This window comes from Rhyacophila brunnea, unplaced genomic scaffold (genome assembly GCF_057557595.1).
Source record: "Rhyacophila brunnea isolate RB1 unplaced genomic scaffold, BYU_Rbru_1.0 scaffold_2, whole genome shotgun sequence".
In the NCBI taxonomy this organism is placed as follows: Eukaryota; Metazoa; Arthropoda; class Insecta; order Trichoptera; family Rhyacophilidae; genus Rhyacophila; species Rhyacophila brunnea.
The window spans coordinates 19,829,478-19,901,566 of NW_028232859.1; the positions used below are offsets into that span (position 1 = coordinate 19,829,478).

The following is a 72,089-nucleotide window of genomic DNA, read 5'->3' on the forward strand; positions in this document are numbered from 1 at the left end:
TGCAGAAACATTTTCCTTAGTTAAGATCATTTCTATTGAAAATAATACCATATTTAAAAATTCTCTTTCCTATAGTTTAGGTAAATTATTTTATAATTGTTAAACGATGACAAAAATATGACAACTGCATTTTATAAATGCAATAATCATAAATAATATATTAATATTTAATTATAATACTCTTATGTTTCCGTTATAAGTCATTATACGTGATTCCACAGGCACCGCAAGATATTTTTTTTAACATGGTAACACTAGCGTCAAGTGTCATTCTATCATACTGGCGTATAAAAGTAAAATAATATTCTGCAAGTACATGCTAAACGAATTAACACTATCAATATCCACATTGAGATACATTGTTAAATGAATTTGAGTGTATGGACTGTTTTATAGACATGCGAATTTATTTTGTCAGCAGCTGTCAGTGGTAAATGGTAGTACAGAAGGGGGCGTGTTCATAACGAAAGTAGTCTATGGTTAAGGATTCCTTAACTCTATACTCAGGATTGTCTATAGTTAAGTCATGCTTTTCGGCGAATTATCCTTAGGATCGAAATTTTAGATTGTGCATGCCGCTCTTACAGTAGTTTTATTCGTAATCCTACGGTTTTTTTGCTGTAGAAAATTACGAATGAATGGAAAAAAAACTTTCTCGCATGAAATAAATCGTCAACCCGTTGCTAACTTTGTAAAAGAAAAATAAATTTTCAATTCAGTTAGTACCAATCTACGTGTAGTTTCATCTCTACAGCTCTACTGTGGAATGATGTCTGATTCTTGTGGCAGTCTAGGCGACTCATTTAAGTGTTGGTTTCTTTACTTTCAAATGACACTAACACCGTTACAAATTGATTCAGTCATAGTCGCAATGTAACAAGTATCAGCTCTTCCTCTACTTATAAGTATAGTATTACCAACAACGTTATACTTATACTTATAATATATTGTTCAATCTCCAAACTCAATCCAGTAAAAAATAATACTTCAAACATATAGCAAGTTAGAACTAGCATGACGAAATACTTCTTAAATAGTTTTATGTTTTATCAATTTTAAAGATGGCATGCATTCATATCATTTATACATAACTAAAATTCTAACTGACATTAAGTATGGAATTCATTTAAAAATTTATTGTGTCTATATACTAAAAATACCATAAAAAATCCACGATTATAGTCATAAGAAAACAGACAAATCGTCACTATTAATATTATAAAATGAAATATAAAAAAGATTATTTAGCTCGTCTTGGGTGAGTGAAAAGCAGCAAGCAATGTGCAGTAGCAATCACATGGTCATTAAACTAATGCTATTTTTTGTGCTCTCGACAAACATTTCCAGTTTTTTGTTGTTGTACGATTTCATACATTATAATAGAATGTTTATTTCACGTTTTATTCATGTCATGCCATTAGTGCAATAATTTTGTATGGATACGTGAATTAATTATGGCATTTTTTATATTGTGCATGCATTAACTATTCATTGTTGCCAACAATGTAAAACACAAAGATAATATTATTATTGTAAGAGTGCACTAAAAAAATAATGATGCTACACTTATCATTCATAGATAATATTATTACAAGGTCCAAGTTGCTAGTTTTAATACTACCATTGGGCATTGACTACCTTAATATGGTGGCGTCTTCCGAAAACAAGGTAGGACTGGCATTAATTTGGTGAATACGTGGAGTCAGCTGCAAATATTAGATATTAAGGGGAGAGACATGTCAGCAGAGGCACCTAGCGAAAAAAATACGAAACTTGCAATTTGAGACATTTGTTTGATAATTTACAATTTCAACCGTATTAATTAATAACTATGTAGGTATCTGAAAACATCAAAAAGATTATTTTTTTAAAGTCAAAAATTGTAAAAAAATGTTATGAAATGTGAATTTGTCACACGATCACATCTTATTATTACATTATATTTTTTCTCGTGTAGATTTTTGACTAATTCATCGTTGTAATATTTTTTATATTTATTTTAAAAAAACATCGATTTTTATAAAAATATAAAATCCATGCATTTAATATTAAAATGGTTTATAATATTATTTGTCAAACAGAGACGTACCTACGTATTTGTAACCACATAAAAAATAAGCCACTAACATTAAGTATTACCTATTATTGTTACATGATGTGATTCTAGGAAATAGATATAACTACCTATTGATATTTTGACGTTAGTAATTGGAACTTATAGTTTTTATTTTCATTGTCAATACAGTCAATGACTCGGGCCTCATAGTCTCTAAATCTGCAAGTGAATTCAAAATGATAGGACAAACAGCCATTTAGGATCTTCCATTATATTGATGTATTTTTCATTGTCAGCAAGGAACATTATGATAACCTGTGAAAATAACACACATATTGTCAAAAACTTGCCTCTGAGTAAATTTTCGCACACCTACTTCATATTTTAATAATTCGTAATAAATGACAGACCATGAGCTGTGTACAACTCTTTTCAATAAATGCTAATTCTACTCCAATTACCTTTGTAAAAATATAAGTAACTAGCTATAATATCTTAAGAGTTGATTGCGTGATTTATAGAATCTTCTGATTGATAATTGAAGCAGTAAGTGTATGGTATAACATCGGCGTTTCAGTTTTGCGATGAAAAAGACACGATGACACCGCCGAGCTTTCAAGATGGCTGCCTTGTTTGGCAGACATCTTGATTGTATATTTATCGCGTGGAAGTTGCGCGTGCATCGCGAATTTTATTTATGACCGCGCCAAAATACTGACCCAATATTATTAATAATAATTTACCACGATTTTGTTAACCGGCACAGAAGATGTATATCATTTTATTCCGTAGTAATCTTAAGCGATAGTTATAATATTATGTTTAATATCAATAACGTTACTTATGCCCGTTAAACGATCTAATTTATGTAATAAAATTAATTTTAGGTAGCTATAGGTATATTTGAATCCAAGGCGATCGATGTTAGAATATTGATTCTTATATTCCCACTTTACAATAACTCATAGTAAAAATCTGTTAAGTCAATTTATGGAATCTGTAACTAAATCCTTAAAAAACACGAGTTGTTTTTTTAATCACATACATATAAATCATTATTAACTAATTGGTGAATTTTTAAAACCAAGTTTTACCTATTTATAAGTATTTATCAAATGGAATCAATCCACTTCAAGATGATGGTCTCCTATGCGTATCTCCATTATTTTTTGTTTCCTGGATTAGAAAAAATTCATTCACAGGACAAAATATTTAGATTAATTTATAGGAATGTAAATAACCTCATCTTTGTGAGAAGAAAATTTGTAATACTTACATTTATTTTGACAATACAAAAAAATATATATCTAAAATCTGAGAGTAGGTAATATTTAATATTACAATTGCAAAAATCTAAAACAATGCAGAAGTTTTAGCAGAAGATATTTTTTAAAGATAATAAATAAAACTCTTCGTTGAATCTCGAGTACCTACCTAATTGTAATTGTAATATTGAGAAACCATTTTTTTATTATTATTAAGGGATGAGTGATTATTGTTGTTATTGCTGATACAAAATAAAAGGAATATTGGAACACAGCCCATGATGACGTAAAATGAAACATTGCAATAATTGTAATAGGTACGATATAAAGATACATGTATGCTTTGATACGTTGATTTAACAATCATGCAATGCTTACCTGGTATGATTGACGTTCTGTTAATAAATAATTAGTAGGCATGCCTTCAATATTTAATGATTTTCAATTAAGAGTGAGTACTCACTGCCTTGCTTGTATACAATTTTAATTTTCCTAGGCTATTGTGGTTAAGTACTAAGTACTTACTTACCATATTATTATTAACTGAAAAACAGACAGGGGCGTTTTCACATATTATTTTTAATGACAATAAATGTATAAAATATAATTTGGAAGTAGGTGGGTAAGTATCTACATCATGGCCCCCACAAGAGGGGGCTGACAGGGCTCTAGCCTGGGGGCCCGGGCTCAGGAGGGGCCCAGCGAGGCCAGTCGACCAAATAAGTGAGATAAACACACAAAACAAATTTGCTTTAATAGTAAAAAAAAGTCGCCAGCGGCGCTATTTTTCTTCAATAATGTTATTACTAAAAGTTATACTGGTTGTAAGATATTTTTTTAAATTGTGTATCGACACCCGACAACTTCTTTATTCAAATGGATGTATTAAAATATACAACAAAAAACACTAAATATACACATTAATTTTACCGCGTACACCATTTGGAAAATGCTGCTGTAGAGCATCACACTGCCTTTATCCTTAGAGATAGGTAGGGGGGGCCGCCAAAGATCCCAGCATGGGGGCCCGGTTCAGGATGTGGGGGCCATGATCTACATATATTAATCGTAGAATCCACAAATTTCTATTTTCGTTTCTTCGCAGTACATATGGGGGTACACAGAGTGGATTTTGTATTAACCGTATTTTAATAAGGAATGATTGTCAGCCATTCGGTAAAGTCTTTATTCTGGATCAATTATACACCGAATTAGCACGACGTGAATCTTGCCAGACGCCAGATATAAACCCGCGATCCACGCTTTAGTAGCGGTTACTGTGTAGTATAATAAAATAACTGGAAAAGTTTTGAAAAGATTTTCAGTAGGTTCCTACATATTATAGTAACATTTATCGGCAGAAAATAAAACTAACCATCGATAATAAAAACACACGTTGTCAAAAAGTCAGTACAAGTAGATCTTGTCCATCTGCAAATGACGTAAAACTAATTAACTTTGTCTCAATAGGTATATTAAAAAATTGGAATTTGAAATATATACGCCGTAATGTAGTTTGCAACAACAGATCACAGATGGAACAATAAAGTCAACATTAAAAGAGTCCCGAGTTTTAATATAATAATGTGTGCCTATCCAAAGTCAAAACTAGTAGTCACGCGTAATTATTTAAAAATATATTTCATTATAAACAACTGCATACGTTTCCTACTATATGAATGAGCTAAATACATTTAAACGTTAAAAGTATAAAATGCATCTGTCGTTTGGCGTTTGGTGTTTATGTGGTAGGATTCGATTATAATGGTTTTGAAACAAAGTTATTTTTGCTAATTCTAGTTTATTGAGTTTGTTTCATTAACAGCTGTTTCAAACTATAAACCCATCTTCATTGACGATCAAATCATCTGTAGAGATGATTGCTAGTTTACTTTATAGAAACTAGTAAAGAAAAAATGTAAAAATTGTAGAAGCGTTTGCTCATCCCTGCTGTATTCCCAACTATGCCTATACTTACACCATCTTTTGCGCCATTTATTCCACCTGCTTCTCTATTTATTCCCCTATCGTTGGCCAACCAATGAATAAGTTATTAATAATTAAACTCTGCGTTACGCATCGTGTCTTCTAGCTCATCGATCCCCAATCATAGATAAAACAGTAGATGCACCCTCCGCCAGTAGCAAGCCGTACTTCTCTGGAATCTATTACATGTATATATTATAAACGTATACACTATAAATACAAATATAATATGTATTCTTAAATATACCTACCTACATACTTACTTCATGACGATGTTTTGTATTTTTTACGAGTTATACCTACTAAAATTATTTTTAATTTCAAATATGGAAAACTCAAAGTTCGTTTAATAATAAATAATAAAATAACGTTGTAAACATATAAAAAGTAGTAGGTAGGTTCTACGTATAATATACAATTGGAGGCTCTGTCACTATACATTTATGTGATTTTCTCAAAACCTGGGTGTTTGATTGTTTCCTTTCAACTACCTACTGTATTACTGTTTCACTAAACTACTGTTATTGGGACACATGGTCTCTATTAGTAAGAAATAGAATAAATATATATATCATTGAGGGTGACGACATAACAATTAATAAATAAAATAACCGATAAATCATGCAAAACCTTTTCTCTTCACGTTTTGGGGTAATGTTTCATTTTTTGATGATTAAAATAGGGTTTTTTTGTAATTTAGATGCTGTCTGTTTATTCCACTTGGAGTAGTTTACTCCGATTTGCCAACACATGTGCTAATGCCATCACTGATCATCACCAGCGGCCAAATAATATGGAGTCTGAAAGAGACAGCCGTCTTCGGAGCAGAAGTGGAAATTCGTTGAATAACTAGCCGATAAACAAAATTGACAATTTATTGATTTATTTTGTAAGAAACGGTCTCAGTAGCTCTGCCTGAATTAAATAACATTAATTATAAATCGTCTCGTAACTACCGCGTAAGGCGCTGGTCTTTCATCCGGGGCTCTGGGTTTGATCCTATAAACAGCGGTCAAGGGTTAAAGTTGTTACAACTTAAAATATTTTTATGACTGATTATTCATTAAAATAAATAATGAAATATTAACAACTTTCCATTTCTTTAAGCATTTATTTACCAAATCTAGTAAGTAGACACGACAACAATTTAATTGACATGTCCCTATGGTATAGGTATAATTTATTTACTTTTCCATGCAAGCATCTGAGTAAACTAAACATTTTAAACAATGATCGAAGATGCATAATATCCTCTACAAATTACATGTTTTCCAATGCCAAGTAAATTCAAATTATTTTTAATGAACAGGTGTTTGTATCTATAAGTCTTAGTAATTATTTATAATTGAATGTTTGCGTCAATAGCACACGCACATTATGAGGAGACATTTACATTTTAACTTGTTTAAACAAAACAGTTATAAATATTTATTTACGTATTTGTTTTTTGTATATTAATAGTTTATTAAGTCACTGCTTCATTAACGTCATGGTGTGATTCAACCTATAAGATTAATTCACTAAAATCAATTAACACAGCAGCTGTATAGCACGCGCTATATGACATTTATAGATACTAGAATGATATAAAATAAATGTTGTAAATAATAATAAAACATGACAATGTCACGCTATTTATATTTTTTTTAATTTTTAAAATCGTAAATAAACATAATTGAGATTTTTATATCCGTAAACATATCATAACTCCGTGAAGTAAATAATTAGGTTTGAATTGATCTAATTTGAATATGAATCCAAATAGTTTTATCTATGTGATGTCGGTATAATACAACTATATTTTACAGTATAATTCTGGGTAGCAAATACTTAAGTCATTTGATAAAACATGGCCATGGCCCCCACATCCTGAAGCGGGCCCCCAGGCTAGGATCTTTGACGGCCCCCCTACATATCGCTAAAGATAAAGGCAGTGTGACGCTCTACAGTAAAGTTTTCCAAAAAATGGTGTATGCAGTAAAATTAATGTGTTTTAGTTTAGTTAGTGGTTTTTTGTATATTTGAATTCATCTACCTATTTGAATTATGGGGTTGTCGAGTATCGATACACAATTAAAAATTGTATCGTATAACCACATAATTTTCAATAATAATAATATTGGAGATAAATGCCCCACAGGCGACTTTTTTTACTCTTTGAGAAAATTTGTGATGTGTGTTTAAATCACTTATCTGGTCGATTCGCCACGCCGGGCCCTTCCTAAGCCCGGGCCTCCAGGCTAGAGCCCTGTCAGCCCCCATTTGTGGGGGCCATGAACATGGCGTAGGTACCTACTATAGAAACACCAAGATAATAAAGTATATCTGGAAGGCAGGTGAAATGTTGAGTTGGAAGAACGAACAGTTAATAAAAGTCTGACGAGTGAATAACAGACTTATACAGTAACGTCCCGTGGGGAAGGCAGGTCATGTGTTGTGTACGGGTGTCAAATGGAAGAACGAATAAAAATATTACAACTTTTTAGAGCAGTCACGGTTTTCTATAAAGCAGACGATACGGTCGCTCCATTGGAAAGTATCGACATCTTAGTTTAAAAAGGCATATAACATCCTGATAATATAATTATGGCTATAGGTACATAGTATTGTAATGGCGGTTTATTGTAAAAAAAAAATACAAAGGTACCTCCAAATCTGTCACCACTACAGACCTTCACGCACCAAAAACCACCACTGTTCTAATTCTCAGTATATTATAGTGTGGATGTAAATTTAATCCTTTCAGCACTGACGGCACAGCGTTTATGTCCTCATTAGTTGGCCATTAGATATAATTAGCATGTGGTTTTAAAATGATTTTTTTGGCTTTTGTCTGTTTAAGATGGTCGAAATTAAATAATAAAAAGGGAACGGTATTCTAAGTTTGCTTAAGAGTGCCACTTTGCCTAGGGGGGTCACTTGACTTATGAAATTAATGACTCCCAAAGAACAGACTCGATGGTGAAGATCTCACTGACCCAAGTCTTCCGCAAATACATATAATGTACAAGAAGAGATTAAATTCTTCTTTCGTGTGCGATTGCGAAGAAATTTAAACCATGGAGCATTATAAACAAACGTAAAAGGAGGCCATCATTTTATGTTACCTCTAGCTAATGCACAGTTAACGTTTACACATTAGTTGCCTAATAAAAGAAGTACATATTGATTTCTCTATTTATAGTAAAAACTATTTGGTATAGAGTGTAAACTGTAAACCATCCTTAAGGTAGAGGTAATGGAATCACTTACACACAAGCAAGTTTAAGCCTTCCTCCTCCCCCATCATATTCACCCCCCGCCTTACCCCTAGCGAGCTTCGCGGCGGTCGTAAATTACGAGCAATTATCCACGCAAAATTATCAATTTGGATCCGGTATCTTGTTGCAGTGTCTCGATATTATTTTCATGCATGTTGTTGCGGCGGTGAAGGATTTTACGCACGTCGTAAAGTACAGCGCGCATGCGCGGAAAATGACCTATTATAATAAATAACCGGGGATTATGTTCATTACTGACAGGACTGGACTAGTGCATAGGGCTGATATGAGCACGCCAACTGCTGGAACGGAATAAATTAAATTAATATTTTTGTACCTATTGATTATTTAAATGAATATCGTTTAAAGTACCCACTGCCCTCATAAAATTAATAGCATCAACCCACAATTAAAATAATGGATGCATTGTACCTACGGATGTTATACACAATACTGTGTCAGAATCTTCAGCTGCTCCAGAAGTTGGAAGAAGAAATCCCGTTTTTCTCAGCTAATAGGATCTCGTTGAAGTTACATTTCAGTGAAAATACCTTGCATAAGAACATGTATTCAATGCTTTGCAGCTTACCGCATATGGATGCTAGATCATCAGAGATCCGTCTTGAGTGCAGTGACGTCCTTGGACAAAATGCCGCCCCTAGGCAGCGCCAAAATACCGCCCCATTTTTATACGGTATTTTTTATCATCCTTTCATGACTCCAATATCTAATAAATGTATTGTATGGATACATTACTGACAAAATATATATCACTAAAACATACAAAATTAAATTTAGATATAAAAAGTGAATAAATATAATTATAGGTACTAATTATTTTAGACACTTACCCAAATCGTCAGAGTCTGAGGTTCTATTTGGTGGATATTTCTGACACATTTAATTTGTACCATTTTGCAATTTCCAGATTTATTATTTTCACCCCATTTTACTTTGCTATTATTGTACAACGTCTAAACAAAATAATTTAAGAATGATTCTCCTCGATTTGCCGCCCTTCGAGTAACTGCCGCCCCCAAGCGACGCTCAATCTGCCTACCCCCACGGAACGTCACTGGTTAAGTTCGCCTTACTTTAGTTTAGTTCGAAGCCTATTGCCTGGCTTTCCATGTTCGGTACTCGATACTGGCACCGGGGGATAAATTCTCTGCGGGCATTATCCATTCTTTGAGGCCCTCCAAGCCTCCTGGAAATGGTGTGTCATAAGCGACCACAATGGTCAATCTTTACACTACGGAATCTCAAAACTGCCAAAAAAAAATACTGCATATCAAAATATAATAGCAAGATATTTATTATTACATCGGTCTAGTTCGTATAACAGTCGTTTTTTATAAAGCTAGTAGGTCTCAGATTCAAACACGTGAATGGTCAAAAAATGCTTGTACATTTTTCAATGTGTATAATATAATTCATTTCAAGAACCCAATGAGCTGAGCAAATGGCTAATAACTATTCTTCGTTTAAAGTTTGTTAATATTATCTCCATTTTGTGGAGGCATATATACTCCATTTAGGAGTAAACATGGCAATTCCCTTTTTAAACTTTTATTACTTATACTTATGCAAAAAAAAATAATTTAAATTATAATGTCCTGAATAACGAAATAGGTAATTACAAACAATAAATTTCGTACAAAACTATCATCAGTTACCTTCAAATGTGTAATCCTGAATATTGTTATCAGGACTTAGTACCTACATATTTCCTAAATACATATTGTAATTTATTATCTATTTACTAATATCAATGATTGATTTTGAATGTAGGCGGATACTTATGATAGAAAAAATAAATCAGATATACACACACTATCAATTTTAATCATTTATAATTTATATATAATCAATCAGTAGGCGTGTTGATGTGTTGTTTTCAATTTAAGATATCAATTCTAAATTTGGAGATGACGTAGGCATATATTATTATTTTCCTTCATATTTTCTTAGATATGTCTAAACAAAACAATTGCCACGTCAAATTTCATAATACTCCTGTCATCAAATTACAGAATCAGTTATTCAATGATTAAATTGTATACATGAATACATTATCTGAATAGATTACGTGAGAAACTGTCTCAGGATTATATACCTACAAATCAATACTAAATTTCCCACTTTATAAAGAAACAATAATAAACGCTTTATAGATTAGGCTCATTACTATCTAGATTTGGCTCTGGATAGAGCGTAGATGAGTGGTGGGGGGAAACTATCCGAACGTAAGAAAAGTGTTTTAATAGCCACGGGAGCTTTGATCGTTGTATCAACTGTTTAGTATAAAACACTTTGATAGATTCCCATCTAAATTATTTATTACTCGCTTTAACCCTTAAGCTACAGCGAGCTTCAAATAAATGTCTATTTTGAATTATTGCTAAGCATAACGAGATAAAAAATATTCATACTAAATGAGTTTCGTAAGCATGTAGCAGGCAAGGCATGTTAATATACATAAAATTATTTTGCTCAATTGGTATCGTGTTGATGTATTACGATTTTATAACGAGTCCAATAACGTTCAATTCTCTATTTAATGTGAAATTAATATACCCACGCTATTCTGAATAAGGATCGATTTCATGCGTTTGGATGGAAATCGTCAATTGGTACTAAAACACATTATCAAACCTATTTATACATTAGTTTTATAATGGTATTGATAAAATAAAACGTTGATAAAATATACCAATTAAAACCAACTCAACCTTCATTGTCTTCTTTCTTCTTCTTTTGCCATATCCGCCCCTTAACTGAAGCATATGGACACCACGCGGCGCCTCCAAGAATCCCTGTCGCTCGCCAGTCTTCTTGCTTCGTTCCAGGTCAAACCAGCATCCCGTAGCTCCGCCGTATACACTCTGTAGATTGTATTTAGCGGCTTTCCAGGACGCCGGAATCCGGTCGGCTTGAAGAACAGGCAAGCCAGGTTGAAGTTTTTTCTGGCATCCGCAGCACGTGGCCGTGCCAGGTCCAACGTCGCCTCTTCACTTTCAGCGTGATGAGAGGCTGCTTGGTGCGTTCTCTTATCTCCTCGTTGCTCCTAAAGTCATACCACCGCACACCCAGTATTCGTCGCAAACATCTGTTTTCGAAGCTCAGTATACGGTTGCTCTGAGCCTTCGTAAGGTGCCATGATTCGTTACCGTAAAGCAGCACCGTCAGAATGCAAGCGTCGAATAGGCGGCATTTGGTTTTGACCGAGTACAATCGTGAGTCCCAGACATTCCGCATCGAGTTTAATGTTGCTCTAGCCATTCCCATTCGGATAGCGAGCTCTTTCTGCAAAATGCCATCTCCCGTGATGTGTACCCCCAGGTACTTGAAGCTGTTGACGCTCTCGATGTTTTGTCCGTCGCTAATCACAGGGAAATCTGGATCAGGACAGGTGCTATTACACAAGACGTTGGTTTTCTTCGCGTTGATTTTCAAACCAACACGAGAGGACAACCTTCATTGTAAGTAGCCTTCATTGTATCCTGACTATGATTAGATGATATGAATTATATAGAACATGCATAATTTAAAAACCTATCCACTTAAAAATGAGCTCTATCGGCATTACAATACGGACTATTTGTACAGAAGTTCGTAAAATGACTAACGTTTTCCGGTCAACGTGTAGTGCTGAGATATTTTATACGATGATCATCCTAGCATATCAGTGGATATAAATCGTTAAATTAGGTTTATACCTAAATACTTTAATTATTACTACACAATCTAAAGGAAACACTAGTATTATAGTATCTGTGATCAATACACAATTTATTATTGTTTTTTTAATGACATCGTGATTAAAAATTTTCTTCACTATTATAGTTTTTTTTTTTTAATAAAGTTGTGAATCTCTCTTCGCTTTAAGCTATACGTCTACTGCCAGCGTGCGAATTTATCAATATAATTTTATAGTTTACAGTGGGTCATTTTTCCAATTTACATGACAGCAACATATTATTTTCTACAAATGCATAAACCATTCAATGACCAAAATATCATGGTAATTGAAAATTGAAATTGAAATTGAATATTGCAGTTGGCACGTTGTATAAGAGATGGCAGCGGGGGTCGTAAAAGTTTATGTATGTAAAACAGTGGAATATTTTTTTATTTCGAAAATAGCCGCTAACACTGCATATAAATATTTATTATCTACGCAATAGTACTTTGTCAAGACATTTGAAACAATGAGTATTGTGATAGGTCAGTTAGGGACTATTTGACCAAAACAGTTCCAGTTTACCGTGATTCATTTTTTCGTATTTCCACGTGGTTTTGGGACAATCTAGATGGGAATGAAAATCTACAATCACCTTCCCAAATGCAAACGGTCATCCTGCCCAACAACCAGAACCATTTTTCTCGGTAGTAAATCTGACGTCATAACCACGTCAGTTTTGTTGTTGACCTTTTTACCACCAATTAATTTTATTTTAAAGCAAAAATCTTCGTAATTAAAAATAAACACGTTCAGCTAGATCTAGACAGTATATGAATTCATCTTCATTTACCCTTGAAATGAAAGCACAGTTCATAGCTCTCTGTCATTCATTGGAAGGAAGTCCGGACTCGAAAGGTTACAACCTCAGTCACAATACCTTACTCACTTTTTCCATAAAAAAAACTTTATATTATGTAGATATTATTGTTTATAAGTATGACTCGTTGAGACATGTGCTACCGGTTTTCTTACAATCGTCTAGTTAAACGATGAAAAGAAATGAGTTGAGTTGATTACAGTTTAATATTTATTAGCTTTTAGATTATTCTCTTTACCGCAAGAGTATTTTCTTATACGTATCTCCACTGTTTAGTTGAATGTGGTCGAGCGGTTAGCGTAATAGTTTTTATGCTAAACAATACGCAACTCAGAAGCTAAATACAAAGTGCTTTGTAACAATATTTATTGAACAATGCACATAAAGTTTACTTTTTATAGCTTTTCTAAACAGATTCAAAAGTGCCAATCTAATTTATAAATATACTTCGGTACAGTAAGATTCTAGTCTTACAATAAAACATTAAGTAGAAAAAATATTGTGGTGTTGCTTATAGAGTATAGAATAACGGAAAGATGAAATGGTTACGTGTGTATTATATTTATTTAAATATAAAATCTGTGAGACAAGCATTAGTATCGCTATGATTAACATATTTGTAATTGCAGCATTTGAAAAATAAAAGCGCCCTCGTAAGCAAACCTTGGTCTCCTGATTAATAGATGAATGTAATGGAAAAATAAAATATATTATAATATAATTAGGGTGCATATCAAAAATATTTAAGAAAATATTCTTCTGCCAGATGGAACCATTTGTGGTTTCCCTATTAAAATCGCTGAAACATGTTCCATTTTGAAACCTTCCAAAGTTATCAAACTCTTAACTCACCTTCCGGGGACAAGTGGTCTTTTCGCTTCCATAATATGTTTTGACGCCACTACTACTATCTCTAATAGGTACAACAATGTTTTTGTCAACATTTTTGGTACTTACATAAATTAGTCATTGCAAATTCACAATTATGTTTGCATAATATATACACTTTAATATAATATATTATATAGATTTTTTATTTATGTGATGGCACTTAATTCGACCGTTGTTATACAAATTAATACTAATAATTAAAATATAAAACATATTTAATAAATCAATTGAAATAGTTGATAATATTAAATAATTGAAACGAATAAAGTTAATTGTATAAGGTAGAATAAGTATCTATAACCAGCGCTCGAAATGGACTGGAAAGCACCGGAGCGCAGCTTTATATTCTTAAAATCCCCGCGACTATAGATCAGTCTCGCGGAAAAAATAAATATTGCATTCCTGTTCGTGAATTATGAAAAAGTAATAAAATTAATTTATGTTAGATATAGGTGCTTATTTTTTTTTATTTTATATGAAACTTGTCGGAAAGTAAAGTGAACCTCGATATTTGTCTGCGGCAACTACAATATTATACCATGTGCCACAAGTTTAAAGACAGTTACTCAACGTGACCGTCTGAGTTTAGCGGGTACCTATTTTTATATATAATACACACACTTATTAGGTAAATATATAGGTAAATATTTTCGGAAAATTATCGAGTACTCCGGTTCGTAAAATCTTCCATTTTGAACGCTGCTAAAACATTAATTTGTGTTTTACCTTAATTATTACAATGTCTTTCCTCTAAGAATTAATAGTATTATGGTTACATGTCAAGCATTTGAGTAAATAGTTTATAAGAAGGTGCATCGTACGTTTCGTGTACTTATGTATGATATTAATATAATATCTTAAGACAAGTAAATACTCCTTATCTACTATTGAATAGTTTCAGAAATACGCCTAAGAATAATTGCCATTCTATAATTTTGTTATTCTGTGTATGCTATATTCTAAATACTTACTGCATACTAATGATGAAGTTAATATTACTTATGTTATGTATTTAAGATTTTTATTTTTTTTTAGAAATAAAACAACACAATGAAACAATATGAGCATTCTTGGTATGAGCATTCATAGTGATACTGGTATCAAATATTATAATTTAATGTGTGCTTAGACATGTTACATTGGCTTGACAATTACCGGGAATTCCACTCTATGGTATTACCTAATTATTAATTATCGTCGGTTGTTAGATTAATTCATTATTTTTTGTCAGTTTTGAAATGAGTTTCTGGGAAAATATGGTATGATTTTTTCGATAGATAAAAAAGATTTATATTGAAATTTTATTTTCACAAAATCTATGGTTTTTTCCTGCCGAATAGCTTATTTTCGTACCCCGTCTAGCATATTTCTGTCAACGACAGTTAGCAACACTGATATGGGTAATATGTGTTTTTATAGTACCTACCTACTAGTCAATGTACTTACAGTAAATTAATTTCAATAAGCCTGGTTGGGATTTCTTTACTCTATTGTTTTATTTATATTAATTTATAATACCTATTGTAAAGATATGAAAATAAAATATTTCGTAGATATAATATCCTTTCATATTATTATATAACTGAGTAAGTGTGACAAAAGATTTCTAAATACTTATACGTGAAAGAGATAGCAAACACCTAATGAGGGTTGAGCAGCACCGATCAGATATTATGATTTATCAGATTTTATAAACAGAAACAGAAATCGCCCGAATCGAGAACTATAAAATATCGAGACTGATGATAAAATTGCTATAATATTATTTATTTTTCAAGTTGAAGCATTGTAAAATTACCTTTATGAATATACATAGGTATTTATATGCTTCGAAGAATAATTCTATGTAAATCCTACCCACTTTATAATTATATTAAATTTCGACATGTCAATAATTCGCGTTAAAACCAATGGCAGTTTAGGTACTCCCGAGGCGCTGACAGGTTTGAAGACCCCTTTTCTAAAACCGTATTTGTACGATAAATCATCATTGAGTGTCAAAAATGTACCAACATTATTAGGATTTTATACACTCATTGTTAAAAATACGCATTTTTTCTTATATTTTATGATGATGAGACCATCTTTCCTGGTTCATAGAAAACTTAGAACTATGGTTTATTTTTAAGAAAGTTTTATATACCTATACTTATATTTATCAATTGTATTTTCGTAATGAAAAAAATATGGTAATAAGTATAAATAAAGTACCTATCCAGTTTTTAATTAATTAAAAAATACTAAGTACCTATGGATATCGCCATTTATGTTGTAAAACTTTGACTTTTATATTTAAAATATAACAACACAACTCAATTGTTCTAATAAATAAAATGTATTCACTTTATGTTAAACTAAATATACATTATCAGTTAATTATTGAAGAATGTAGAATGTAGTTTACGATCTCTCACACAATTATTATTGAACCTTGTATCTTCGGAATCACGGGATTGGTAATATTAATATTTCTAACATTACTATAAGTATACATTTTTAGTGTGAATTCATATTATTAATTTAGTGTAAATACTAGCGATCATCAGCAACATTGAAATTGATAATTAAACACGTATTCGTTTCACGGAAGAAGAAAAAACACATTGAAAAATCGGTCATTATACTTTTTCACCAGCTTCTTTGTATTAAAGTGTACAGTGTATAATATAATTGTAAAGTAAAGTAAAGTTTTGAAAGTATGGGTGTATTAAAATAATGTTTTGCAAAGTAGTAGGCATGCATGTCGTATCGATTTCACATGTGTTAGTGCCGCAATAAATCTCGTTGTAAGAAGTTATGATTGGTTAGCGTAATTAGTGGTGATTGGTAATCTTTGAGAGCTAAGCGAGCCATAAACAAGAATCAGTAATATCAAATTCACATCGATATTTTCAAGAGAACAATTTATGTGATACATATTGAATTATCACGTTTAAACATTACTACACATACATAGATATAACTGAGTATAGTTGAATGACTCCTAGTCAATGAAAAGGAAAAATACATTCAAGGAAAAAACGCAATTGCTAACAAATTTATTTCTTAAATAATTTAGTAGATGGGTATTACGGTGGTATATTATTCACTCTGGATATATTATATTTAAAATTACATAGAATGATGTCAGATTCTTGTGACAGTGCAGGCGACTCATTTAGATGTTAGTATCATTATTTTCAAATGACACTTACATTGCTAGAAGAATCTATCCTTAGTTATCTAGTCATTTTTATTGAATTAAATAATGCATTACACATAATTTTCTCTTTCAAAAGTATGCAGCTTGATACCTAGGTATATAATATATACAAAGATTTCTGAAAAAAAAAATACTTAGTAACTTGAGTTTTTACAAAAATATTATATTAATTGTATTCGATTACGGATTTTCTTGAATAAATTTGAGATCGCAGAGAAATTTTGTGAAAATGAATCACACACCCGTGTGTGGTTAATTTTCTATAACATTTCAATTATTAACATTGCCAACAATGCAATTTTTTGTATTTTTACTTTAGTGATGTATTCAAGAAACGTTCTCCACAATTTACTTACAATGTATTACAAAATCAATCATCCATACTACGTAATATGGCTTCCAAGATATTTAAATTGTTATGGTTTTTTTGTCTATGGTTCTTTTATAGGTACATTAGTAAGTTTTTCTTCAATAACAGAATTCAATAAAAGTAGCATTATAATTATAAATACCCTAATTTGTAATATGCTTATATTTGAACCATATAAAATGAATATAAGAAAGTAATATTATATTATAAAATCAGTTAACCAGAGAATATACTTAGGATATCATGGAACTATGAATAGGTAGATAGTATTTCAAATAATGGGCTTAAAATTTCCATTAATTTTATTAATTGTGAGGTGACGATAACTAGATTTGTTTGGTCACATCATGCGAAACTACAAATGATTGCGCATTGTTTCAGTTAATTAATAAGTGACAAAAAAGCAAAGAACGAAAACGCATCTCTTAGCTGCATAATCTGTATCAGTAATTGAGTTACGTTACCTACAACACAAAGCTGAGAACAATGATAGCCAACCTATATAAGTATTTGTCATTTATGTACGTATACATATTATACAGTGACACCATAAGCGATTTGCAGGTAGGTATATTGAAATTGTGTGCATCAATGCCTGTTTCAATACTAGCAAACAATACGACTACAACTGCTAGTCGGTTTTTCAATACCCATATTCACCATGGTGTCACTGTAGAATGATTTACCTATACCTTTGTTCTGTAAGAAATGAAAATATAAGTATAGCTTTCAATAGTTTGGAGACCAACCTTTTAGTTGGGAGAAAAATATAAGTAAATGAATGCACTTAAATAGGTGGTTTAGGTACTTGTAAATTGTATGTGTTATGTATTTTCTATTTAAATGTAAGGCTTCTGTCTGGAACAATGGGCCAAGTTGTATCCTTCTGGTTTCCCTGCAAACCACAATCATCGGGTTAAAGTCCTGACGATACGTTATTTACGACCGATGCGTTTATCGAAATTATTGCCGCAGCCGACCGGCGTGGAAAATTAAATGACCTCCCACGGGGGGAAATTACCAGCTCGGGCCCTGATTGTGTGTTTTCTGCTGCACAATCAGGCCTCGAGCACGGCAAATTATAATCTCGTGTAGGTAGGTAGGTTGGTATATTGTACATAAAATAATATTTCGAATAATGCTATACGTTGTTATATAGGTAGGTAATCAATTTTGAGAAATTTGTTTGACCAGTTTGTCACTCCATTTCTGACATTCCGTAAGGAATAAAATACTTTTTTTAGAATCAAATTAGTTATTACAAATGTGTGTATTATATTGTTCTCTGTTCACGGGGTTTAGAATAACTTCGCGTCGCCATTAATTTGTCATTTGAAAACCACAGTATACATTAGGACATGAAACAGCGAGTAGTTGACATAATTCTGGTAGGTATATACCACCGATGGCGAACCTTTTTATTTTTTATTTAAAATACCATGCTGGTGAGAAAACTGATAACAAGCGATTTACAGTAGACACTTTGTACAACTTAAAAACGCTCCAATGAACATCTATTTAAATGCGACTGCCATGCATTTACAATAAATTAGAACCCATTTAAACCAAAATATTATACTTGTTCATATTATTACAATGACGATTTTCCGGCCGACTCAAGCGCAATATTGAATATTGCTGATGAAGAATAGCCAATATTTTCTTAAAAATACAAATGTTATTAAATTATTTAATATCATTTAATAGTTTCGTATAACATTTAAACTACCCCCTATCAAAAATATTGAATGTCAGATACGAGGTGTCAATGACCATCGATAATATATTATTTAAAATTTGAAAAATTCGAAATTTTATTTTACTGTATAAAAATTAAGTATGTTTTATTTTTATTTTTTCTTATTCTCTCTTGTAATGGTAATACTTGTTATAATGTAAATCTCTTGTTGTGAACGTCTTGAATTTTGATTTGTTATGTTCACAATATTTTGTTTTCTTCAATAAATAAATAAATAAATACTAAATATGACTCATTCATTCATTTGCGTTATATTCGTAGCTCTAACACACAATTTAAATTATTATCGTTCTACGCCATGATTTCCTGTTGATACAGATTTTTTTTACATCACAAAACAATGACTTTTGCGGAAAAATAAATATTTTATTAATATTCGATAAATAATTCATTTTGTGATTGACAATAAATTTCTTTTTTTCTTGTATAATATTTCTGGATATCGAGAAAATAGTCATAAATCACGAGACCGTGTGGTTGAATATTTTCCATTATCATAATATGACAAAACAATAATATATAATATAAATAAAAGTATTCTTTTTAAATATTACGTAGCTATTAAATTAATCATAAATAGATAATGAGGAAAATGAATTATTAAAACGAGTTTGTACAAGTTTATTCAAATATGTTCCTCGTCTTTAAGCGGACTGTGAATGCTTTCTCTTGTATTTTTAGTTCAAAATTAATACATATGTCATTATTTATCTTAAACAGACAAATAAACCAAAAATATTAAATGACATACACATTGGAGCATTTCCACAAAATTTACCCTCATATAGTGGCAACTTTAGATATACGCAGGTCTGTGGCGTTGACAGGTTTGTAGGTACACATATGAAAATTCTGTCTGTGCAATAAACCGATATAATAACATGTATCACAATGGATTTGATGTCAGGATTTTTTATGTTTCGACTATTTTAAAACTAAGATACTTTCTAATGAAGCGACCGCATTGTCTGCTTTATGGAAAACCACCTCTGCTCTCCAACGTTGTAGGTTATAAATTTATATTCGTTCCTTCATTCGCCGCCCGTTATAGTGTGCTGTCCCTATGCAATACGTGACCTGTCTACTCGCACGGGACGTCAGTGAGCTTATTTTCAAGAACATGGCAAAGGCACGACAAGAATTTCAGAAAATTCAATACTAACAATAACTTAATAATTCATAAAAGCAATCAAAACAAAGTTGTTTTAACAATAAGCTGTTAGCATAACTAAATCTCAAATCATTTTTCCTTTTCCTCTTTTTGTGCCGTCTTCTATAAAAATTTGGAGAGCAAATTGCAATAAGTGATTTCATGAATAAACAGAACATGATAAAACAGAAAAGCGATAAATATAACTATAACCGTTCAGGAAAAATATAACATCTAATATTGAAATTTTCGTATCCGTAAAAAAATAAATTTTATAATTTCTGCATTGCTAATCGCTGGAAAGCCTCACTTAAACGGGACTCAACTCGGTGTTGCCGGCAAGCTAGGTATATTTCGTCTTAAGCAATATAATAATATGACATGTTCAAAATGCTTGGGTGACTAGGTTCAAAGAAATAATGAGTTTAACCATTCTCTAGAGATATAAAAGGAAGATCAGAATATCTCTTTCCAATTAGGTCCAACATGGAATCATTTTGAGGCTGCTACTGAATGGTGTCCTAACTAAGACTACAAATTGTTATGAAGGTTTTCACAACGCCTTAAACGTATTGTTTCATTGTAGTCATCCAAGTTTTTTGAATGAATTTTTAAAGGGACTGCCACGCAGGAAATTTTAAAAAGTTTGAGAACCGCTGTAAGAATTAGATGGATTATGGCGAGGTATAGCTTGCCAGCGATCATTATTCCCCAATGCTCATACACGTGACCTTGAAATTAAAAAAAGGTAGTATGAGACCCTCAGTAATCGAGTGGCAATAGTAGTTGTGCATGATTATCAAAATCAAGCTGATAAGTTGAGGTTTTTACGCCGAATGGCCAAGATGCAGTGATTATATATATCGTTCATAAACTATCTAAATATCTATATAAGTATTTAATTATTACATATTTAGATACTGCAAAAATGAATGTTTTATTTTCCCCCTGGCTGTTCTGTTTTGCCACGGTTCTGTTTCTTTACGTTCAGTGTTGTCCGGTTACCCAATAAATATATCTTCATACCATTGGCCCTAAAATCACAAAAATTGAAACCAAAACGAAAAATTCTATTCTGAGGAATACGTCAAAAATGGTATTGTCTTTGTTCAGTTTTGGAGCGATTCCCTGTAACCATTGAAGACCCGACATAAGAAAAAAAAACGTAAAGTTTATATAGGATACATAGTTTGTCCAAAATAAATTATTGGCGTAAAATTAGAATCCTCTGATTATTTAAATATAGTTCCATTGTTTTTTTAATTTGATTAGTAACTTAACTCAAGACATATTTTTTTATAAAGTGAAGTGTGTTAAAAATACTCATTATTTTATTAGAAAATTTAATAATAATGTAGGTACTTATGTAAATAATAGCGATCATAATTATAAATATTTTATGAAATTTTGGTGTTGCAATATGAACAATATTATGAAATTTCTACAATTTCAATACCGAGTAACAATTAATTTTGAACTTTGTCGTCATATTATCATAATTAAACATAACACTGATAGCAAAAGCAAGTGGTTTGCAACCGTTTATTTTTGGCCAATTAAAGTAACTGAACATTTATTATAATATGTGTTGGAAAACATTAAAAATACAATGAGTGCTTATAATTAAGTACTATTTTTTTAAATGCAGTAAATTGGAAGCATACTTTGGTATATACCAGGGGTCGGCAAACCGTAGCTCGCGAGCCACATGCGGCTCTCTGGGTATTAGCGTGCGGCTCTTTGCCAAGTTTCCAATTCATATTTTTTACAAAAAAGGTATGATTTTTGTCATTTTAAGTCCGCCCATTGTAAAAAGTCGACAAATTAAATTTTTCTCCATTTCATATTGACACAAGCACTTTTGAAATAGATTTTTTTTTTGGTGGATTTAACAAGCAAAGAGTTATGTAGCTCCAAGTTTGTAGGTAGGTCTTGCCACCAAAATTGAGGATTTGGAGAGAGAAAAATGCAATTAAATTTCACAACACAGCGGAGCGCTCTAAAAGATCTACATATAAGGTACCTAGATACTACGATTTTTAATATATGGTATAGCTTTCCGAACTCATATTCGAGTCTGGTCTATATGAGACCACTGGTATATATCATCATCGACTGTATGCTGCTGAATCCAATACTGGATGGTTAACGGCATCTTCATACCTCTTTCCATTTCTCTTGGTTTTTAACGTTTTGCTGCAAGTATTTCCGCCGAACTTCGTCTTGAGTTTTAGTTTTAGGCGAACCATAATAATATATTCTTTCATTGTACTTTGGTTACAACAGTTAGTTAAAAATAAATATCTAAAAAGAATAATTATGTTTATCATCTTTCTATAAAACCACAAATTTACTTATCTGTAAGTTACTTTAATGTCTATTGAACCTGGTTTGACACAAATTTAAACTTTTTTACGGCGAAGTGATGTTTTAAAAAAACGTTTTCAAAGTGGGATATTAAAAACATTAGATATAGTTTGATGTGTACATTAAGTAGTACACGTACACCTATTGTGTTTTCACTATATATGTATACCTATATTCTAAAATTGTTATTTAGGAGATTTGATTTAAATACTTCATGACAACAAATTAATCATTCTCTCAAACCCTTTTGTATGTAAATTTCCTGAAATTACAGTCCGACTTTTATATCAAGTTATATCACAGGTCTGCATGCGCTGACATTGTTACGTCACGAGTTCTTTGCGTGTTAACTTGTCATAGTGGATACATATTATATCTCTGACACTATTCAAAGAATCAAAAGCTTTCTTTTTTGTTAAGCTTTCTTACATTACCCCTATATTCGAAATAATGCACTCAACTGCTTTTGCAAACATTTTGGAATTTTAATGATATTAAAACTCTACGCGATATCGAACACACACTAAATTCTGGTCGCGGGAAATGTAAATGCCAGAGTTCGAGAAATAACCGCAATGACGTAGAAGACTAAATATAGAAGTCGAACAATTTATTGTAATAATTAATATATACATATTTAGAAAGAGATGGCCAATTTTACAAATAAAAAATATTAAATAATATTTATTACTTTATCAGTAAACAACAGTTCATTACCAATGAAAAACATTACTTTATAAGACCAGATATTCGACAATCGTAATGACCATAATGTCATAATATTGCTCAGTGGCATACCTTCTACCCAACAGTAAACAATAAATTTGTGTCTAGTTTACTTCTACTATACTTAATGTAATTACTTATTGCTGTTTGATAGTGTTCAATAATTAATTTCTTCTGACAATTGTGATCAGTATTATTGTTCTACGTATGTAGAACTACGTTATGACATGAATTTTATACGTGAGTATTCATTATTATCTCAATTCCGTCTCATTTATTATTAAAAGTGGCATATTCTGACCTTATGTTAGTTAGATGATAATAAATTCTTGTATTTAAAAAAAAATATTTATGGTATGTATGTAAGTGTAAATATGTTTTTGAGTGATTATGAATTTAATTAATTATCTAAGATTTCTCAGTAACTTCACAAATAAAAACAGACTTTATTAGTTACTATTTTTAAAGACTGAAAATTTCACAAACCAGTATTCTGTAATTGAACTTTTTAAAACAGTACTGGTAAAGAATAATATTTCTCAAGAATTTTTCATAGTTCGTTCTACACCCCTTTTGAAAGGTTTTGTTCTGCTCCAAACACATGTTTAACGGAATGCAAATGTCAAAAAATAATATTACTTCATAATTAAATGGCATCATTTTCTGGAAATACCTATATGTTCGTCTGCAACATTAAAAACAAATACAATTCGGCACCTACCTATTACTTTTGGTGTAAGTACGTGTATAGCTACATTGTTATCACATAGTTTTAAAATACTTATTATTATTTTATTCAATGTTGATTACCTATACCTACCCACATAAGATTAAAGAATTTTAGATTCGTTTCGGTGGAATTTGAAACATTTCAGATAATGTAGTTATTAGCAATAGTTCGCAGGAATCATAGACGGATCGATAATTAAAACTAAATGATAAGATTTGACCCTCTTATGCCACAATATATAATATATATATATATGATTTTCCCAAAGCCTGGGTATTTGTTTGTTATTAGGCCTTATGGCCGGTTGTAGTGGTGTATATTCATATATATATTATATTAAATATCAATAAACCGAAAAGTGAAACTATATGTAAGTTCGAGACCCACTAAGTACAATAAAATACGCATATATAATAGACACATATTTTGAAGATTTTGGTTCTTTCTGATGAAGTGATAGTCACGTCTGCTTTTTGGATATCACCACTGCGTGATTCCTAGATGATACATTCAATATTTTAAATCAAATACAATTTGTAGTATTTTCTTTTATTAATCTAACGTTGGTACTTATCTATTTGGTAATAAATAAAGCTTGGATGATGTATTTCTTTTATTACTTCAATATTTACGATGCTGTGAAGATATGCCACTGTAAAAAATTCGTTTTAATTAACCTCTTTGACCCAAATCTGCCTAATTCACACACTACACTTTTTATTTTCTCGTTAGTAGAGTACAAGTGGATATTATATTATATTCACGGCCAATATCAATTCTCTTTCTTTATTATATTATAATGTGAACAAAAAATTGAATCTTTAACATTTTTTCCACATCACAAACTCATCAGTCATCGTTGCCGGCTAAATGCGTTTCCTTATAGAAATAATTGAAAATAATGTTTGATATGTGGTGTCTTGTTTATTTTCAAAACAATCTATCTGTGCTATCAAATAATTTTATTTAAAAATAAATTTGTGTTTTATATTGATAGTATGGAGACTTTTTTTTTCAATTAACTCATAGGACGCTAAAGACTCGCCTGGCACGTATCGATTAGGTGGCCATGTAATTAGCATGCTATTTAAATGTGGTAATTAATTAGTTATTTTCTAGTCAGCAGACAATGTATTAATGACTAATAAATAATAATGGTAGGTATATTTAAAAGTAGATTTCTACTGCTTTCTATTACGTACTGATAATTTTATTTATTCCGGTCTATTAACACACACACAAAATTGATTTCGACGTGATATATTTTTTTGGATTTCTTAGAATTATATTATGATGTTGAAATATCGCCACACTGTGAGGCTTCATTTATTATAAATTACAGAACTGAACTCAAATATATTGAACCGAAAGACTACCGATTAAGTTGGCTAAAACGAATTTCATTAAAAATACCCAATATAATAACTATTGTGTATTAAGCGTAAAATAAGTTGTTTATCCAAAGAGCCGGCATTATTCAAAATATTTAGACGAACAATTACAAATAATAATACGTACATTATAGCAGTGGCGACCGGTGAGTTATTTTACTGGGAGTTCACTTTTTTCACCTTTTGACTGCCGTAAAAAGGCATTTGCCTTCATCAAAACTTCACCAAAAAATCAAAAAAAAAACTATTGGTTTTTTTAATTTAGTACATTTAAAAGAAATAATAAATAACTCACTATTTATTATTTGTTGTACCTCTAAAAACAGTTTTTCTTCAAAAAAAATGGATTTTAAACTTTAACACAAACTATTTTGTTTTGACCGAATTATTAGTAGTACCGAAATATCTCGTATCTGGCAGTGACCGTGATTTATTGTTCATTTGTATGAGAAATCCATTCTTCTGTTTTTCATCGACACAAATTTTTCAATTACGCGTTTGTTGAAGTCAGGAATCTCTTGTATCATTCTTTTTTCGATACTGAGCATACATAATGCGTTCAATCTTGATTGCGCGATGGTGTTTCTACTAAAACACTTGATCCGTTTGAGTGTGAAAAAACATCTTTCGCTTTCCACTGATGTCATCGGAATAGTAAAAATTAAATTTAATAGTAAAACCGTTTCCGTAAATGTGTCAATGAGATTTTTTTCGATTAAAATGTTTTATAATGCTGAGGCGCCATCAGCATTATAAAAATTATCCAAGCTGTAAATAACAGACAATTCATTTTTGAGTTTATTTTTATCTCAAAAGTCAGACGTATTACAGAACTAGTTTGAAGAGATATCATAATTGATAAACATTGTGAATTTAGTTATCAAACTGAAAAAAAACTTGAAGTTTATTTTTAAATTGTACTTCGCCTAAATTTGAGAAATGTTGTCAACATGTGCAGAAATTTAAATGCGTACTGTGAAAAGAATTTATTTTTATAATAATATTGAATAAAAATTGTCATACAATAATTGTACGTATGATACGGGCTGTATTGTTTTAAAACCGATGAATCTGCGTTCGGGCCGAGAGCGACTTGAACTGTCGCTCCCGAGCACGTAGAAAAAATATTTACGTATTGCTGTTCCACGCGCCAGACGACGCTCTTTCTCATTGCAAAGAAATCGAAATTAGATTACTGGGCGCTTTGGTCGAGCGATGGCGAATATCGCTCACATCAACATATAATATTATTATTTAAAATAGCCGGTTAAAAACACATATTAGAATTTGTTTTTGTATATGAATTAATGACTACGGTAATAGATCAGAACACTTTTAATTAATCAAATATAAATTAAATACTCATTTAAAAAAAGTCTTTTCGCATAAATTGAGTGGGTGGGTGTGCACCGCTCCAACGCTCTCAAGGGAGAATCGCCACTACATTATAGGTACCTACGTAGGTAAACACAATGTAAAAAAATGTCGCTAAATGTGGGTGCTATTGAAAAAAGTTAATAACCTCCATTTCTCAATACGCCAACGTACAGAGTGCCAACTGACACAAGTGATAATAGTGTGTTCCCTGTATTTTCAATGCTTTCACGCACAGTCCGCACAATATAATATTTTGTTCTATAACACTTAAAACATTACAGTTTTATTGTCTCCAATTCAATTCATTGCGCCAATGTACAGAGTGACAACTACAAATAAATTCAACTACCCTAAAAATTAGATGTCAGTATGTCATATAGATACACAGTATACACAGATAACAGATTAATAATTGTATCTCCTGTATATATTATATTACTATTACAAAACGTTATTTTTCAGTGCTTTAACGCACACAAAATTATTTTTTTCCATAGACAACATTTCAAAGATAAAAAATAATGTTTTCGAACCGCCATCAAATACTGTACACAAAAAACTCGCGTAAACCCTTCTAGTTATATACTAAACAATTTCAAAACTAAGTGACCAGGTGGGCGGTTTTGAAATTAGACTTGTGTATATACAAAACACAGGTAACATGACTGACTGTAAACAGCTATGTACATTTTTTACAGCGATCGTTTTTATTCGTCGAAACTCGTTCGGTAGATTAAACATAGCCATTCGGGTGAGTCAAAATCCAAGCAATATCAATCAAATATTTAATTAAGTTGATTAATGTAATCAATAGAGGTGACCGTGTAAGTGTCGACGGCTCGGCTCGCGTTCTCAAACACGCACATCGCAGGGCACCTTAATCCACAAGCCGCGAACTAAAAAGGATCGTTATTGCATTTAAAAGAATTAATTTTACCTAAGTACACAGTGTGCTCACAGTAGACTGGGGCCAGAATTACGAGTTTTTGATTCTCAAATCCTAAATTTCAATGTGTATTACTTTGATGTATGTATTTCAATGTGTATAACGGTTAAGAGGTAGATAGTTACGCGTACCATACGTTCCAATTTAACTGGGATTGTCCCGGCCGGTATGTCATTTCGTCCCGGTATACAGTGCAATAGAACATATTTTCTGATCTACACGCAAAAAACCAATAATGTAAGCTTTAAACGGTATTTTTTTTAAAACTATACCGAAAGTATACGTATTTAGCCAAAATTATTACCTTTTATCAAATAACATGTATTTTATTGTATATGTTACGCCGAATGTGCGAAATTGACTATTACATGAAATGGGCGAAATTTTGCCTAATTCATGTAATAGTTAAGCCCGTTGCCTTATTCATGAATTAGGTAAATTATATGCCGAGTGCGTGAATTCGCTAGGGTATGGAATTCTTAAACTGTCGACATGACAGTAGAAAAAGTAAATTTAATACGGATGGGTTTATTAGTTATAATTGGACATAATATAATATTATTATTATTAGGTTAGGTTATGTTAGGTTTTGTTATTCTGAATTCAACTGAATGTCCATTTTGAGGTTAGCTAACAAGTGTCAACAAACTATCAAATCATACTATACAAACAAACAATCGACCAATGCACGATTGATACCCAAGCACGAATCAAATCGCGAAAATACCTTTTAATAAGATTCTTCCGTTATCATATTATTATAGTTCTAGATTTTTTTTGAGTATAGTAAATGGATATGAACGTCATTGTAGTTATTGATTGGTATATTTTTATATAATCAATGACATTTGACACATTTGGTTAGTTTAATTAATTGCAAAAAACACCACCGGAGCGCGACCATCTAATTTGCCCAATGCATGAACTAGGCAGAAAAATTACTACTGAATTCACGCACTTGGCAGATATTTTGCCTAATTCATGAATTCATGAAATAAGGCAACGGGCTTGGATTTTTCATGATTTAGGCAACATTTTGCCCATTTCATGTAATAGTTAATTTCGCATATTCGGCGTAACATATACATTTTTGTTATTATTCTGTCAGTCATTTACCAGATCAGTCAAAACCAAGTTTTGCCTTTGACATATTATTATTATTTATTTTGATTTATCTAATGTTTGATTTAGAATTTAGATGGTAAGCCTATACGTAGTGACTCATGTCGTTCAATTTGTCTATTAAATGTACGTACCTACGATACCATTTCATTTAACTGATAAATTACAATATTCTGATTGTTTTTGTAGAACTTATAAAATATGTTAAAGGTTTTATTGCAAAATAACCAGTTATGTGGGTAGATATTCCGTAGTTTGTATGAAATAATACTTGTGCTAATTGCCATATGAAATAATAAATAACTTTATTTTTAATAAGTGGATACTTACCAAGTATTCAATACAATGTACGGACAGATTCACAAGCTTAGATCTTACCTACTTATTGAACAACTCTTGCCTGGTCATTGTAGTGATTGAAGAAAATTATCAACAATAAGTATTGACCATTTTGTTTCACCGTACATTTAATAACGTTACATAATTGATATGAATTGATTCCTTTTGAATATTGAATAATAATTTAACTTTACAGATAATCGAACGGTTTACAGCAGTACGTATTTATTATTCATTCATGATTCATAAAGCGAAGGAAGAAATGTCTACAAAATCATTTAATTATACATTTTTAAATCTAATTGTCTGCGGTGGTCAGTTTAGTGTAAACCATAATATGTAATAATATTGCAATATTGTTAATTAATTAAGGTAAAGTAAAATTCAAGTATTTTAAAAGAAAATAGTAAGTGAATACTATTTATATATGTAGGTATATTCGCCAACGGGTTTATTCTAGCAGTAGAGTTTATTGTAAGCAAAATTTACCATCAGCTATAAATATACTATGACACCCACGGTGGCCACGCAGCATAAGCGTTGTACTATCACGCCGTGGGTCTCAGGTTCGAGTCTTGGGTCTGACAAATACACTTATTGTTTTTCAATTTGTGTGTGAGTCAGGGTATGTACTTAATAGGTTGAGCAAGTGGCTGACATCCATTTCTCGTAAAAAACAAAATCTGTTAATACAAACCTCTACTCTATGGAGGCATATAATGATCCTATTAGGATCGGACATGGTCGAAAAAAATATATATAAAACAAAGCTTTATAAATAGATAATAATTAGTATGTAATACAGAAAACTTAAAAAGTGTTAGCTTAAATTCTGATTTCCATACACGTTTCCTTGTATATACCTAATTATATTTTATGATCTACCTAATGTATTTTATAGGAGTAAGATCAATACTTAGGTACCTAGTTAAAAAGAAAACATTGGGGAAATGTAATAATATATTGTAGGTATGTAATATTATGTACTATGTAGATTTTCTTATTACATCGAATATTATTAAATAAGGTATTAAAATTGCCCGTATCATTACAAATAGGAGATACAACTGCTTGGTACCTTTTGTAATATAAAAAGGAGTTAACTAAATTACGAAATTGAAAGATAGGTAGGCAAATAGGTTAGTACCCACATTATTCAATAAGCCCCGGCCTCGGAACGTATTTCTTTGTGATCCGATGGAAGAACATTTTACATTCGACAATTTAACGCTTTATAGCAATCCGGCACGCACATTCACCAAAAGTAATTTATAAAAAAAACTTTGAGGAATATTAATTTAATGGGGTCCATTTTACGGATCAATCGAACTAGCCCTACTTGGGAGCGTTTACAGAAACGAATCACAATTTTACAGCAGTGTTTTGCCAACTAACGTACTTATCCAAACATTCAAATCATTGAAAGAACTGACTTACAAAGATATAGGTATGGACATAGACTAGATATGGAAGTAAATAACATATTATAATATCGCCATCGGTTGATGGCGATCGTTTCAGTTTTCAGCGACCAAGATCCATCAAGGTTGTCTGCCTCAGGGCTAAGAGAAAACTTCGCTCGTTTATTCGACTACTCAAACACATGTACCTACATGTAAATTTGTACGTATACAGTTGGCCGTATCACAGTTCACGTGAAATGTTGTATCAGAAACAGATAGCCGTATAGTATTGATACCAAATTGAAATCTAATTAAAACACTAAAACCACCAGAATACAAGGGAAAATAGAAAAAAGGTTAGATAAGTAAATAAGTATCGTATAATTAATATAAATTTTGGTAGTTGCTCGTAAGTCAATTATCAATGCTCTTATTGAATCTAATAAAATTTGAACATTATTTTCTACAATGCTCCACCAATAACACGTAATTCTTTGGTATCAATGCTATACGGCCATCTCTTTCCGCTAAGACAGTTGACGGTGAACTGTTCTATGGTAAAATTTAATATGTGCAATGTATATGTAACTAATCAAATGAACTGGATTCTCTTCTTCTGTGTTTCCTTCCCTAAAGACTACCCCTAAACTACGAGGATATCAAGATATTCCAAAGACATTACTTTCCGCTCTTTTTACTTCTGGGTATTACTTTACATGAAGGGTTGCGGAGAACACTAATGTTTTAATAATAGTAAATTTCGTATAAACTGAGATTCTCAGATTTATAAAATTCTAAAGAACTCTGATAAGTTATGTGAGTTTCTCAAAACCTGGATGTTTATTTGATTGTTTCACTTTCACTACTACACTACTATTATTGGGCCTTATGGCATGTTGTAGTGTTACAAAGGAGCATATATTAAATTTTCGTCTGCAGGAAAAAATACTATTTCAATGTCAATTAACTATTATACTTAGAATGTTTGAATACATGAGAGAATAGATAGTCGTTTGATCTTCTTTTATTGGTTAAACAGGTAGTATATGTACGTTTCGGTAGCTATTTATATGCATAGTTTAATAATTATATTATATCTCTGATATATTAGTGCACAGTATAAGTATTCCATTATTTACAAATAATTTTCAGTTGAGTTTTAATCTCGAATACTTAACACAAAGTTTAACCTAAAATATGTATCAATTTTATAATTTGTGACTGTATTTTCAAAATAGTTTGATAACTCATGTACGACAGCCGCCAAAAAATGCGGGAAAGAGAGCGTCGGTGCATGAACAATGGAAAACAAAGAGGGCGTTCACAAAAAAAAAACAACAAGTTACAATTTACAAGATGTTAGGTATTATTTGTTGCCCGACAGACCGATTAATGCGTGTCATAGGCCAAATAAAAACCCATCAATCAAACTCTCAATCGAACTAATAACTTTCATAGCGGGATCATGATAGATACTGACTTATATCGAGAGGGAGGGTAATGAAAATTGCTTACAAATCTGCAGATAGCATTCTTGCGTTTTTGAGGAATAATTTGCTGAAACTTTAGCGAACGTCTGCGGGCGAATACCGTGGAGTGACTCAATAGCAATCTTCTAAAACCTTGGTTGGCGTGCCCTAGAGTCTAGCTAGAGGGTGCATGATTCCTATCCTGATAATATTATTACAGTGGTCAATATTCACTCAACTGCTAATCACCTGCTAAAACATTTTACGGCTTCGTTAGATGAACTTCTTGTACGGTAGGCCAGCCGGAGCATGCCTGCCGTGCGTAATATAATATAGTGAATACGCAAATAATTACAAGATAAAAAGAACTTTTTATAAACCACGTTTTTAAATTTTCTGTTGAATCATATAAACTTGACAATTCTATGTATTAATAATTTAGGACAAATAAGGCAATTGTCAACAAATCATTTTTTTGCTATTTTGCAACAAACAAACAAATATAGAATACTGAAATGTCATTTTGATTTCCATAGTAACGCACGTATATATTAATAATTTAGTTGCTAGGACCATACACATACAAAACAGAATTAACTGAAAATGAATTCAATTCTACTTAAAGATGGCTAAAAGTATTAAAAGAATGCATTGGCATCGTGTTCTGATATATTCTAAAAGTTTCAAATGTCTAGCTAGTCGGGAAGTTAGTTAAAAATTGATTACAAAATTTCTACTGGATAAACTACCACCGGACAAACAAGAATACGAGCTAAGAAAAACGTGGTAAAATAGGGTGGTTTTATTGTAACAGCATTATCCGTTTCACATACCTAATGAAATACGTAAGTAGACAGTTGTCAGTTTTAAGGACAAACACCATCAGAGTTCGTATAAAAAACTTTGAATTATACCAAGCTTTTCTTTAAAGTTTAGAAATTTTTATAGACTTGGATATGTAAATATATTTTTGTATGTGAATACTAATAGAGACAGATGATTCTGCTGTTTTGGGAGTAGGTACATAATAAAATATCTCTGTTGGTGTTTTTTTTTACCTATGAAATGTCTTTCGGTTATTTAATATATGTCTTAAGAGCGTACTTCAATGAAACGGCAAATAATTTTCAACGGTAGGTGCTACGAAATTTCTCACTAGTCGCTAATCGGAGACCGACGGTCGAGGTGTTTGCACGTCGATTTGTTTTGTCATATTCTTAAATTATTTATATTTATATTATTCTTAGCGTCGGATGAAAATATTCTTAAATCGTATAAAGATGACTAAAAAACTTTACGTATGTACTTAAAAAAGAAAACACGTCCATGAATATACTATTATTATTAGTAATATAACAATAAACATAATATTAAATGGACGCATGTTGGATTTTTATGACAAATTATTTCGTTCAGCACGCGTCATTTGCACAATCCGCGCATCGCCTAGCCACGATCTTTTTAGACCATGCCTCATATATAGCCTTAAGAAGTTGGGCTATCGTCTAATATAACGTCTTTGCCACTGGTTTAGATACATTTGAGATAGTAGTAATCTTATTAAATACCTGTTTACAATAATACGTACACATTTTGATAATTGAATATTACAGAGATTGTCTCAAAACTTTTTAGATTTATCATATTGTGGTTGTGCATATATGTATAGGTATGAAAAGGTCTAGTTGCATACAACGTATAAGGTACGGTAGGTACCTATTATGTCCACTATTGTGATATTTTATTGTCATACCATGTAATACATACCTACAAAATTTACTAAACTATGGTGTATTATGTTTGTGTGTGGAATTAACGTCATGATAGCAAAAAATTTTCACCAGGGCCCTATTTGATCAATAATCGCCACTGAATTTTTTGCCGCCGTTATTTTTATCATTAAATTCATCCATTGTAATAAGTTTTATAATCTCATATTCTACAGGTAATTATAAACTGTGTAAATCTTAGCTGGCTTCTCTTACAAATGACTTAAGATTGCTCTGTCTCTCTCTTCACAATTAAACCACCACAGTTCAAATCCTATTGTCTTCAGGTTTCTAAATAAGAACATTTTGGTTAGTTTGATCGAATTCATTCTTGAGACAATGTCTCATGTCAGACATGTCATGGCCTATCCAAGGGAATTATTTTACTTTTATATAAATTACAAAAGAGGAATCAGTCAAAAAACATTCAAGAGTTCGTAGTTAAAATCTGAGAAAAACCCTTTCTCAAAATCTTAGTCCTTTCACTCATGCTTTATTATACTCGTACACGGACTTCTAGTAAGTAGTGAAAAGATTAAACCTATTGAGGACTAGCTACACATTCCACTTTTTAAGGCCACACCGAGATTAATAATAGATGAGTAAAAATTTACTTAACTAAAGCAAGACGTAATTTTCTTTTTTATTTGCATAAAGTGAAAAATTATGAATTATTTTTCTACTTTACTCATTCAACGATTCAACCATACTAAAGTGTTTTCCATCTTTATTAGTCCAAACTAGTCAATATACATTATCGTAAAAGTAATAGGGCCTTCAAACTTATCAACGCTTCAAACTTCACATAGGTACCAAACAACCGCTCATTGAGAGCAGGAGATTTAAGCCCATATTCCATTGGCAGATTGCGTCTGGCCCGATCGTCTGCCACGACTGTCAAACTCTATTCTCTATGGTTTTCAAGGATCGTGAGCGATCGGGTCGAAAGTGGAAAATTTTCTATTATCCGTCGTGCGATCCTTTCATTATCAAGCGAAGATTGCCGAAAGCGTACGAAAATAGCCGAATATGCGCCTGAGTCATGCAAACGGTCGTTCATTTCATTCTACTGGTCAATTTCAACTGAACCACTACAAGATGACGAAAACGTCGAAAACTTAAAAAATATATATGGAGTATCACCGAGGACACAGTCCTCGTCGAATAAATACACGCCAAAGATATAGTGTGGAACGTAAAAAAATCCGCCATATTCAATGGCGATCACGCTGTTCTTCAGTTAGCCAACTTTTGACCCAGTGTTTTCGTTTACGGCGAGATGAAATATAGCCATACTTGCTACAATAAATTAGTCTTTGGATTATTCGATTTCGATATTCGAATTACTCAATTGGTTTTGGAGATTCAAGCTCGCCCAGTTATTCATGATGTAAATTAACAATAAGTATACAAACTTTCTATAAATGTCAAATGGCCGCATAAATTTTAACAGATCTGATGCTCGCTAGGTTTGACAGCTGACAGCTCAGTTTTGTTGACGTAAAATTGCGCGGGAATGCGTTCAGTGTAGCCACCAATCTAAGAAATATCTAGTTTTCACTCAACCTATATTTTTAATAACACTAGTATTATTTTAACCAATCAAATCAAGGACCAACGAGATTGAATCGTTGCGTGTAATTGCAAATAGCTAGCGACGACGGTTGGCGTCGATCGTTGGATCGGGTTGGGTCTGTGCGTCTGCCAATGGAATATGGCCTTTAGACTGAAAATGGGAAGGGAGGATTTGAGACTAAAAATGAAAAGGAACGGCATTTTAAGTCTATCTAATGTCATTGCTATGCCTAAGAATAGTCAATAAGTAGTATTAAACATATTATCACTTGATCCTCCTCTGTATTCGATTCATTTACACGTCCGTAAAATGTGCGTGTGTGCGTTATGTTGCGCACACAAATGCCATTGCCAAACAATGAGCCGATGCGCTGCACAAACCCCTTTTCAAATTAATAAAACAATTTCTTACGCTCGCTTGCGCTATTCGGACGTCGGAGGGCCAGAGCACAAAACGCTGATGGCACATTAAGCTAATAACATGGCTCGCCGTCACAATTTTCTTAAACTAAATTTTAAAATATTACAATTTTCTTTTCTCCCGTGATTAGAGAAAGGCGTCTAAACACGGCGTTTTCCGCTGATCCAACAAGTCCTCCTGCACAAATTACTAAAATCAAACACTATCTTTGAAACAGATTTTTAACTTAATCATTTTTATTTTAATGGATTTAAGTTTTGTACTACCTATTCCATTTGTACTCAAATGGAATATTAGAATTCAAATTCTATCGAGTACCTTCGGTTAGTTACTAATAATTAGTATATATTAATCATTAATTTATATTGTACTCGCAAATAGAACGACATTTGTTACACATGCATTGGCATCTTTTACTGAAATCAACTTTCATTAAAAAGCCCTTCTTGACACTTACGATATCTTGATATTATAATGTAACCTAACATAACAGCAAATTAAAGTTAAGTTAATTATATTACTAATTAAAGTAAATTAAATTGAGTCAGTAACAAGTAGCCGAGTTTTCTACATATTGTTATTTATGGTCCAAATACAAATTTTCGGATACAATATTGCAACTTGAAAATAATTATAAATAATTATAAAAACTCTCACATTTCATTTTAAGAAAAAATACTAAACTGGCAGCTCGGAAGATTGGCATAAAAAATGAAAACAAAAACACTTTTGATTCCGAGTAGAAAATTTCCCTATATCATAATATTCCGCGAAAATAGAATTCTCCCATGTCGAGAAAAGAAAACAGTGGAGACGTCAAAACATCTTAACTTGACCAAGGTGATAGATGAAAGGTAGACTTATTATAAATATGACATAATTTTAAATTAACCTAACGTCTCCGCGAGGCATTTCTGTAACGAGCCTTATGTATTTGTGTAGGTATAGTATATTAAACTTATTAAAGCATGCATATTATTATTATTATGGGCGTGTAACGAGAATTTTTACAGGGACCCTTTTGTGTGATCAACGAGTCAACTATTAAATTAAATTCCATCACATACAATAATGTTATTTACTAAATCACTTTGTGTTGATGAAACCAACACATTTGAACCAAATGAATTTAATAAATTAATATATCTTTTATTTCTTCATAAATATATATCATGAACATGTACAGATGCAAATTTCTTCTAGTGCTAATGTGATAGTGTGACTTGCTGTTATTGATTTTAATTACATTAATCCTATTCCTAATTTCCCTCGCTCACCGCCTCACCCACTATGTCTTGTTTCGTTCGAAAATTATCGAACCTTATACTCATGTAATATAACATGCTTATATTGTGTATATATGTATATGTTCTAATAAAATTAAACCCCTGTAAAAACAGTCCTCTAAAATATTCAGACCAAATTTTTATTCATTTAAATACAATGTTCATATCTTTTCTTCTAATTAATTAAAAATAATAACACTTATAACTAACAATGACAAGACATGATGTAACCGATTTATTTGCAAACAACGAAGCTAATAACTGACGATAACATGGGTCTACGCTCAGTGCTACGGCACGCCGAACCCTCTACGGCCTACGCCATACATTGAAAATGTATACCTAGATATAAATTGATTAACAACGTTGAATTTAAATTATTTGAGTATACGTAATATATATTAGAGATAATACCTATTTAAATATTGATTTAATTAAGCTAATGCTATCTAACAATAGTGTTTTTTTTCTACAAATATGTATTATACACGTTTTTCTTAGGTACTAATAATGGTGCCTGTTGAAGGAAGATAGGCTGTGGTAGGTAACTGAAAAAGTCCTAGAATATCCATATTTATGTGACTTTCGTTTTATCTTCAGTATTTTACTTATACAATTATTTACTAAACATAAAAGATACTATTTTACATTTTTATAAAAGATATTTCACTAAAAAAATAAAATGCACTAAAATAGATATTGTATAAAAAAAATGATGCCAAATCGAAAATCAAACTTGCGCTAAAGCACTCTACGGTTTCGTTAGTTGAACTTGGCTACCCGTAGTTTCCCTACTGCGCGCAAAATATAATATAGTCAACGCAATAGGGTAGATAGGCGTTGTTATGAAAATATTATCCGTTTCATGAAATGAAGCAGACAGCCCTCTGAACTCTATGAATACTACATCATACTTGATACCAAAACCTTAGATTATACAAAGCCATTATTTGCATTTGTTAGTAGAAGATTCGGTAGACTTGGATACGGTATATCTATGTGTCTATGTGAATCTTGAATTAGATACGGATGACTTTGTTACTTAGAAAATAAATATATCTCTGTTGGTATTTTTTACCTTTGAAATGTATTTTTAAATTTATATTTCTTGAAAGGGTAGGTTTTAAATAAGGGCCTAGTATGGAGTCGCTTATTAAGTAAAGGTAAATAACAACTATATACCATGTTTATTCAGAACGTAAAATGTCGTTGAATTGACAAAATTTTCCTGCAATCTTTCAGTTATAATTTAAATTCAAATTCCATTAAGTACCATGGGTCCATAGTTTTCATTTTTTTAACCATTACTTATTAACTTAAATATATAAACTATATTGTTGTCAGTAGCTATTTTTTACAATATTGTATAGAATTAAATATATGTACTTATACAATTTGTAATAGGTAACGGTCGTGGACCAAACACTCAAGTCTACTTTTTAGATTATAATTCCGACGTGCACTGTTAATATTATTAATTTATAATATGTATTTAGAAGTAAAGACGGAGTGTATGAAGATTATATCGTCCGTGGCTTTATGTGGACCAAGACTCCATCCCTCTCGATCTTCCGCTTCTCTCAGGGCAGAATGAATGGTTCCCCAGTCAGCTCCTTCACTTGAATACTCTTCCTTTGCCTCGTCTAACCACCCAAAATCTCCAGTCTCTCCAGGTTGTCCGCGCCGGACAATATATTGTCTAATAAACTGCAGAATGCGTCTCAGACATATTGTCGAGAGCAGTTCCTTTATCTGCAGTCTCTGAATAATTGACTGGTTCGTCCTATGCTCTATCCAAGAAATACGAAGCTTTCAGCGCCAACACTACATCTTGCAACGCACCCTTGCCTTCAGGGTCCATGACTCGATACCGTATAAAAATATGGAAAACACAAATTTTTGCACAAGCATCAGTTCAAACCAGTCATAATATTATTAAATTATACCAAAATCTTAAAAATATACGCATTAAAATGTTAGGCACCCAAATCTTATCAATATCCATGCAACTAATATAAAAAATAGCCTCTCATATAAAAACGTGACAACACTGTCATCCTCAATAATAATTGGATAAGGAAGATGTGCCTTCATTGTTATTTTTAAGTTTTTAGTTTTTTTGGGGGGGGGGGGCTAAAAATCAGGCAGTAACTACTGTCTCCAACCATCTTAATTCACCACTGACTATAGTGCGACAAAAGAAGCTCAAAAAAAATCGGTGTGTGTACTTATGTACGCGCGTTAGAAATCATACTTCTTTGGCGTAACAAAATAGAAACAAAACTTGTGATAAACTAAATTCTTTGACTAGCTCTGGTATGGCTCTTAATTATCTTGTTAAATTACACACTCAAGAAAAAGGACCGCTTATTGGAACGCCGTTGGTTTGTTTACGTAAGGAATTGCAAATGGCCTACAATCATAAATTCGCTGCCAAGGCAACGGAATAATTTTAAACTATAATATCATACTGTATAATCGTCACGATTGCAGTATCATACTGTGGCATAAAGGTAGTGCGTTCAGCTGATAACCGAACAATTGGTAGTTCGAATCCAATCGAGTGCGTTTTTTTCGTGTGAAAAAATAAATTATGTGTTACATGTCACACGCCAAAAATACACTCTGATCTGATTTCCCAAACGCGCCAAATGAAGTATAACTTCAAAAACATTAAATAATTGTTCTAACCAAATTTCAAAATAGTTCTACATTTTGGTATACCTACGTATTAGCCCGAGTTGGTATATTGTATTTTGTACTAATGGCATTCTATTCGGGTTCTTTTGTTAATCGTCAAATTAATATAAGAAAGTAGTCCCTATTCATAACACTTTATTGTGGTTTGGACTATTATCTATATTAATTTAGTCCGCGGCTATCACAATTGAAAACTTGTTTGCATGTAAAGTGTTATGAGTGGAGACAGCATTGCCTCCCACACCAACAAAGCACCAACGCAGCTCGAAATAAATTCAATTACACGCGTCTCTCCGCGGACACGCCGTTGCACGTTCCTCCACTACTTGTGATTAATCATCGCGCTGGATTCGAACCCGGGATCGCCGAGTGTGACCGAGACACTTTTTATACTGCGATCATGATATCCTGCAACCTGAAACGCTCATGGCACAGTGCTAACAATGTTTTATATTACAATATTATCACGAGTCTGCCTTGTAATGAGTTTTATTAAATTATTTAATTGAAGAAAAAACTATATTTACGTTATATTAGTAAGGTGTGGAACATTTCCTTTTTTCTTACTCAGCTTACCGCTCCTTAGTAGAATTCCCATATAAACTTCACCGCATTGCAGCTCAGCTTAGCAGCAAATCGTAAAATATTTTATTTTAATTATCTCAGAAAGTATATCTATGGTATTTTATCTACACGGAGACCAACTACAATGAATCAGTTGGCGAAGATTTCATAAATGGGGCGCTTGCATTCCGTATCGACGAACCACTCCTAATTCTGACAATCGTATTAGTATGAATTTTTGTTAAGAGCACATCAGTGAAACGGCAAATACTTTTCAACTATAGGTGAGACGTAATTTCGCATACGTTGCCAATCGGAGAGCGATAGTCTAGCTGTGAGTACTTCAATTTATTTTGTGATGGCGTCGGAGAAATATATTCTTAAATCGTGTAAAGATGACTAAAAAACGTTACGCATTTACTCGAAAAAGAAAACATGTCAATGAAAATATTATTATTATTACTTACTAATTTAACAATAAACATAACATTAAATGGACGCATGTTGAATTTTTATGACAAATTATGTTTTGTTCGACACGCGCGTTTGCACAATCTGTGCGTCGCGTAGTCACGATCTTTTTAGACCATGCCTCAGTTGAAGTATAGCGTTCAGTCTGTGCGCGACGCGTTTACAAAACTAACACCTGCGTCATTGTCACAAAAAATGTATATCGCATGTTACGCCAGTGATATCCTCTCAAGCAATGTCAGCATCTTCCCTCTAGGAGCTAGATCCAACATTTTTCAAAGAAGTTATGTACTTATGTTTCTGATGGTTCCAAGTTATATGTCTCAATGAATAATGTCACATTTTTATCGTGATGTATTGAATAACATAATATTTAACTTGAATATTTTTATAAAAAAGACCATCTCAAATATTTATTGACCATTATGCTTACAAACCTAAATTACTACTTATGTCGAAAGTTCATAAAAATAACCCATATTAAAGATGAAATTAATTTAGTATACTTGCTAAAAAAAACTAGAACAATAAACAACCGCTGTATTTATTTTGAATGCGTCATTCAAACATTAGGTAGGTATGTAACTTATCTGATAAAATAAATATTTCAATGTCATGTTTTGATTTCCCTGTCATTTTCTTTTTGGACGAAGATCCAACAACTTTTCTAGTAATTTATTTTATTATGCACGCACGTATTTCACTAATTTTCAACGACTGGACAACACTGACTCTTTCGTTTTGGCTGCACGTTTTGAGCAACGGTTTCTCGGTATTACATCTAATACCATAATAGACAGGGACATTAAACTTATGACAAGAGATACAAAAAATAATTAAGTAAACTGAAAAAATGTTTCATATTTTTAAAAATTAAATAGCATATCACAATACAATTATTACCTATATTTTGCTAGGTATAATATTTTATTGTACACAATTGTATGTTTCTAGTAAAATCTGTAATAAAATAATACATTTTACATTCGTATTTTCAAAAAAATCGACCCTTTTTAAATTTAAAAGAAAATGTTAAAATAAATTATATTGTTCTTTTCCAAAAATCATCATGTGGTCAAAATACGGTGTAGGTACTAATAAAAACCGGATGTAAAACTAAAAAATTCCATTAATCCTCCATTTTATATCGTCTTTTTAATAATTACCATAGGTTTTTGTCAAAATAAAACAAATCGTTCGTGTTTTTGTTTTCGTGTAGAATAAAAAATATACTTAATTAAAATGTACTAAATTGCAGTTTTCAAAGTCACTCGCAAAAAGTATTACGATAGGATTATTGTTTTATTGTATTCACAAAAATAATATACCTACTGCTTTAGGTAATTATTATTCACAACTCGTGATAAAAAAAACAGCACTAAAAATCCTTCCATACAACAAAAATGCTGGATTAAATATAAATAAAACGATTTAACAATATTAAAATATTAGTAACTAGTCAGTAGTTACAGAACATCTTAATAGAATGTTAGAAATGCGAAAACTAGTCTCCATATACCTTCGTTAATAATAGTTTTGCTATAAAATTCAAGAAATACAAATCCCGCTAAATATCTTTTAATTTTACTAATATTTAATGTGTGTTTAGCTTACGTTTACATGCATATTATGATACATACATAAATATTGAAAATAACTTATTCTTTAAATCATGTTTAAGTTTATCCCATATTTCTCTATACTCAAGAATCGTACCTTGTTACACCCACACCCAGGATGTATTCCACTTTCCTTATTTTGTGTTTTTTCTAAGTAAGTACATTTTTGTCTGCGTTGGCACCTTTGCAAATTAACGAAAACATGGCAGCTTGTTTTGTCGCTTTTCTCGTAGGTACCTATGTCTAAAAATTATCACCAGTTAAATTTATAAAATATAAATACAAAATTACCTCTATTGCCTGTCATTTTTTTCATGCAATGTAGAACGCAACTAAAATATCTGGCCGTAAGTTTATCAGGCCTGCGTTAGATAACGACAATAACCATAGATAATCGAGTAACAAGGTGTGAAGATTTTATCACAGATTTCTACTTTTCAATGCTCCATCTTTTATTTCAGAAAGGGCTTGAAAGAAAAAATATAAATGAAATTCGTTCAGCCATTGTAAACGTTTACATCATATTATTACCATCATCAGCAGCATTATGCCACAATTATCGGGATGACACCGTGTTACATTGAGATGATTTGTAGGATTTTTTAGATATTTATTACAATGTATATTATATAGATAGGTTATACCCAGCAACACCTATCTAAGTATGTACATATTTGTAAACTATACTGACATGACAAAGGATTAAAGTAATACAATATTGGTTATCAGAGTGTTTTATACTACTTACTTACTTGTAAATATGTAGGTACTAATACCCCGCTTTTGATGAGGGAACCAACCTGGATAATTCCCGTACGCTATCGGTCGTAAAACCGATTCATTACTCATTTTTTTTACGCTTGTCCTAGATTCTTAGTCGCTCCCTCATGACTGAGAATCGTGACCACATTGAAATCATCTTTTGAGCGACCAAGACTTTACACCCCTCTCAATCCTCTGCTTCTCTCAGGGTAGAGTGAAAACTACCCCCAGTCAGTCATTGTTTTCCTGTGTACGTGTCGAACCAGTAAGATGCTTTATTTACTAAAATAGTACTCATCCTGACCAATCCTTACTATCCTTCCGGTGTGAAAACGGCGGTTTATTAGTACGTAGGTATATTCAATATTGCATTTTATTTGTGGGTTGTCTCTTTATACGTTTCAGGTTTATTGCAGAACGCTCTCAAGAGCGATATTGTAGGAAAATGTAGCTACATACTGTAAGGTACATGAAAATAACCTGCGTTGTAAGATAATTAAATATAAATAAATAAAAAATACCGTTTATCGAAATAATTTATTCATCTCACTTTGTTCTAAGTGTATTGACAAAACAATACAATAATTATTATAGTAATAGCGCTTGCACACGTGCATGGATTTACTGGTAGCAATAGTGCGAATTTTAAACTATCGTGACAATCACTGTTTACATGTAAAGGTGCTGACTGTCTCTCCAATTCATTCTTTATGATTGAGCGAGACGTAATGTTGTCATTTTATGGTAGGTACTATTTCGTACTACGTTAAGGTTCCCACCACCACCCGTCATATATGCACAGCCGTGGATATGCACGGCCGCTTTCTATGACGCTTTAAACGTGTCTGAAAAAAGTGATTTTAAGTGCTCGTTCCGTCCCGAGACGGAGCCGCACGGGACTGATGCTGCAACCATGCACCGTAGTGATAAAAGAAGAAAGTTAAGAAAGATTTTTTTTTGTTTTTTGGACTGGCTCTGCTGTCCGCTGACGTTAAGCGCTTTGTGTACCCGTATACTGAATGTCACGAATTGAAATGATCGGTCAACCTGAAAATAGTGTTTCGTCTTTTTTGCCGGCAGGTTTGGCATTATCGTTCTACTGCGCAGGCGCAAATCGAAAGAATCCTACTGTCACATGAAAATTCAGAAGCTTCCAAACTTTTTTTGATTCATGCATGCAATCTTGCCAACTGCAGGACAATACATGTTTACCCATACATTTTCTTAATGTGAACAGTAAATCCACGCACGTGTAAACGGGGTATAAAAGTCAGACGCCAATTAAAATGTCATCTGTATTGTTGAAATCATTATTATATTGTGTTTTGTCTAATAATGTTGCTTTGTTTATCTCTACAGGTAACATTGTAAGAATGAATTTTGTGAATGTGCTCCCGTTTTTAATTGCCCTCCTGTGTACCGCGCTGGGAAGTCCTCGCGTCAATGATGAAGTGTCTCGCCGTCACACTCGACAGGCTTCACGCTGCACCTCAGACATGTGAGTTGAAGATTCTTTTAATTTACATACATGCATTATGCGCATATTCACTGACTCTGTGACTGACTCTTCAGTAGATAATACTGTAAATTTAGTATAAAATTCAGTTTTGGTTGGTAGTGATAATCTATAGCAGTGGTGGCAAACCTATGGCATGCGTGCCACCAGTGGCACGCGGATGATTTTGCATGGCACGCGTTTGAAGAGAAAAATACCTATAATAATAATAATGACAGATCGCATTGTATAAAGAATAACAGGCAAATACTCTTCAAAAATAAGCATTACGTTTAATGTAAATATATAATTGCATAGGTTGGTCCTTAAGCTTTAGGCGTCACATATAATATTATATCACTAACCTCATCAGGTGGCGGAAGATGCCGCGCCGTGAACCTGTAATTTTGATTGATTTACAATGCTTGAGACCACTGTAGCGAGAGAATGCCCTGATAAGAGTAATTCTGGTGTCAATTTGTGCGTAAAGAACTAAACATACAATATTATTTCTACCAACAAAAATGGCTGCATCAAATAAGAAACAAAAACGTTGTGGAGCTAGTAATGGTAATTCTGGTAGACAGTTTCAAAATTGGTGGAACAAAATGTATGGCGTAATTAAAAAAAGCGATAAAGCTATATTATGTATACTATATTCTGTGAGTGGTATCTAGATCATCATATTTTTTTAAAATAAAATTATTAAAAACTATTTTTTTCCCATGAAAAACTGCTCGGCACGCCAGACCGTCAAAAAATATATTTGGGACATTATGGCACGCGTACGTAAAAAGGTTCGCCAACTCTGATTTACAAGATAGTCAGAAATCTTTTAAAATGGTCATAGAGTCGTAATATCAAAATAAAACGTATCGATACTTGATAGCGGTATTAAATAGGAGAAAAGCCGAAATATCGATATTTTAAATACTATTATTATTAAAAATAAAGTTTTTTTTTAACAATAATCATAATAGGGTCTAATGCCACGTAGACATACGGGATAAAATTTAAGGCCTAAATTATTAATTAGTAGAAAAGTTTTGAAAATAGCATTGTACTAACTGGGTTCTCAACCAATGATTCGCCGGCTGAAACAGTACTCCATTTTCTGCTTCCCTTGATGTAGCCAGCATTTTCGATGAAGTATAAAATGAATTTTTGGAACTGCAAAACAATTCCTCGGCACGTAACTTATTTCATGAAAAAAAATCTAAATCAATTCTGTGGGTCTAAGGCGGCTATCGGCGGCTATCGACGGTAGTTTATCATATTTATGTGTTGAAGCGGTTAATTGTTATACGATGCGGTACTTTCTAATTTTACTACGTATGTCTGCGAGAGTGGATTTTCATTTTAAAACTAAAACAAGAAACAGATTAAATGTTGAGAATGACATGAGTTTGGCATTAACAAAAACTGAACGGCGAATTTTGAAGTTGGTTAAAGAGTTACCATTTCAACCATCGCTTTAAATAATATGTCTTAGGTTAAAATTATATTATACTAAAAACCTATTTTCTTTACTTTAATTTATTGGTGTACAAAGTGTGGATAGTGTTTGAAATATAAATTTAATATAACATATCTAAAATTATATCATTAAACCATACATCATTTTAGATATTTTATAGATAGAAGAATATTTCTTTATCAACTATGATTTGGTATAGGCAGGGCTAAATGAATTTAAAAAAAAACACTAACCAATAGGCGCGTACTGACTGAGCGAGCAACCTCGGGAATTTGCTGCGCGAGGCAGCTCGCAACAAAAGTAACGTCACGCAATGCAGCCGCGCGCAGCACCTTTGAGCATCGATAAACCGAGAACGTTTGGATCGGTTGTGGCAATGCTCCGGCGAGGCGGCATGTGCATTTGCCTCGGGCGAGTCGCGCACTGACTGACTTGTCTCGCGAAGCTTTTAAGTATATTTTCTATGGCGAAGCTGCCTCGCGACAACGCTGCTGTTGTCTACGGCTGCTCGCTCAGTCAGTACGCACGAAAACAAATAAGTATGATTGACAAAGTTTAGTATTCACTATATGTTGAACCTCAACGGCCTATTTCCACCCTTAGCCAATAGGATCACAATTCGTAAAAGGTTGGGAGAATGTGTGGTCTAATCTCACCCTGTTTTACGGTAGGTACATATTTACTTTGGTGTGCATTAAAAATAGTTTTTGTTAGTGAACACACTGCGGGGGATGGATGTTTTTGACAGATCGATTCAAAACAACTGTCAAATTATTGACTTCAGAACGGCGGATTAATTGAGAGATATTATTATTTATGAGATAGTTAGGCATATATGTAGGCATATATTTATTGGCAAACAACTAACATATAATATATTTAAAAATACATTTTCTACTTTATATCTACACAGTACATGCTAACAATGATAATAATGAAAATAATGATAACATTCTCATAAAATTATTGGTAATCACTAGGTGCTAAAAAATGAATAATAGGTACCTAAAATATGTAGATATAATTGGAAAATATGTAATTAAAATTTCATAAATATGTGCTAAAAATTTAAATACCTACCTAAGTATTACAATAGATCATATTATATATTTGAACAGTTTAATTTATTATTTATTCACAAACAGAAAACGCTTTATTACAATAAATAATAAAATAATGCTTCATATTATCCGAAGTGAATCTTTGATGATTTGATCTTCAAATTTTTATACTCAATGGAAAAACTTCTTTCCGCTTCTACAGATGTTATTATTGCGTATGTAAACGAAACTATTTGTGAAGTAGAAAAAAATGAAACATCTGAGGCATCTGATGGATTTTCCAAAAGAGCTTTAATATGCAGCGTTTGAAGTCCAGTATTTTTATTTAATTAATGTTGTACTTATTTTTATTCCACCTGGTCCAGGAACATTGAAATTTTGTATTTATGTAAAAATATGTAATTATCCAAAAATATTTAAAAATAGGTGCTAACAAATAAGGCTTAAATATTTGAAAATTGTTTGAAACAGATAGATATTTTTGATATTTTGTTGTAGGGCCGCTCAAAAAAAATATTTAAATACATAAAAATCCTAAGCCTAGTAATCATCAATCGCCATATAAAAATCCATCAAGAGAAAAAGCATCACAATAATTGACAAAATATTGTCAAATTATGCGTCAAAAAGTAACAATAAGTTTTAAGACTTCCAATAAGTAGGTACGCGTTTAATAGGACTTACTAATAATAATGTAACTAAATCATAATATGACATAAAATATATATATCATTTCAGTGAAGCAAATCCTCCATCCAGCATATGTCTAGGAGTATCTTTGGACGACATCAGCGTGGAGTCACTTGGTGATGACGCTGATATCATCAGATCTCTTTCGCTGATTGGTTCAAGTGTGGAAACTCTTCCAGCATCCGCATTCGCCCACTTACCTGCATTGACTGATCTTACCATCGCCAGGTCTGGACTGCAGACTCTGGAGAGTAACTCGTTCTTGGGTAAGCTGCTTAAAATTAATGCATCTATCTTTATGGATTAATTATTTTGTAAACATAGGTGCTAACAAACCGCTCTCTTGGTATTTGGCGAATATTGGGGAATTGCGGTCGAGAAGGGGTGGAATATTTTTGGTGAGGGGAATGGTCATATCAGGATGAACACTATTTTAGTGAACTGATTTATTGACCAGTATTATAAATTACAGTGTTAGTAAATACCTATTTTGTTTGCTCAACGCGTATGCTGGGAAAAGCATTAACTTAAGAACGAGTCTTCTGGGTTCCACAGAAAGGTTGGAACTTGTTTGCTCAATGCATGTGGTGGAAAAAGTTTCGGGTACAATTTAGAATGCGTCTAATAATATTATTTCTCTCGTTGTACAACGCGTGCACAAGATGTGAGTATAGTACCTATAGTATGATAAGAACAAAAACACACTTTGTTCATTGGGGTAACCATCATACGCAATGCGTTGCGAAACGGTTTTACAATCAAGAACTTACTGTCCCTTGATCCCAAGAACCCCTATAAAGAATGTCAGCCCTGTTACTCAGAGTTAAACAACTAAAACTTAGTCAATCAGTTGTTTTATTTGCTTTGCATAATATTATGTATTATCAAATTTTGTATCTCGTCGCTGGTAAATAATGCTACGTATTTATAATTTTCAGGCATTGAAGGTTTGGCCCGCCTAAACCTGTCAAGGAACGAAATCGCCAATTTGGACGTGCCCTACTTCACATTACTAAAAGACCTGAAGAAACTCAACCTCTCTAAGAATTCAATAGCAACCATCAGCAATGGTGGCCTCGAAGGTCTTAGATCTCTCCAAGTGCTGGATCTTTCAGCAAATGCTCTTACAACCTTACCAGCTGGAATATTTCAGCAGACTCCAGGATTGAGATCTTTGGATTTGTCAGGAAATCAACTCGCGCGGCTTCCGACTGGTCTCTTCGGAAGGCTGGATTCTCTGCTCGCTCTTGATTTATCAAAAAATAAGCTCGTTCAACTGCCAAATAAATTATTTGGAGCTGTACCTAATTTAAGCAGGTAATTAAATCATATGAATTATTAGATGCAGTAATATAGCTAAATAACTTAAATACGGACCTGCGCAGAAGCATACTTACTTTTGTGCGCATACAGTAGGTGTGTAAACGCTGCGTCTCTGTGTGAAAAGTCTGTTTTACACGATACAATAGTATATTTACAGTTTTACAATGCATACCCCATCTCGATCGGGGTATTACAAAAAATCTATAAAAAGACAAGCACGACAAATTATTGTTTTTAATGTGACCGAGTATTGAAAAGTGATAAAAAAATAGTACAATTTGAAACATAATATTGTTAAATCGGCAAACGAAACAACTGGCGTACCTATTAGCACCATTCAGAGGCGGATATGACGTAAAATAAAAACGTTGATCGGTTATTCCTTAATAATTACACTCCGAATAAATAGAAAAAAATGCTGTGAATATGATATAAAAATCAAAGATTATTGTAGGGCATGTGATTTAGGAAAATACACACATTATGGAAAACTTGATAATAAATATTGGTGCGGAGTCGGATGACAGCGATGATTATTATTTTCAGAACAAGACAGTAAATCCCTGCATAATCCACACCATCTGTAATATGTATTGTTAATTCAATGAAAACAAAATAAGTGACTGACAAAGTTCAGTGTGCACTATTTATGTCGAATCTTAACCCAATGCTTACGGGCTCTTTTAATTAATTTTTTAATTAACGTATTAATTTGCATTTGAAAAGCAATTAGCAAAAATTCAATTTTGTGCAGCCCGTAAGCATTGGGTTAACAGCCCACCTCCGCCCTCGCCACCGCTATAATTCATATTATGATACAGACGTAATTATTGGTAATAACATATTATTGAACACCTATTTAAGTTTATTATATATGTACACACTCAAGAATTAAAGCATTATCCAAAACGTAACTCTCTTCCCATAGTTTATGTGCTCCCTTTTTAGAGGTATCTTGATTATTGATTAAGTACATACTTGGGTTACAATGATTTGATTTACAATACAATTTATTATGAAATTAAAATAATAACTTTAGAAAACTTTACTTTTAAACTTTTAACTTTACTTTTAAAAAAATAATTTTAGCTATGTACTAAGATGCAACTATACTTAGTTACAAACCTACTAACTTTTATTGATTAATTAATTTTATTTGCAGGCTGGTCGTATCGTACAACAATCTTCGCACCATCAGCTCTGATGCCTTCACGCAAAACCAACCAAAGCTCACACTACTTCGCATAGAGTTTAACGAGATCAGCTGGGTGGATACGCCGGCTCTGGCCGCTAGATTTCCAGGCCTACAGAGAGTCTCCATAGTCCCCAACCCCTGGAGATGCGCATGCTACAATACAATCAGCCAGTGGCTGCTGAATAAAGGAACTGTGACGTTTGTGAAAGATTTCTCCGAAGGAAAGCTGCCAATATGTATTGTGGTACAACCTGTGGCAAGGTATGTATTGATATTCATTTATTACTCACGTAAAATATAAAAATCACAATTTTTAACATATTTATAGTCACAATAGGTTAGGTTCAGTGACGTCCCATGTGGGTGGGCAGGCCATGCATTACACAAGGCGGCACATTATAAAGGGAGGTGAATGGAGAAATTAATACAAATATTAGAACTTTTGAGAGTGGTGGCGGATTTCGATTAAACAGACGGTGGTTTCAGCTTCATTAGAAAGTATCGACATCTTAGTTTAGGTATAATTCGAAGCATAAATAATAATCATTACTACATAGCTATTATTGTATTGCAATACCAATAATTGTAATACAATATATTGTTATGGCGGTTTATTTACAAACATTTTTTACAATGGTGCCTACATACCTGTCAGCGTCACAGGCCTCCACGCACTTAAAAACCACCACTGTTAAGAGAGTAGGTTTCGTGGATATTTTCCAATTCTCAGTAGATGGTGTGTGTCTATCAATTTAAAGATTTTTGTTTTATTTGTCTGTTTAAGATAGTCCAATAATATAGTATGTAGGTACCTAATGATTTTGTAGACATTTTGAAACTAAATATGAAAGGGGGCAGTATTACATAATCTACCTTTTTATATCCATAAAACCATATTTTTCATAGAACAACTAAAATTATCATACAAAAAAGAGTAATGAAGTTTACTTAATTTACTATAAAGTTTGATAAAGTCAGTTAAATAATTGATTGTTTTAAATGAGGAATTAATCATAATAATAATATTATGTTGTCATGAAACCCATGTAAAATATACCTACTGAGCGTCACTGACTGAAATATTTACTGATTATTAAAACCATAAAGAATGCGTTATACCTGTGTACATAATTCAAAATATCAAAACTATGGAGAAATTATCAGGTACTTAATGCAAAATTAATGACAATAATAATTAATTTAACTGTTTTTTTTTAGTGGAAGACAATTAATGCCGTCGAATGAATGCAAGAAACCTACTGAGCAAGAAGGTGCCCAACTTCGCACTGCATACCGAAATCAGCTCAACAGGACTTCTACATCAACGTCTCAGAAAATATTAACTACAAGAACATTGACGTAGTACTAAAACAACTGCTTCTTAATTAGATTTAAAGTTTAAACCAACGTAACGGATTGAATCAATTTGATTTGATCATATTTTATAAATTATAACAATCTTAATACCTACTTATGTATTTTTTTTATTAAACAACAGACATATTAATAGTGTTTTGTTTTAATTTAATCTATCCGAATAATTTCTTTAAATAATGTACGCGATACAAATTCACTGGCAAAGAGATTAATAAATAATGCCGAGTGCCACCCACGGTGGCCGCGCGGTTTAAGCGTTGGACCATAAAGCCGTGGGTCCCAGGTTCGAATCCTGGGTCTGGCAAGTAAACATATTGTTTTTAAATTTGTGTGTGAGTCAGGGTATGGACTAATAGGTTAAGCAAGTTGCTGACATCCATTTCTCGTAAAAAACAAAATCTGTTAATACAAACCTCTAGGTACTCTGTGGAAGCCCATATGATCCTATAAGGATCGGACATGGTCGAAAAAAAAAATTCAATAATATGATACAGATGAAGAGACAAACTTTATGGGCCTACTAATAATAATAATTGGTTACTAATTTTTGGTTTCTTTGTGAGATATAATAAGAGAAGAAGCCAGAATCCGAGGCATCGACTTTTAAGAGTACCTATATCCTAGAATTATTTATATAGGTACCTACTGCATTTTTATATTTGATCATTGTCGAAACCACCAGCTGGTCTATTTTATACACAAGGCGGCTATCGACGATAGTTTATCATATTATGTATGTATTCATGCGGTTAATCGGTACAATAAGTTAACCATCTAAACGTCAAAAGGTGCTATGTTTTAACAGCCCATCTCTTGCCTGTATTAACTTTTAGAGCGAGATAGACTGTTTTGACAGTTTAAGCGATTAACTTATTGTAAAAATTGATAATATTTATCACTTTAGCCGTCGATAGCCGCCTTGTGTATAGAATAGACATACAGTAAGTAACTACCCCTTGTAAGCAAGCAAATCAAATCAAGGGTTTTCCACTAACAAATGTAATTCTATGCGTGGCACTAAATAACGTCAGTGGTAGAGGCGAACTGTGGTAAATACAACTGCCAGACGAGAAAAAAAATTAAGGTCACGACATGAAATCTCAACGGGTAAGAAGAATAACAGTTTTTTTTTTTTTAAATAATCAAACTAATGAAAATATTATGTATAATTCATTTTTCAATCACTTGCAATCATCTGTCTGAGATGGTGTAGTTTTAATTAACAGTCGAACACAATCCCTGGACATTGGTAACTATTATATTTTTACGTGTAATATGACAGGCAATGCACACTTTATTAGGGGTTTAGTGAAGTACATTATATAGATTGTAGATGAATAATATGAATATACATGGGCTAATATCTATTTAATGTCAACTGCCATCGTATACGTTAATACGTACCTCCTCCGATGTCATTTACCCCTGTTATTTTTCTCCCGGAAACAAATCACAGAAATACCAATTGCAGAGTGCTCCCCAAAGCGGGCGGCCTTTGCAATCCGTTCCGGCGATTGATCCGCGGAGCTCGGAATGTCTTCGCTTAGCGCTGGTAATAGTCGTCACGTCCGACAAGACGTAACCGCCTAAATGGCGATTCGACGCGACCAAATCGCGGCCGAAATTCGGGCAGTGCGTGCCTGGCCCTACCACGTAGTATCTAATTCCATGTAGATCCTAAGCTACTTACGGTTTTTAATTATTTGAATGAATAATGATGTTTAATGAGTATTTACTTAAGAACATACTTCAGTGAAACGGTAAATAATTTTCAACTATAGGTGCGACGAAATTTTGGACTCACTGGCAATCGGAGAGTGAAAGTCGAGCTGTGAACACGTCAATTTGTTTCGTGATGGCGACGGGGGTATTAATTCTTAAATCGTGTAAAGATGACTAAAAAACGTTACCCATTTACTTGAAAAAGAAAACATGTCAATGAATATATTATTATTGTTACTAATAGAACAATAAACAGAACATGAAATGGACGCATGTTGAATTTTTATGACAAATTATGTTTTGTTCTGCAGGCGTCGTTTGCACAATCTTCGCGTCGCGTAGTCACGATCGTTTTAGACCGTGCCCCAGCTGAAGTATAGCCTTAATTTTAACAGACTTACGTCTTAGGTACTTCATCTTATCCCGCATCTTCTACCATGTGTGACCTGCAATACACAGATTGCTTTTGTAGTATCGCTTGCAAGGCAAGAAAGGGTAGGCTACAGGAATATATATATCTTCCTCGTGCTACAACCCTATGTGGGCCTTGGCCTTCTCTTATAGTTTTAGTTTAGGACACCCAAGGTCAAATCTAACTCAACACTATCCCTCCATCTTGTACGAGTTCAACCAGGTCTACGTTTGCTACATCCTGATGACCTTGGAATAGTATGTCTCATCTATAAAAGTATATTCTTGTTAGCACTACAACAGTGTAGTGAAACAGCACTGTAATAATAGAAGTGAAACAATCACAAACACTCAAGCTTTGATAAAATCATATAAATATATTGTAACCTTACCGATAATCGAATCTTAACCCCCCGGATGAAAAGCAAGTTTTGGATTTACGACTTGCACGTTTTAGATTTCGCCATATCAAAATTCACCGAGTACTGTCGTACTGAAAAAAGAAGACCATGTAGCAATGAGATCAATTAATGACGCGCTGTTTGTGGAGCAATGTTACCATTTATTAGATTCATCAATACGATCATTAATTTGATAAGATAACTTGATAATTTTGAGCACCTACTTGCTAACCTAACCTAACCTACTTTTTAATCATTCAGAATTTTATATAAATATCTACGAAATGATTATATTTCTATTTACCTACCTATTTTCTTCTTTCTTTCCTTTGTATTCCGGCGGTTTTTATTACGTATTTTTAAAGTGTTTTATTTAAATGTGAATTTGATTTCAATACTATACGGTCATCGGTTTCGATATTACAGCTCGGAGTAAACTGTGATACGGCCAACTGCATACGTACAATTTTCTGAACATGCCGTAGCATAATATATCCGAGCCACGTGAATCGCTCATACGTCCGTCAACACTCAATAACGAGCTCACCTAATTCTTGAATGAACAATTATTATATTATTCGAGATAAAACCGACATTTTTGATAAAATAAATGTAGCAACACAATATATGATAAAACAGTCTTAGTATGTCATCCTATTAATTATTGTCTTCAAATATTTTAAATTCTGATAAATATTCATATTTTCATACACTTTTCTTACAAACTTGTTGTATGCACACCAATAAAGTACGTTGGATTCGAATATACAACTCAACGATTAGTAGTTAGTGAAAAATAATAATATAACAACAAGTAGGTGCCAAATTGAGATTTTAAGTTGCATTAAGGCTATACTTCAGTTGAGGCATGGTCTAAAAAGGTCGTGGCTAGGCGATGCGCGGATTGTGCAAATGGCGCGTGGCGAACGAAATATAATTTGTCATTAAAATTCAACATGCGTCCATTTAATGTTATGTTTATTGTTATATTACTAATAATAATAGTATATTCATTGACATGTTTTCTTTTTCAAGTACATAAGTTTTTTAGTCATCTTTACACGATTTAAGAATATATTCATCCGACGCCATGACAAAACAAATCGACGTTCGCACACCTCAACTTTCGGTCTCCGATTGGCGACGAGTGCCAAATTTCTGTTGAAAATTATTTGCGGTTTCACTGAAGTACGCTTTTAAGTTTTTATTGACTTAAAAATTATGACAAAACCTTTAAAAATCTACGCAGGATTGACGATGAAATAATTAGCTACTATAGATTTCTTTTACTTACCTAATATAGAAAAAAAAACAAATCCAAATTAAGAATATCAACGGTCTATCATGGTATACTTTCTATATATAGATAGATAGATCGTCTACCTAAGTTAACTTGACGAGACTAAATTAGGAAAATATGTAGTCGTGGTCTTAGGGTCCTTTTAGAAAAAAATACAGTGGGAATTTATTGAGGCGTTAAAAAATAGAAATAATGTGTTTATTTTAGATATGTTGGTTTGTAAAGAGGCCGCTTAAATTTTCAATAAAAAATCTGTCTTTTTTATCGTCCCATGAAAGAATGTTTATCCAATCCTTTTGAGGAAGCGTTTCAATGACCGCCATTTTCACGGAATGCTTCTGAAACAGTGTTTCGCGATATGAATTTCAAATATCTACATCGACGCCATAGGAACTGGGTTTTGGAACCTTTTTGAGGCACTAATCAGATTTATTTTAATGCGTAGTTGTGATTATGCACCCTGAATAAAATGAGAGATCTTTTTTTGCTTTCCAATTATGTTTTCAACAAAGTGGTTTTTCGTGAAAATTATTGTCTATCATATTATCTATGAAAGATTTATGTTTGTATATTTGTAATGTATCGTATGAAATTTACAATCTCAAAAATGATATTGCGTATAGAACAATACGAGAGAAAGAGTCCTTCTTAGATATATTTATAGAATTAATTTGATAGATTTAAGGGTATTTAGGGGATAATTTTAGTGGGTCACCACTCCCTACTATCGTTTCAAATCTGTTTTTATATATTTTATATTTTTTTTCAAGAAAATAATAATAATATTATTAGGTCCATAGGCAATACATATATATATATATAACTTTTGTTGGCACTGACTATGTGCCGTGCAAAAATCAAATCAAGTTGAGATGCTTACATTTCACTTAGGTACTTATAAGTATATAATTATTCTTCTTTCTTCTTCCACCCTGTCACGACCCAGTGTTGGGGCATAGGGCAAGCACAAGTTCGCACCACTTCCCTCGGTCCATTGCCAACTCTTTCGCCTCCCGCCATACCAGACCTGCAGCGCGTAGATCGCTTTTGTAGCACCGCTGCAGGGTGAGGGAAGGCTGACCACGACGACGGTATGAAGTGTCGCACTCTTTGGCGGCATCCGAAACACATGTCCCAGCCATATAGGTATATAATATAATACTACTAATAAATCTTCTATCCGAAGACTCAAAAGTCAAACTAGAAACCCTTCGAAACTATCATCCCGATAATTAATTAAATTGTTATCTACTTACGTACCTACTGTCATATATGGCGATAAATTACATATTATTATAAATACGAGTAGTAAGTACCTCCAGTAAAAAAAGTTTCAGAAGCAATCTACATCGGAGGTCCAAATCCATTCATTCATTCTAGAGCACGACTCGCGAGAGGATCTGCTTAACGAAGTGTGACCAAGTATTTGTTGTTGAGCAATCGAAAAGTTAGACTTACTGGCGGGTCTTGTCTCGGTGGTCCAAAAAACGGATTCCTCCAGTACCCCTCTACGATTGTCCTCTGACCGCGTTAGGAACAGTTTCCCTTGTGAATCTGTCAACCGGACTCAACTATGCGGAGGCTACCAAGGATTTATATTGTAGCTGCTGACGGTGTTTGGAGATATGTTTTACTATTTGATTATGGGTATTTATTGTGTCATTCAAATTTAAACTGACTATAAGGTATATCTAAGATACCCACCTACCTAATATAAAATTACAATCATAGATATTTAATCACATATTTAATTACAGTTTTAATATTGAAAGATAAACCAATTTATAATATTAGACCAATAAAATACAAGAGAAAAACTTTGTAGGTATAAAATAATATTTTCGTACTGTATCTTTTACATCAACTTTGACATCAACCAACCGCCATGGTTATGTATTAATCTATTTTATGTAGTTATGCTTGCATTCTACTGTTTAAATTCACCCTCCCGCCCCCGGCACAAATAAAAAGGAAAAAACTTGAAATACCTAATTTCATCTAAATCAAAGTCTAAAAAACATTACATCATATTATTAATATAAAATCTTTAAACTTAAACAGAGAAACATATTAATCAGGAGAAAGGTTTCCCTTCAAATATTATTTCTCGTTAATATAGTGACCTGTTATTGACACTTTGAGAGAAGAATTTTCGGTATTTTTATTAACAATGCAGAACTATTCTAACTCACATTTGAAATATTTTACAGAAGTTTTCTTTGAAACATCCAATTTAGCTTATTTATTATTTATATAGACACATTATTTATACATCGTTATATTCATCAGTGTTCTTAAAAAATAATATGTTGTATCCTATATTTATCTATCTTCTTCTTATTGTGCCATCCCTTAGCGGAGGTCGGCCACCACTAAGGCGATCTTATCTTTGTCGTCTGCTACCTGGAACAGTTCGGTGGAGCTGCACTCGTACCAATCACGGAGGTTCTTAAGCCACGAAATGCGGCGCCGTCCTCTGCTACGCTTCCCATTGATCTTTCCTTGAATGACAAGTTGGGGAATGCTGTATTTTTGTCCTCTCATAATGTGGCCGAGGTATTGTAGTTTCCTGGTTTTGATACTACGTAGAACTTCTCGGTCCTTCCCCATTCGATTGAGAACTTCAACATTTGTCACCCGGTCAGTCCAAGGAATTTTGAGGATGCGTCTATACAGCCACATCTCGAAAGCTTCAAGTCTCCGTAACATCTCTTGGATTAGCGTCCATATTTCCATACCATAGAAAAGAATTGAGAGCACATAACAACGTACCATACGCAGTCTCAGACCTAGGTTAAGATCTCGATTGCTAAGGAGGCGTCTCATTTTGAGAAAGGCGCTCTTTGCGATCTCAATTCTAGTTTTTATTTCCTGAGACTGGTCCCATTTCTCATTGACCCATGTACCTAAATATTTATAATGGGTCACACGTTCGATTGGTTCGCTGTTAATGACAAAGTTTGTGTTGGTGTCTGGTGTCGCTGTTTATGATACTAGTAATAGTTTTGTTTTCTTGAGGTTAATTTTTAAGCCATAAGAATTACTGACCTCATTAACCTTTTCTACCAGATGATGTAAACTCTTTAAACTATCAGCAATCAGCACAGTATTACCGGCATATCGTATATTGTTAATATGTTTGCCATTAACCATAATACCCACCGATTCACCTTGTAAGGCTTCCTTGAAAATAGCTTCCGAGTACATGTTAAATAGCAAAGGTGACAATATACACCCCTGTCTTACACCGCAACGATTTTTTACCTCTCCACTGATTTCGTTTTCAATCTTTATATTCGCTGTTTGATTGCAATATAAGTAAGCTATCAGTTGAATGTCTCTTGCATCGATGCCTTTCTCCTGTAAGAGTTCGAGAAGTTTAGGATGTCTAACAGTATCGAATGCTTTCTCGTCTTGAGAGACGAAGATGGGCGTATAATATTAGATATAGAAAAGAAGCTGACTCGTTGGAAGACATATATTGAAAATCTGTTTGATGATGATAGGGGACCTATTGGCTATACTTTTAATGAATGTGAACAAGCCCCATGCATAAATAGGGCAGAAATATAAACGCAATACGAAATTCTAAAAAAGCTGTCAGCCCTGATAATATTTACAGCGAAATGATAAAATTATTAGAAGAAGATCAATTAGAAATTTTCGTTGATTTGTTTATTAAAATTTACGAAACGGGCATAATTCCCGATGATTGATTGAAATCGACATTCATCACTCTACCAAAAAAGGCGAATGCAAATTTATAAATGCATTTAAAAATTAATAAAAGTAAAAAATTTTAACACCGCTGCACATTCATGTACTGAAATATGACTATATTCTAAAACATTAGAGCGAGAGGTTTAAAAGAACACTGTTTTATGTAATTAAAATACTTTTTGCAGTCATCAAATGTTTAAAATAAATATAAAGGATAACAAGGCTTCAAAATTATATAAATATATTACCTACAACGTTCAAGGAATGTCCAGAATCATGGTTTGAAAATGCAATAAAAGCTCTATTTTGACCTACGCTGAGCATGTCCGCCCTTAAAAAGATTGAAATTAAGCTTGGAAGGATCTATGCTGATAACATTTCTTATGTTCATAATTCAGATACGCTTGTTCGAACTCCATATTATAGAGAATCAAAAAAAAGAATTTTATAGTACAATAAAAGTATTTTCACAATAAATCAGTTAGGCTTGTTCTGTTCTACGGGGACGACCTATTATATTATTATTATAATGTTTTACTATTATTTTGCCGCTCCCTAAAATCTGTCGCCCAGTGCTGTGAAAGTCAACAAGACACTTTAATAGGATATTACTTGGAATTTTTACGAATTAAAAAAAATATATCGATTTCTTATGCAGATGATATTGCGATATTACGTCACAACCAAATATTGTTAATTAGCGGTAGCAGCAAACGTGGATATTAAATCCATATTATGACTTCGTGCCTTTAATACGTTCGTGTTAATGAATAATAATAAAATTATTATAATCTACTCAGTATGATAATGAACCGCCCCCATACAGTGCATTTGCATGAAATATTGTAATTAGCAAAAAGCGAGTCGATTATTAACATGAAATAATAATTTATGCTCTGTTTGCATACGGAAAAACCAACAACGGGAAAAGTTACAATTTATTTGCCTCTGAAGTTTTAAAACATAACATGATAGCATTGTTTATTCGCGGCACTCTTTTGACAGATCGCATGTAAAAAAAATACTGATAACATCTAAAACAGCGGTATGTAATTATAAAATACAACAACAGGCAATTATTGAAGGTATGTGCATACTGCAATGTAATCAAAGAGCTTACATAAGTACCTATAATGTATTCCATTCACTCAATCATACAATGGTTTGACATACTTTGTATTGGTAAACATTCATATTATACAAATGACGGTAAAATTATGCATTATGGATTTTCCATGAAACAAATGAATAAAATAATGCATATGAAAAAACTGTAATATTTAACATGTATATTTTCAAATACTTAGGTGCCACGGTTGGCTACGATGATGGTATTTCCAGTGAGCTTAGAATCCGCATGGGTATGTCGGGGTCTGCATTCAGCCAACTTGGAGTCGCATGGAGGTCAAGGCTGTATTCTGTGATGACCAAATGTCGTTTGTTCAACGCGTGCGTGCTACTCAATGACAATAATATGGACGAAGCATCTGGAAAAAAAATAACACTCACTTTATTTGTCGGGTCTGCCGAATGGCATAATCTGTTCTAACGCCATTACAATAAAGGTGATATTGCTATAAATTCCCAAAACTTTTTGTCGGGTCTGCCAAATGGTTCGGTTCGAACATGTTCGCTCAAACGAACATTGATACTAGAAACACTGTTCTAACGCCGTTACAATAAAGGTGATATTGCTATAAATTCCCGATGCGTGATATCGCATAATGGATATTACGTGACGTCTACCCATGCACGTGCGAATGTCACTATGGGCGAAATTACTTGCTAGCTACTGTACTGAGTGCGTCGTCCATTAATAATGTCATTGGTGTTACTTGTATCCCTGTATGGCTGTGAGACATGGCATCTTACTAAGCTTCAAAGGGCTTGGCTTTTGAGCTTTGAGAATCGATGTATCCGTTGAATCTTAGGGGTACATTGGTACGACTGCGTTACAAACACTCTAATTCGTGAGCGGACACGGCAGCCTCAGCCATCACAAAGAGACGCTTTGCGTGACTGGGACATGTGTTCCGGATACCGCCAGAGAGTGCACATCCTCAAGGGTTCCGTTGCCCTCCCTCACCATGCAGCGGTGCTATAAAAGCGATATACGCGCTGTAGGTCTGGCGCCTGGCGAGGCGCGAGAGTTGGTGATGGACCGAGGGAAGTGGCGCGAACTGTTTCTTTCCTTATGCCTCAATGCTGGGTCGTGACAGATGAAATAATAAAAAGACGAAGATATCTCCTAACACTTAAGGTGGCCCACTACTACTACAAATATGGGATCTTTATGCAAAGTTCTTTAAAAACTAACCTTTTTATTAATGATTATAAGTAGACGGTTTCCAAATATTATTTAAAAAAAAAAAAAACAGGGTTATCGTCGATTTGGTTTTAGAGATTAAGAGGAAATTAATCAATTCATTGGTCCGTCATTTTTTTGCATGTACCGAAGATAGGATAGGAAGGCGGTCAAAACCTCCTAATTTTGGGGTGGAACCCTCAATAGGTGATTGTGTTAGGATGGCTTGTAACCCTGCACATCTTTTGAGAATGTCTTAAAATGACTAACTACAGAAAATGAACAGATACTCAAATCGAGTCAACCAGCTGTTAGGCTCATCGGACCGTCCGGTTGCTACAAAGGCCAATAATTTGTTTTGTTGCATTTAGAATATTTACGGCGTCATAATGCCAACATAAAGATCCTTTCACTTAAATTTATCGACAGTTTTGAATAAGCTTTTGTGACTAATGAAATTTACCTATACCTACAGTCTACGCATAGGTACTCTTAATTTAAGCTCCTTTGAATCCAGGGAAAGCATACTTCAGAGTATGACCGTAATTTTGAATATTCCCAGTCATAAAAAAATCATGCTTCATGCCAGACGTTGGGTCTTGTGAACGCCCGATTATGACTGGGTGTGGTGCTGGACGGCTGTGGTTTAGTGGCGCCATTAACTTACGCTACATTTCAAAATCAGCCAAGTCTACGTTTAGGTATTTTTGACTTTTTTTGTGAATTGCTGAAGAACTACTACTTTCTAACATTTCTGCATTATTAAAATGTGGAATTTATTAATTTTAAATATCCTATACTCGAAATAATAAAAACTTTCACCCTTGTGACTGTGTATTTGAGAAAACAAAAAGCTATTTTTCTCCTATTCATCTATTATGGACTTGGCTGATTTTGAAATCTAGCGACACATATATGAATATCTTTTAATACCTACATTGTAATATATTATTCTACTAAAATGTTATCGACAATTGCACCTCTAAACGTTTCTCTGATCCATTAAAATTTAATTGATTTAAATTGAGCATCAACCGGTAACTATAGTTTTTGTTTTTTTAAGTATCTACCTATACTTATAAGTAGGTATCAATTTTAAAATACGGAGCTATGAACAAGTGTTAGTTGTCACTTTATTTTCATACAAGTCACCATTGTTTTCTTTTCCGGATTGACACAATGGCTAGCGAAAATCCTACTAAAAGTGTCACTACAACAGTATAAAACGTACCTACGTATCCGGACATTTACACACTCGGACAGATTTAGAAACTAATTTTCAAAAAATAGTCTTCAATATTGAAGAAATGACATTACGAAAGAATAATCATAATATATCCAGCACATATATAAGATAACAGCGAGAGGTAGGTAGGTAGGTAGTAGGTACTACTTAATTGTAGTAGTGTATTCTTAAGGCGCAGATTGTGCAAACGACGCGTGCAGAACAAAACATAATTTGTCATAAAAATTCAACATACGTCCATTTATTGTTATGTTTATTGTTATATTAGTAATAATAATAATAATATATTCATTGACATGTTTTCTTTTTCTAGTAAATGCGTAACGTTTTTTAGTCATCTTTACACGATTTAAGAATATATTCCTCCGACGCCATCACAAAACAAATTGACGTGCTCACAGCTCGACTATCGCTCTCCAATCGGCAACGAGTCCGAAATTTCGTCCCACCTATTGTTGAAAATTATTTGCCGTTTCACTGAAGTATGCTCTTAAGAACGAAGATCAATATTGTTATGGATATTATTTCGAAAATGTTCCCCTCTAATTACATTTCCCTACCAGGTATTAATAGATAGTAAACATAACTCTTTTATATAACAAAATTATGGGTGCTAGATAGGGTGTTTTTACTCAACAAGTAAAAAATAACAACTATGGGTATGCCATGACAATGGTTAAAATATACTGATAAAAAACACTGCCCTACAAATGATATTTAAATCAGGCGTATCGATTCCGCGTTCCGACGCGTACAATAGTCATCTGACAATGATTTTGGTAATGGGTGGTGGGTAATGTTGGTATCACTGAAACAAAAGAAAATGGCCGCTCGAAGCGCGCTCATTTCACGCGCATTCCCGCGCAATTGTTTTAATGCGGGAAGTGTTTTCCTTCCCAATTGTCTTTGACCTTTTTTTCATTGAGCATTTTTAACACACTCAGTTACCACCATTTTAGTTTTCAGCTCTCACATTAATGGAAAGTAGTTTTGCGGGGTAGCTTACAGAGAAGCAGTGGCGTCCCTAGCCAACACCGTCATCTTTCATTTTCAATTTTAAGCAAATGCAATCAATTTTTTGAAAAAAAATACATACATATTAATTACCTACCGAGAATTGGAGCATTTCTACTAAATATACATGATGTATGTAAACATGGATGTCTGAGGCTCTGACAAACTTGGAAGCTTCCTTGTAATTTTTTAAAACTATGATGACGGTACTTTCTAACGAAGCGACCGTATCATCCACCTAAAAGCTTTCAAAAGCTGTGATTGTCATATTCGTTTTTTCTAATTTGCCGCCCCTAAGCAACGCATGACTTGCCAACTCTCACGGGATGCCACTGCAGACAAACATTTTATTCAATGGCGTCATCATACCTTCAATCGGGCTGATTGGTTATTGCGACCTAGTGTCTAAGTAGAGATATATTATGGTCTCTTCATTTAGGCTCAAATGAAATAATATTATTATATAAGTACAATTTCTTCTACTTTATTGTTATATCAGTTGGAAATATTATCGGTATTTGTAATTAAATCATTTTTATATGTTGTATTTTATTATGTAATGTGGCGCATTGGCCAATTTCTGTATTCCATAATACTCATTTTTCTAAATAAATAATTAATTTTAGTGTAAAATTAGATTAATTATTTATTAGCATTATAATGTTTCGTTCGTTAGTGTGTTAAAGCTCCGCACGAACTTACGAAATGAACGGAAAAATGTCGGCGCGAGGCAAACAGATGCGCAGCTCGACCGGAAAGGCGGGATTTCTACTGAAGGAAAACGTGGCTATTATATAATATATTAATATATACGCACAAAACCTTCATATAAATCAATTATCATGCGATTATGACAAGACATTTAGAATTGAACATACATCATTTTGAAAAACACTTCTGAGAAAATATATTAGGTATAACCAATAGAGAAAATCTATTTTGAATTCCCTGCCGGGGTGTCATACTTTTTCAAAAAAGATTTTTTCTATTGCTTATAATATATTTTCTCAGAAGTGTTTTTCAAAATAAATACTAAATATTTTGCCCTGCGGTGGAGTAAATGCAGATCGCTAGACCCTGAAGTCATGCAGCGGGAAGTCTGCATGGAAGTCCTGAAGTCATGTCGTAAAATCCCACATCTGTTAAAAATCGCATATAAATATAAGTATACTAAACTTGTAATCCAGAGCGATGTCACAGTGTATTGGGAGAAAGACTGACAACCATTCTTGATAAAAATTCGACTAGAAGTAGAGCTTGTGATTTCTTGACTTTTTTATATCTCAGAAAATCAGAAAAATATTTTTTCTTCTCGAGAAATAGAGAATGGTTTCTTGATTTCTCGAGAACTCTTCAGTAATATAAAAATTACTTCTTGCATTTTTAGCTCTTCCGGTCAAGTCGACAGCTTTTTTATACCTGCGATTTTTTAAAATTCCAATTGCGGTCGACCGCTTAGCCTAGTAACAATTTCTTGATTACTCCAGAATATCATTGATGATTTCGTGATTCGTGAAAAGAGAATTCTCAAAAATTTCGACCCTCAACTTCTAGGTAGTCGGAGCAAATATGATCATTCGCACCGTGAGTGTAAAACCAAGCATGTGCAATAGACATATTTTTGATATATTAGGGTTTAAAGTCTTCATTTTGTCAGGACAGATAGAGTTTCTAAATTAAAATCATAATATTTGGTTTATATCTACTCTACATTATATTGTCATGCTTTCAGTTACTTCACTTTTGCATTATCAAGTTCATGACTTTTGCAACATATGTGATGCGATAATAGTTTCTAAGGTAATATTCCATTCACCTATACAATTCGTAAGTTTTAACTTTTACCTTTAAGTTTTAATTTATTTTTAATTGGCTCTACTATCCTGTGTGGATTTGGCCCGCCTCACGGAGAGGTTTCTTTTACAGAAAATTGATGTTAATCACTTGCTGAACCTATGGTCCATACTCTGGGTCCAAACATGCATTGAAAAATAACATGTAAGTTTTTTCCAGACCGGGGATTCAACATTTTAACCCTAAGGGGTAGTCGCTGGGCCATAATGAATGTTAATTATTTAGCTTTATTTCTTATTTATAGATGGGTAGGTACGTAATAAATTATACAAATGGCTTAAAAAATACTAAATTGGACGATATGTAGCTACTCATAAATTATGAGCAGGTACTGTGTAGAGATAAATCCTCTTCCGAAATTTTGCCTGAACGATTAGTCTCCACTGATTAATAAAAATAAAGTAAGATAGTACAATAAGAGTTTCTTATATATCAAATTCCTAAATTATAAAAAATACATACTTACCTATTTAGGTACTACCTATCTAGTATCGTTTTAACTTTTTGGGTCTTTTTGATGAAGCAAATGTTTCATAGGTGTTGTACTTCAAGGAAAATCACCGTTGCTTGAATGAATAAGCTAGTATTATAAAGCAGGTTGGTACCCACTCAGTGAAATAGATTTTAAAAGTTATACGTACGAAAAAATAACACTGATGGAAAATAAACATCACGATTCTACTTTAGTGCAAACATAACAATCAACCCTTACCCGAAAAATTTCGTTCACACGTACATTTCTCTCTTCAGCCACTTTGGCACTTCTGAAATGAGGTCGTTTGGAAGCCAGAACACACGCTTGTGGTGCTTAAATCAGCCCAAATAGCCCCGGAAAATAATGGAGCATGACCATACACTTCTGGCGAACACGTAAAGCCAATATTTGCTATTTTTCCCATAGAAGCTGCGAGCAAAATCCACCCTACGCAAACTACTTCGCACATTATTTCATAACGATAACGACCCTTTCTTATTTCACATGTCGTATATCATCAACCCTTGGATATAGAACCGTAACCGAACCGAACACTCAAAATATAACGTGGATTAAGGATTCTTTAGGTAGAAAATCTTAGTAGGAATGAATGATTTAGAAGAAAACCGTCTTTGCTTTACGGAGCCTAGCTACAAAAAAATTAAGTTGCGTTTACTCATTTTATACATGCGCAGCTAACTTTAACTACCGACATGATTTTTGTTTCCCCATCTTCACCCGCCATGTATGTACAGCATAGCCCCCACAAGAGGGGGGTTGACAAGGCTCTAGCCTGGGGCCCCAGGCTCAGGTGGGGCCCGACGTGGCGAGTTAACCAGATAAGTGAGATAAACTAATATCATAAATTTTCCCTAATAGAAAAAAAGTCGCCTGCGGCGCTTTTGTCCTTCGATAATATTTTTACACAGTTTCTGTACAATGTTTAATTATGAATGTTGGATACTCCACAACTCCATAATAATTAAAATGGATGTATCAAAGTATTAAAATACACAAAAAACACTAAATATACATATTAATTTTACTGCGTACACATACACCATTTGGAAAACGCTACTGTAGAGCGTCACACTGCCTTTATCCTTAGAGATGGGTAGGGAGGCCCACCAAAGATCCTAGCTTGGGGGCCCGCTTCAGGATGTGGGGGCCATCATGTACAGCCGTGGATATGCAGGGCCGCCTTCCATGACACTTACAACGTGACTGAAAGAAAAGATTTTACATGCTCACTCTGCTGTCCCGATACGGAGCCGCACCGGACTGATATGAACCACAACCGGTTACATTTAAATTGTACGTATTACATTTCACCGTAGCAAAGTTCGCCGCGAGCTTTCTAATAGGAAAGAGATGACCTGATGGAAAGAGGCATTTCTTAACCTTTTTGATCTGTGACCCAATTTATTTAGGGTAATAATTTTGGTTCGCGTTAAAATAAATAAAATAGCACGTAGATACTTACTTACTGACAAAAAAATATTTTATTTTAATAATACTAAATACAGTTTTGGTAAACAACATTTTGATCATATTATTGTGAACATTGTCTTTGGATAAGCTTTGAGAGCTCATCAAAATTAGGTTTTATATTAGACAGGCTGCGTCTTAGGTCTTCTTCTGGCTGGAGTCTATTTCGAAATTTGGACTTCATTACACTCAAAGCAGAAAATCCTGATTCGCACATATTGTATGGTGTTGCAAAGTTTTGTAAAGTTGCAAAAAAATTATTAGTTTTGACCACTGGGATCTCGTGAAACGTCAACGTAAAACAGTGTTACCAGAATATTGAATTGCATATTGTATTCAATACAATATTCTTGCTAGCATGTATAGTATAAATGTTTTGTTGAGAATATTTTGTGACCCAATAAATATACCAATCGACCCAATGTTGGATCGCGACCCATGGGTTAAGAAACGCTGATCTATTAGGTACAGGTTTTTACCACTTCAAAGATTCAAAATTTGTTTATTTTTTTATAATCGATCCTTTACATAGTAGTTAATAAATAATAAGGTTTTCGTCTTCTTTTATTGTATTGATTTAATATATAAGCTAGAATTATCTTTAGTCGTTTTCAGTGTATATTTACCATTATTCGTCATTGTTCCGTCAGAAGACACTAATTCGAAAAAAATGACATAATGAGTTAATACCAAAATGTTCCTTATTTCAAACTTTACTGTCTGGAAACCTTCTTAATAAATAAACAGTCTTTATTTTAAAGTCATCCTTTTTACGATTACTTAATAGACTCACATGATAGACCATTATTTCAAGCATTTTAACAACTTTAAAGTCATATTACTCAAAACTAGTATTCTCCAGTTAGTGTGTTCTGCCAGAACAGAGACGTAATTGTGTGCGCATGAAGATGCCAAAAAGTGAAACCCCGGTCGCATAAAACGACTCAAATCGAATTTTCTCAACATTTCCGATATAAATTTACTTACTTAAATGTTGTATTTATCGAAACAACCCTGTTGGCTATCAATGTTTTGTCGAGGGTGATATAGGTGTTATTATATAACATGGACTATAAATTCCCATTATTCAATCTTCTGTACGCATTGTACGTTATACTCGTACCTCCGCTATATTGATATTTCATCATTTTCCCACAAAAACTGCCCTTTTCGTATATTTTTATGGCTCACAGTTTATTGACTTTTTCAGTTTTTTCGTGATGTTTCGAGTACAGTACAGACTTTTTTAAAATATACCTATTGTTAGAGTCAAAAACGACAAATATATTAATTATTATAACAAATTAAAAAGTAGCATAATACAACCTCTAGTCTGTGGATGCCGAACTCGTATAATATGGTTCCTAATTTACTTTTTATTACCACGTTTTTATTAGCTCGTATTCTTGTGTGTCCGGTACAGATTTTTTCTTGTGTATCCAGTACAAATTTTTTCTTGTTTGTCCAAGATTTTTATTAGAAGATTGACGATTTTAACTAATTTCCCGACTAGCTAGTCATTTAAAACTTTTAGAATATATCAGAACACGACAACAATGCATTTTTTTAATACTTTTAGCCATTTTTAAGCAGAATTGAATTCATTTTCAATTAATTCCGTTTTGTATGGAAAGTTATTATTGTCGGTTGCTAAGGGGGTCCTAGCAACTAAATTAATAATATATATACGTGCGTTACTATGGATATCAATATGAAATGTCAAAATGACATTTCAATATTCTATATCTAGGTATAATATTTATTGAGGAGTATTTCTATCAAGTACAATAAAAAGTTTTTATTAATACATAGAATTGTCAAGTTTATATGATTCAACAGAAAATTTAAAAACGTGGTATATAAAAAGTTCTTTTTATCTTGTAATTATTACTATATAGCTGAAGAAAGTAAAATTCGTATAAAGATGTATGGAATGGTTTTCCCGTTAATTCTGCTTTTGAGATAATGCATGAATTAATAATATATACATACACATATGTATATATATATATATTTTTAATAATACAACAGGCTACAAGGTCTAATAACAGTAGTGTAATTAGTAGTAGCAGTAGGCTTCGAATCCAGAGAGCCTATGAAAGGCCAGCGCATTACGCACTGAACTATTAGTCGTGATTGTAGAAGAAGATACTCTAAATTACATGGACGGCCAAGTCCTGAAAGATCTTGAAGGATCGAAGGATAGATTTGAAAAAATATGGCGCTGGACTTGAACTATCATCAATTGGAAAAAAAATCTAGGTTAGATGAGATTTTCAGATTATCAATGCGTTCGTCTCTGGGGTATTTTTAAATTATGTGTGTCCAATAAATAATGTCACATTCTTAAATGTTGTGAATTTTTTGTTCAATAAGAAAGAATTTTATGAAAATACTGTAAAATCTTTTACATACCTAGTCTTTTGTAGATAGTTACCTACTGTTTTCCTAAAATACATTTCCCATATATTCATTAGAAAAACCTTTACATTTTTTATTTTTAAAATACCACGCCAAATGGATGTAGGTATGTATGTAGGTTTGTAGTTTTACAATGACCAAGTTACAAAAGAAAATTTGTTTTGTTGTCAAAATGAAAAACAGGAAAAGTTAAATTAGGTCTATTTTCAGGCCGTCTACGCTACCACGATAAAATAAATTGAAAAGAAAACATGTAATAAATCACTGTTAATGTGTATTTTTTGTTGCTTTATACCTATAATAATCGAATGTACCATTCCAATGAAGTAATGGAATTATTAATGACGGTACCACTAGGCACATATATATTTTTTAATTTCCAATAAAAAAGCTTTACAGGTGATCGATGGTTCTAATATCTTTTCGCCTCCGATAAATTTTACTTTTTTTAAAAAATAATCAAGAAATATGTATGTTTGTATGGCTTGCTGGCTTTTAAATTATTCAAAAGCCTTTGTTATCAAACATAGACTATAAAGTAAAAAAGCTTTCCATTCAAAATAAATTCAACTTATTTTTTAACCATTATGGTAGTTGTCAATAAATCAAACCGGACATTAAGGATAATCGAGTAGTCCAACTACCCTTAACTATGTGATCTACTCTTTTTTCGTGTGTCCTTTCCTGCCCTTATCAATCAGTGGTTGTCAGAAAGATTTAGGTAATCTTAAATTATTTTACTGTGTTGAAAACTGAACTATTCTCTAACCAGAGTACTTATTCTAATGGTAAGTATATACTATTATATTGTCCCATCTTAGGATCTATCCTTGATTAGGTTAGTCACTAAGTTTTCTGCGATTATTAAAAATAACGTGTAGGTAATCGTCTATACTGCTTTATTATGTAGTTTACAACTTCCTGGATATTAATAATATTTTACACCGAGATTCTAAATGTGGTAATTATTCCTCTTTCAAACAACATTAACGTGTATTTTTTATCATTCGGTATTGCGTTGCTTGCAGTTGGTGAGAGGTCTCATAAATCATTTCTCTCATCTTATAAAATATAAACATTAATGGATAAGTACCTTCTTATTACAATCATCTAACCAGCTATGTACTAATCCGTAAAATATATAAAAATATGTACCCAGGTAGATATCTTTTTCTTCTCTGTGTAGCTTTTCTGAATGAGGTGTAAGTAAGCATGTGAACTATCACGAAGTATTTCTTGAAAATGTCACGTTAAATATTTCTTCAACTGAACTAATCTAAATGCGGTATCTTATGCTGAGTACCCAGGAATAATGCATCACACCGAATCACGCATTCTTCAAACTCATAGCCGTTCCTATATTGTCATTTTCAACGCAGTTATTTATCATTTTTACTTCGATATACACATGCAGTTAAAAAAAAAAATGTTTATACTATTTTAAGGAGATTTTTTTCATGAAATAATTCATATCACTCGCTGAGTCAAAGTTATTCGAAAATTTTTCCTGTGGCATCAAAGCTCGAGCGTCTATATTCTTCTTCTGATCCCTAATCGGTCTCTGATGTTCCAAGTT

At 32.8% G+C, this 72,089-nt stretch overlaps 1 protein-coding gene across 2 annotated transcripts; it reads left to right on the top strand.

The window, feature by feature from the left end:
• The first annotated feature begins 23,656 nt into the window (after positions 1 to 23,656).
• On the top strand, positions 23,657 to 52,290 carry LOC147072012 (uncharacterized). 2 transcript variants are annotated; one of them, XM_085946546.1, is made up of 6 exons: positions 23,657 to 23,834; positions 44,898 to 45,036; positions 48,310 to 48,527; positions 49,200 to 49,578; positions 50,747 to 51,040; positions 51,998 to 52,290. In XM_085946546.1, exons 1-6 carry the CDS (start codon positions 23,822 to 23,824, stop codon positions 52,140 to 52,142), a joined length of 1,188 nt encoding a protein of 395 aa, XP_085802672.1. In that variant the 5' UTR covers positions 23,657 to 23,821; the 3' UTR covers positions 52,143 to 52,290. The 2 variants fall into 2 exon arrangements, with proteins under 2 accessions (XP_085802672.1, XP_085802673.1); XM_085946547.1 differs by lacking the exon at positions 23,657 to 23,834 and adding an exon at positions 43,646 to 43,803 and having other exon boundaries at positions 51,998 to 52,289.
• The last annotated feature ends 19,799 nt before the right edge of the window (positions 52,291 to 72,089 follow it).

Coding starts and splice junctions, on each gene's coding strand:
- LOC147072012 (XM_085946546.1), top strand. Junction 49,579..50,746: donor GCTGTACCTAATTTAAGCAG/GTAATTAAATCA, acceptor TTTTATTTGCAG/GCTGGTCGTATCGTACAACA. Junction 51,041..51,997: donor GTGGTACAACCTGTGGCAAG/GTATGTATTGAT, acceptor GTTTTTTTTTAG/TGGAAGACAATTAATGCCGT.